General features: G+C 36.7%; 6 protein-coding genes across 6 annotated transcripts; 3 read left to right on the plus strand and 3 right to left on the minus strand.

The window, feature by feature from the left end:
• Window positions 1-5958: 5958 nt before the first annotated feature.
• LOC146169772 (uncharacterized) lies at window positions 5959-10956 on the minus strand. Its single transcript, XM_083389153.1, has 9 exons — window positions 10826-10956; window positions 10386-10478; window positions 10221-10268; window positions 9894-10010; window positions 9686-9763; window positions 8472-8637; window positions 7989-8187; window positions 7722-7863; window positions 5959-7523 (listed from the first exon to the last, which is right to left on the minus strand). Exons 2-9 carry the CDS (start codon window positions 10444-10446, stop codon window positions 5992-5994), a joined length of 2343 nt encoding a protein of 780 aa, XP_083245279.1. The 5' UTR covers window positions 10447-10478; window positions 10826-10956; the 3' UTR covers window positions 5959-5991.
• A 2883-nt stretch (window positions 10957-13839) lies between these two features.
• LOC146169773 (uncharacterized) lies at window positions 13840-26293 on the plus strand. Its single transcript, XM_083387272.1, has 17 exons — window positions 13840-13918; window positions 14244-14336; window positions 14467-14514; window positions 14706-14822; window positions 14952-15029; window positions 15221-15386; window positions 15668-15866; window positions 16036-16177; window positions 16368-17956; window positions 21805-21955; window positions 22566-22613; window positions 22835-22951; window positions 23088-23165; window positions 23402-23567; window positions 23851-24049; window positions 24218-24359; window positions 24550-26293. The coding sequence occupies exons 2-17, from the start codon at window positions 14276-14278 to the stop codon at window positions 26139-26141; spliced, it is 4893 nt and encodes a 1630-aa protein (XP_083243398.1). The 5' UTR covers window positions 13840-13918; window positions 14244-14275; the 3' UTR covers window positions 26142-26293.
• Window positions 26294-30506: 4213 nt separating this feature from the next.
• Window positions 30507-34296, plus strand: LOC146169774 (uncharacterized). Its single transcript, XM_083387282.1, has 8 exons — window positions 30507-30567; window positions 30677-30724; window positions 30946-31062; window positions 31199-31276; window positions 31513-31678; window positions 31959-32157; window positions 32290-32431; window positions 32619-34296. The coding sequence occupies exons 1-8, from the start codon at window positions 30507-30509 to the stop codon at window positions 34208-34210; spliced, it is 2403 nt and encodes an 800-aa protein (XP_083243408.1). The 3' UTR covers window positions 34211-34296.
• Window positions 34297-50786: 16490 nt separating this feature from the next.
• Window positions 50787-55041, plus strand: LOC146169775 (uncharacterized). Its single transcript, XM_083390955.1, is given in 9 exon segments — window positions 50787-50856; window positions 51184-51276; window positions 51405-51452; window positions 51683-51799; window positions 51928-52005; window positions 52229-52394; window positions 52741-52939; window positions 53175-53326; window positions 53489-55041. Coding segments are annotated over 8 exon segments (2352 nt in total). The 5' UTR covers window positions 50787-50856; window positions 51184-51215; the 3' UTR covers window positions 55020-55041.
• A 1353-nt stretch (window positions 55042-56394) lies between these two features.
• On the minus strand, window positions 56395-57942 carry LOC146169776 (glycerol kinase 5-like). The gene has a single exon (XM_083387294.1). It carries the CDS (start codon window positions 57940-57942, stop codon window positions 56395-56397), a length of 1548 nt encoding a protein of 515 aa, XP_083243420.1.
• Window positions 57943-61061: 3119 nt separating this feature from the next.
• Window positions 61062-64644, minus strand: LOC146169777 (large ribosomal subunit protein mL46-like). The gene is made up of 5 exons (XM_083389554.1): window positions 64404-64644; window positions 64176-64322; window positions 63435-63546; window positions 62136-62278; window positions 61062-61433 (listed from the first exon to the last, which is right to left on the minus strand). The coding sequence occupies exons 1-5, from the start codon at window positions 64581-64583 to the stop codon at window positions 61128-61130; spliced, it is 888 nt and encodes a 295-aa protein (XP_083245680.1). The 5' UTR covers window positions 64584-64644; the 3' UTR covers window positions 61062-61127.
• Window positions 64645-72089: the final 7445 nt, after the last annotated feature.

Consider the following 72089-nt stretch of genomic DNA (forward strand, 5'->3'; position numbering starts at 1 on the left):
TAAATGTATTCTTACTTCACTGTAGCTTAAATGGAATTTTTTACACAAAGTTAACATTAATTTCTATTCAAAACATTCTAAAATAGGTTTGTTGTTAAAACATTGCATATTGCAAAAGTTGTGGCAAACGATATTCACCTCTGGCAGTAGGGTACGTCCACTGGTGGAGTGAGTAGATTGAAGATGTTTGGGTCGTTTGCGTTGATTCTGCAATTTGCGGGAAATGTCAAGGGGCAGGGTGAATGAGGTGGGTAAAAGGGGGGATACCGAATTTGTGGGTAACGGTACAGAGAAGAACCGCCTCCTGTAAAACAATAAACAATTTGAAGTTATATTTACAGATGTTTTGCGTTAATACTTAATAATAGCAATGTAAACATCGTTCTGTTCAGAACAATTTAAAATCCCATTGTCGCGATTTAAGCAATAAGAATAAAAAATGTTTCTTCCCAATAAGCTTTAAACCAGTGGTTCTCAACTTTTTTAGCTGGCGGGCCGGTAAAATTCTAAAACAAACTTTGCGGACCGGCGGACCTTCATAAATCAAATCGACCCAAAATTTATTTACGACACACGTATGCAAGTTAAAAGCAAAGAACGGAAACTATAATTTAATGAGCAATTTGCTGTTGTGTTTTTAGATATCATATGTGTTACACCGGTACGTGGTTCTAGTGAAGTTTTTCACATACATCTGGTCCTAAAAGTTTAAGAGACCTAAACTAACCGAGCAGGCAAAGTTCTAAATTTGATCTTCAACATTTTGCATTTTGCAATTGAGATATAAAATTGTAATATATTTGGCGGACCGGCGGTTGAAAACCACTACTTTGAACGATAATTTGTGTTTAAATTAGCCTATTAGTTTACTTTACACTAACTAAACTTATTCCTACCAATTTGGTAGTTTCGTCCTTCGGGGTCGTCGGCTTCAGTACTGTTTCCGTATTTCTCTTCGATGGCAGCGATAGAAACTATAGGCAGAAAGTCATTTAATTAGCATTTTTTAGCATGTTTTGATTAAAAAATATAATATTAGCAAACAGTTTACATTGTACCTAATTATATCACTTCAATAAAGACCGTTATATCTTTAACTTACTTGATTTCAAGAAGCAGTTGTTGTTGTAGAAAGCGCAATGTGATGGACAATCTTCTTGAGAAGTCACGGTTTCGCTGTCGGGATCACAAGGGTTTAAAGTGCATGGAGTGGTTGACGCTAAAAATTATAATCAAACAATTAATTATTTATTAATTGTCAATTTTTTTTATGATTTTTGACCCAAAGTTTATTTTAAATATGTTGTATCAAAATATCATTCAAGGCTTTTCGTTTTCTTTACAGTTACTCATAAATCCACGTATACATTAAGCAAAAACAAACGATTATAAATTGCAAAGCGAGTTTCGAAAAAAAAATGCTTGCGGATATGTTGTACCACAAAATTTTAGTTTTGAACAGTTTTAGTTTTTTTTAAAGGTATATATAAATCCATCGTACACGTTAAGCTGAAACAGCTCCATCAAGCAAATATTAATTTGTATGTCAAACAATATTTCAATACACTTACCCTGGTCAATTTCTCCCGATGTAACCAGATCTGTTATCGTCTCACATTCTGCGAATTTAATATAAAGGGTGAGAATAGCCTATATTTTTAATTTTCAACATCAAAATATATGGTATATAGTTTTATATTTTACTAAAATAAATGTTTTGTTTGGTACAAATTTACTATATAATAAAATCACTTTGTTGTGCTGTCGCAAAAGCCACTAGAAGAGCCAAACTGGAAAAGAAAATCAATCTCATCTTGATCGACTCAGTTCAGATTTGTCGAATTCCTAAAAAATCGAAAGCAAAATAGTTGGTAATTATGTTTCTAAATAGTGATGAAAATTGGCAAAATGATGCTATTGAGTATCTTACTAAAAACTGCCACATATCGTATCGACCTGTTGTACTCAAATTTTAGACCTTCTAAACGCATTTTAATTTGGCGTACGATTCGTTTATTTTTTGAACTTGGAATAATAATTTTATCTTATATACTTAATCGCTATTTTACGCTTTGGTCTCCTATCGTGGTTTGCATCTTGTCAGTTTTTTAATTTAATTTAAACGAAGTTTGATTTAGCTCTTATGTACTTTTAAAGCACTTACCTCGTGTTTCGTCCAACTTTTTTATTTCGAAAGAGTCGCTCCCGTTTTCCTTTGGAACAATTCGCTTTAAACTTGTCGCGAACTTGTGACTTTTGGAGAGAAGCCTCTCGTTTTTATACCTTAACCAGACGTTCACCGGCCAGTACTTGCCCTGGCTGGCCTGGCTTTGTGACGTTGAAGCGATGTGACTTATAATTAGCTTTACCTCCTGGGCGGGTTTTCTGCCATTACGAACTAAAGTGAATCATCAAAAAACATTTCTGGTAAATTGCTCGCTGCAACCATAATTACTCCTTTGAAAAAAACATATTCTATTAGCGTCAAAAAAGCTATAACAATTCGTTTGAGTTTTATAAAAAATGAATTGCATTTCACAATAAATCAATGAGATATGATCAAATACATTATGACACCAGTTATTATGTTAATCTAAAAAAAAATTCATTTAAAAAACACACCTGTTTTTTATGTGAAATTATAACAAATTACTATTAACACAACTATAGAGTTCCTTTAAACCGCCAAAGGTCTTTGCTGGGCGACATTAGTTCAAAAACGCGCTAGTGACGTCATTCAAGATAGTGTATCGCCAGAATAGAGAAACTACAGCGGCTATTCAGCGTATTTATTACAGAATTTTGGCGTATAGTTTTGTTAGAAAAGTTTTGGTTAAGTCGTTTGGCATTCAAAGTATCACGGAATACATACGGAATGTGAAGTATTTTTACAATATGTTTGATTGCATTGCGACTTAAAAGCATTTAATAAATGTTAAGCATTTTCTAAATGAATTTCTTTATAATATGTAATATCTTAAATTTGGAGTATGAAATTTGGAAAATAAGCTTAATTACTCTGTGTACAAATTTCCTGTAAACTGAAGTAAGGATGACTTTTACTTTTCATTTCCGAAATTTTACCCGTAAATAACGTGTATAACGTGTATATAAATATAACACATTTGTGTATTTTTTAATATGTCAGGTTTGTTTCAAATAGAATTAGCTCGTCTAGAATACACACAACATTACTCATAGATCGCGGGCTTCGGCATTAACACTCTAAATTTAATTTAACAGAGGGATATATGTCGTGCGAGGTTAGACACGTGACTATCACCATCAACGGAGCCGACAATTGTGACGTCGCAATATAAAACCCCGTAGCAATCTATGGCTAAATCCCAGCGATCTGACTGGCCGTCGCAAACATGTCTATAGAGCAAGTGTTTTTTTACTATCAAAGTTATTTTTGTTGCAATGAATCATAAAGTTTCATCTTCGGTTCCCGCAACCGCAGCCTAAGATAACAGTGCTTAAAATTCGGCACTTTGTTATTTAATTAAATTTAATTCGTTTTTACGATTCCAAGAAACGTAAAAGTGCAGCAAAATATTTCCAGGGTGAAGGTTCGAAACTGCGCGTTACATTGAAGAATGCAGCAGTGACATCATGTTTGTTTTTTGGTTCGATTTGTCATTAAAATAAGAGCGTTGTTTTGCATAAATTTTCCTGCATAGCGATTTTTTCTTGAAAATTTTAGTACCGCTTTACTACAAAATTTTAAAAACAGTATATCCTTGATCTTGAACAAAATATTTTAACAGAAACGTAACACATGCTAAAACATGCTGCGGTTTGTTTTAAACCTTACTTGGCATGCTTGTGATGCTCTATTTACTAGAATATCGCACTTTTAATTTACAAAGTTATTAAGCCAGGGATTGTCAACGTTTTGTTTGAATGAAAAATTGATTAAATATTGTTTTCAGATATTTCACACAACTTTTCAATTATGAAAAAAAAACAATTTTTCACCAAAGACTAGCCGATTTATAAATATGTTAACGTAGCATTTTTTTCAAAAATTAATTTTATCCCCATGCTAAGACTGATCTATGTTTTTAAAAAAGGATTACAAAAAATCTAAGCAAACTTATTTTGTAGCTATATAATACTTTAAATATCTGTTGTGACACCTAATTTCTAAAATCGGGGCATTAGGCTGATAATGTTTTTCTTGTGTTATCTTGGGCCATTTGTAAGCGTGCAATGCGCCACTGATTTTTAATGTGCTTTAACCTATGTTAAGCGGTCAATTGTTCGTATACCTAGCTATAAAAATAAAGTTGGCAGAAACAGCACGTAGGCCCGCTATTTCTTAAAAAAGCTTATGGTCGCTGAGAACCAGTTTTTTAAAATGCTTTTGCTAAGGTATAGACATAGACCTGCTAAAAGTGACAGGTGGGTTAGTTTTATGCAAGGTTTAGGTTATCACGAAATATTGCCAGTTACCTACAGATCAAAATAAGATCTTTTTTTCAAATATGTGTTACATCGCTAATTTGCATGCGGTAAGAAACTTAAATCAACTATATCATTATTAATCGTTTTGCCATTTAGTAGGATAACAACTATATAAACCACCAAAGTCCGGTCTTCGTTTGCTCAATCGGTTTATTTTTTAAACCATAAATAATATTTTATTACAATTTTTTTGCAACCCGTGCGAATTTTTAGCGTAACTTACAGTAATGCACTTAATTTCCATAAATATATAAATTACTTAATTTTCCAAAAGTTTCACTCTGATGTTAAGTAGCAAATGTTAGCAAGAAAAGTGGCGAACGACAAAAACGATTTTCCTAATGGTATTTACTTTTGTTCCCTTTGCAAAGGAAGAATTTAAAAATTTTCTGCCTCTTTAATAAAAATAATTAAATTTTAGAGATTTCCGACATAAAACTTTCAAATGTGCTGGGATTTTTTTGGCCGATATGTGTTATTTATGTGTCCCCAATGCATTATTTACAGTAACTAACTAATTCATCTCCGTTAGTCTGATTCCATTTGGATTTTTTAGCGATTAGGCGTCCTTCATAGGACGTTGTTTCAAAATCCAATTCGCTTATACGGAAAACTTTTTTGTTCAAGTTTGCCCAAATCGGAGAGTAAATTTTTCCGACCTAAGTTAAATAGGACAACAATAAAATCGTACAAGTTAACGTTCCGAGAGTTAACCTAAATCGGAAAACATTTCGAGTAACGCACTAAATTCTTTAAAAACCCACGCATTTCACGAAATCGTCGCAAAGTGTAAAGTGTTTCAATATTTTAATAACATGAACAAGTTAAAATTATGCAAGCGCATTTTCCAATGAATTTTAATACTTTTGAAATTGAGGTATGTTGTTTTTAAAATGCAAAATTAGAGTTTTTGTTTTATAAGCATAGCTGTTAGTTGTTTTGAGCTCAACAAATATTGCAAAATATCGCAAAGAAACCGCGTGCATTTAAAGACTGCTATGGGACTTTCAAAGCTTTTAAGTTCAATTGGCTTCGAGATCTGGTAGAAATATTTTGTCTATTACTTTCTTGAAAAGTGTTTAAAATGGTTGATCTCTAATATCAAAAAAACTTTTTGAACATCATAATCACGTATAGCCAAGGACTCGTGCGTCATAGCTAAGGAGAGCAGCTCAATTAATATAAAACTTTTTACTTTTGCTCAACGACTGAGCATTCTATATTATTAGTAATTAATTTAAGTTTATGGATTGATAAAGTGGCATTTTTTGGATCGAAATAATACTTATTGATAAAACCAAATATTGTTTTCCTTATGGCTGATGTCAAGCTTTACAAAGTTGTTTAGAGCTAATCAAATGTTGTCCGCCATGCATCTACGTCTATTACCTCTTTTTGGATACAAATAACAAATATCACATACATTTTTTTTGACATTTTTATTGCGCGATAAATATCTATAAATAGATAGAGAAAGTTTCGACATGATCAAATTATTTTATTTTATTTCACAGAACAAAATTATTTTTTTCCAAAGAATCCTCCACAGTAGCCGTCGTAGCATGTTTCGAATACTTTAGGCTTGAAATCGATGCAGTGGCCGTTTCCACCATCAGGGCATTGACATTTGTAATGCTTGGTCACTTTGCAAAGTGGGTATTCGCAAGCGGTAGTGGCGGTGAGAACAACCTTGCCCGAGTAGATCCAGCAATCGGCCGACTCATGCTTGTCTTCTGGGCACTCATAATCACCGGGGTTTGTGCAAGTGCGCGTGCGGTGCTTCTGACCGGTTCCACATGTAGCGCTGCATTTGCTCCAAGCACTCCAGGCGAGTGTTGGACAACTACCAGTTTTACAATCACGAGACTCTTTTGAGCCGCCAGAGCATCCTTTTCCATTGGGGTAGCAAACACGTGACCTTTCCTGACGTCCTCCCCCGCAAGTCTGGCTGCAAGGACTCCAGTTTGTCCAACTCTGGTAGTAAGGACACTCGCCCAAGTTGCAAGTCTCAGTCTGGGTTTCCTGTCCGCCGAAACAGTTATCTCTCTTGTATGAGACGCAGGGACGCTTCCTTGTTCTCTGTCCTCCAGCGCACGACTTGGAGCATGCGGACCACGATTCCCAGTGCGAGTAGTAAGGAGCGATGCCTGAATGCGGGTTATAGAGCTGGGGACGCGGGATGTAGCAAAGATTCTTTTCACAACAACCGGAGAAGCTTCCCTTCAGTTTGAGGTATCCTCTAAGATGGTGGTTGGCGTATGGGCAAGGCTGGGGTCGCGGGTAAGGGAATTGTGGGAAAGGAGGATATTGTGGAAGTGGATAAGTCGGGGGTCGTGGATGAGATGGAGGTTGTTGGTAAGAATATGGCTGTGGGTTAAGAGGACCTTGTGGGTAACCTTGACCCCCAGTTGGGTAACCGTGACCTCCTGTTGGGTAACCTTGACCTCCTGTTGGGTAACCTTGACCTCCAGTTGGGTAACCTTGACCTCCTGTTGGGTAACTTGGCGCGTCACCTGGGCAATAGGGAAGTGGGTTCTTTCCATGTCCGAAAAAGTCTCCTAGACCATAATCTCTCTCTTGGGCGATTGGTTGAGATGAGTTAATTTCGTGCGAAAACGGGAGCGGAATGTAAGGGTTTGGCTGTGGCGTGAATATTGGGAAGCTAATCTGTCGAAGGATCACTCTCCAGTTGTCTGGTCGAACATGGCCGCTGCAAACTTTGTTCCAGAATGCATGACGATACTGTTGGGGCACAACGGTGGTTGTGATGTTATAAAGGACGTCACGAACTTTGCGGTAGCTCAATGACGAATCGAGCACGCAACCAGACTGCAAGCAGTAGTGGTAGTTGCTGAGGAAGTCGACAGGACTTGCGTGTTGGTTGAATGGCAAGCACATCGGTTGACCGTAAATGTCTCTTGGTGATGGGTTCGGCTTGCGATGAGTGTCTTCTCCCGATCGCACTTTGATCTTGTGCAATTCAGCGGGGTAAAAGCAATGGAGGCCAGGTTTGCTGCATCCACCGATCAATGAACAGTCTTTGGGTGACATTCCTGCGTGGAATGAAAGCAGTTTAGAAATGTTATACTATAGCCTATATCTATATGGATTCATTGCTTATTTTAGTGTTTTAAATGACAGCAAAATCAAGTCATTTAACTTCAGTTATTACGACTCTGGATTTTATTGCAATTAAATATATTAGGTCAAGAACTTAAACACATTTTTCTTTTTTGATTATAGTATTGTACCTCGCCATCCGGCTCTCTTAGGTTTAATTCCAATGTACTGAAGCACATCAACCATGTAGCATCCAGCTGGTTGAGCGTAAATTTCCTCTAGGTTTTGATTGATCAAACATTTGGTGTAGAGGCCATTCCATTTCTTATTACTCTGAAAGGACAAATTTAAATGTAACATTGGACGGTTTATATTAGGGTTTACAAGTTTAATGTTGATAAGTCAGCTAATGCTGAAGAATTCATGTTATCCATATTTTTTAATCATTGTCTTCTCACCGTTTTTTCGTATTTGTTTACGAGTCTTTTGAATGCCTTGTTTCTGATGGCGAGGTGGCAGACGGGAACACCTGGAAGGATTGTGTGGCCAGCTGCTCGTCGGATGATCGCAAGTTCAACATCAAAGTAGCAACCAGGTTGGGAATGACAAGCTAATCGGTTTGTCTCCAAACTTGGGTCGTGTGAGTTGCAGGCGATTCTGTAAGCGAAATAATAAGTAATAAAAGTCGTACGTACTCTTATGCACGGGATTTCGTTCATGGTTTATAACAATGAAATCAAATTAATTAGAATAGCTTTAAGTATTGCTCATTAAATAAGTTGTGTAAAAAAATATTAAAAAATAAAAATAAATTCTTACTACACTGTGGGGTAAATGGAATTTTGTACACAAAGTTAACATTGATTTCTATTCAAAACATTCTGAAATACTTCCAGTTTGAAACATTGCTTTTTGCAAAAGTTGTGGCAAACGATATTCACCTCTGGCAGTAGGGTACGTCCACTGGTGGAGCGAGCAGATTAAAGATGTTTGGGTCGTTTGCCTTGATTCTGCAATTTTCGGGGAATTTTAAGGGGCAGGGTGAATGAGGTGGGTAGAAGGGGGGATACCGAATTTGTGGGTAACGGTACAGTGAAGAACCGCCTCCTGTAAAAACAATAAAACAATTTGAAGTTATATTTACAGATAGTTTACGATAATACTTGGTAATAACTAGGGCGAATATTTTTTGACATGTCAAAAAAGTCAAAATTTTGTCAAAATTTACACTTTAGGTCAAAGTTTGTCAAAATTTTTTCAAGTCAAAATCACCTAAAAATAAACATAAATCGTTTACAAAAAAAAAAATGAATTTTCAAAAATGAATAGTCAGCTTTTTGAAATTGTCGTTCACATTTTATCATAACAATTTAGTTTTTAATTACGTCTAACGACATGTTAACCGTATTAAATCTTTATTAGAGCAATATTACGGTGCACGCGAGCCGGCAGAATTAACCACCCAGGTATAGTTTATCGCATTAGGTTATGCTTTATATCGTTGTGTAGTCCTGATTTGTCCAAAGGTTTTGAACAGTATTTCATTTTTTTTTCACTTGTGATTTGCAATTAGCCTATTTCTTATTTGGATAACATATTATGTCATAATTGAAAATTTTCTGCAATTATTTTTACCTTGTATTTCAATTGTTTATACAACATTTTTCTAAATTAACTAGCGTCATGTTTTTCTTTGGCATTTTTATAGATGTTTGTCTTTTTGAAATGACAAAAACATCAATTAAGCATTTTTATGAATTTTGCGTAAACCTGAAAAAATAACTGATTTGTGTTCGACAAACATCAAAATTATGTGGTTGACGACGCCAAGACACTAATGCAATACTTCATACAACAATATAATGTTTAAATCAATGTATTTCTAATAGGTCAAAATTTTGTCAAAAAAATAAATTTCAAGGTCAAAATTTGTCAAAATTTTAATTTTTTAGATCAAAATTTCCAATCTTTTTGGTCAAAAAATATTTGCCCTAGTAATAACAGTTTAAACGTCGTTCTTTTCAGGTCTATTTAAAATCCCATTGTCACGTTTTAGACAATAAAAATGAAATATGTGTACTCGTAATAAGTTTAAAAGCAGAATTATTTTCGTTTTACTTGTTTACTTTAATAATGAGTAAACCTATATTCCTACCAATTTGGTAGTTTCGTTCTTCGAGATCGTCGTCTTCGGTACTGTTTCCGTATTTCGCTTCGATGGCAGCAATAGAAACTATAAGCAGAAAGCATTTAATTAGTTTTTTTTCATTATATCACTTTTCGCATATTTGATATTAATAAACACGGTTCTGCATTCCACAATATTTCACTTCAAAAAATGTATAGATTAGTTATTAACTTACTTGATTTCAAGAAGCATTTATTGTTGTAGAAAGCGCAATGTGTTGGACAATCTTCTTGAGAAGTTACGGTTGCGCTGTCGGGGTCACAAGGGTTCAAAGTGCATGGAGTGGTTGACGCTAAGGAGAACAAACAGACAATTATAAATTGTTAGTTTTTGCAAAACGAGTTTTCAAACAAATCGTTTTTGCATAAGCTAAAAACATTTTTTTTTTAACAGTTTTAGATTTTCTTTAAAGGTTTATATAAATCCAAGTATACGTTGGGCTGATACAGCTCCATCAAGCAAATATAAATTTGCATGTCCAACAATATTTTGATATACTTACTTTGGTCAATCTCTCCCGATGTAACCAGATCTGTTATCGTTTCACATTCTGGAAATTTAAACATAAAGTGTGAAAATATATATTTCCAATATTAAATATAATATTTGGTATAATATTTTTTAGGATAAATGTTTGATTTGTTAATGATTTGCCACCAAAAATTACCTTGTTGCCCGGTTGCAAAAGTCACTAGCAGCACTAGAATGGAAAAGAAAATCAATCTCATCTTGATCGATTCAATTCAAATTGGTCGAATTCCTAAGAGTTAAGATCAAAACAGTTGGAATTCATATATCTAAGGAGTGATGAAAATTGGTAAAACGATGCTATTGAGTATCTTACTAAAAAGTACCACGCATCTTAACGACCTGTTGTACATCAATTTAATGCTAGACCTCCTAAACGCATTTTTATTTTGGCGTACAATTCGTTAAGTTTTTTAACTTGGAATAACAATTTTATCTTATTCACTTAATCGCTATTTTACCCGTTCGTCTTCTATCGTGATATGCATCTTGTCATACAAAGTAACGTCAAACTTTTAGTTTTTCAATTTAATTTCAACGAAGTTTGATTAAGCTCCTATGTACTTTTAAAGCACTTACCTCGTGTTTCGTCCAACTTTTTTATTTCGAAAGAGTCGCTCTCGATTTTCCTTTGGAACAATTCGCTTTAAACTTGTCGCGAACTTGTGACTTTTGGAGAGAAGCCTCTCGCTTTTATACCTTAACCAGACCTTCACCAGTGACGTTGAAGCGATGCGGCTTATAATTAGCTTTACCTCCTGGGCGGGTTTTCTGCCATTACGAACTAAAGTGAATCATCAAAAAACATTTCTGGTAAATCGCTCTCTGCAACTATAATTACTCATATTGTATTAGCGCCAAAAAAGCTATAACAAAACATCGTGACACCAGTTATTATTGTAATCTAAAAAAACTTCATCTAAAAAACACACCTGTTTTTTATGTGAAAATTAACAAATTACTATTAACCAAACTGCGCTATAGAGTTCCTTTAAACCGCCAAAGGTCTTTACTGGGCGACACTAGTTTAAAAACGCGCTAGTGACGTCATTCAAGATAGCGTACCGCCAGAATGGTGATACTACAGCGGCTATTCAGCATATTTATTACAGAATTTTGGCGTATAGTTTTGTTAGAAAAGTTTTGGTAAAGTCGTTTGGCATTCAAAGTATCACGGAATACAGACGGAATGTGAAGTACTTTTACAATATGTTTGATTGTATTGCATCCTGAAGCATATTTTCAACGTTAAGCGTTTTCTAAATGAATTTCTTTATAAAATTAAATAACTTGATCGTAATTTGACACATTTAAACAGAAATTAAATTTAACTTTATTACTTGGTGTACAAAATTCCATGTAAACTATAGTAAGAATGACTTTTACTTTTTCCAAAACCTAACGCGTAAATAACGTGTATAATGTTAAATATAACACTTTTGTCTATTTGTTCGAAAATGCCGTTCGTTTTAAATGGAATTAGCTCGTCTAGCATACACACAACATTACTCATAGATCGCGCCCTACAGAATAAACACTCTGATTTTAATTGCCTATAGGGCTATATGTCAACGACGTCACATCAGTGCGACGTTACGCACGTGACTATCACCATCAGCCGAGCCGACAACTGTGACGTCACAATATAAAACCCCGTAGCAATCTATGGCTAAATCCCAGCGATCTGACTGGCCGTCGCAAACATGTCTATAGAGCAAGTGCTTTTTTCACTATCAAAGTTATTTTTGTTACGATGAATCATAAAGATTCATCTTCGGTTCCCGCAACCGCAGCCTAAGATATAAACTGCTTAAAATTCGTCACTTTTTTATTTAACTAAATTTAATTCGTTTTTGCGACGCAAACAACGTAAAGTGTAGCAAAACATTTCCAGAAAAGCCTAAAGGTTTCAAACTGCAAGAAATGTTGCAGTGACTCATATAATTGTTATGTTCGATTTGCCATTAAAATTAGCGCGTTGTTTTGACAAAACATTTACAGGACAGCTCTTACATTCCTAGGCCTAAATAGTGATTTTTATTTCCATTTCTTAATAAAAAAATTTCAGAATTAATCTCAGGAAAACGTATTGCTACCTATAGGCGATGTATCAGTTGTACCTAATTTCTAAAACTCGACTATTTTTCTTTTACCAAGTAACAGGCTTTTATTATATGTTATCTTGGTATAGTGCGCCACTTGTTAGCGTGCAATGCGTCACTGTTGGCCAATGTGCCTTCAGTTGGCCATAGTGTGTTAATCGGTTAATAGTATAGTATACAAAATACGTATAAAAAGTGGGCATAAACAAGATATAGGCCCGCTATCCCTTAAAGACTATGGTCGCTAATCTAGTTTTTGAAATGCTTTTGCTGAAGATATAGACATAGACCCATTTGTATAGTGTGACTTCTAAACTGTGAGCAGACCCATTTTTAAAGTGTGACTTTAAAATTTTACTGCATTTTAAATAAAACTAAATTTGAGATATGTTCGACATAAATTTAGGCCGATTGTCCGAAATTTGTTTGGCTGGTATGTGTTAGCAGTCTCAAATGCATTATTTACAGTAAAAAACAAATTCACCTCCGTTATTCCTGATTTCACTTTGCGTTTATTGGATCTTAAAATAAAATTAATTAATGGCCAAAAAACACGACAAAAATCCAACGTTGCGGCTTCATAGAACCACAACGTCGAAGGTTGAATCATCGCGATTAGTAGCATTAAAATAAGCCAGATTAAAGATAACACATGTGTTTTGCGGGCATCGCTAACGTCGACCAGTTAGAACGCAGAATGGTGTCTGGGCAAAAAGTGCCTCAGGGGCTTTTGTGACGTCACATTAAGCGTCTTGCGATTGATGCCGCTCGTCAAATATGTGACGTCATAGAGTCGTTTATGTGAAATGTAGAAACCTGGATACTTTTACAAAGGTAAAGGGCCGTAGATTTAACGTTCATTTACTTTGTATTAGTATTGGTTTTAATAAAAATCGTTAAAATTGTGTTTTATGTCTTTTATAATTTACCGCTGTCGTAAGTATCATTAAGAATTTTAATGCAAACATTTTTTATGATAAGTTAACGTTTAAATAGACGAATTTCAGCTCCAATATAAATAGACTATTTTAGTTTTCAACAGAGATTTATAAAATAAATCACTGCAAACCTCGTTTTTGAGGATTTAATAAAAGCCCTCGTTATAATTCGAATATTTTTCGCATATATTGATGAGTATTTGAAACAGTATTTGACTTGTTAACTTTTTAAATCTAAAAAACGCAAATCGAGAAAAAATAATACTTTCAATAAAACATAAAAAGTACGGTATTTCCTTGTTTCAACAAACAGCTAAGAAAATGTTATTTTTGCAAAGGAAAACTAAGTTTGCAGCGAGCGATTTACCAGAAATGTTTTTGATGATTCACTTTAGTTCGAAATGGCAGAAAACCCACCCAGGAGCGAAAGCTAATTATAGGTCGCGCGTCTTCGACGTCACAAAAGCCAGGCCAGCCAGGGGCAAGTACGGGCCGGTGAAGGTCTGGTTAAGGTATAAAAGCGAGAGGCTTCTCTCCAAAAGTCACAAGTTCGCAACAAGTTTAAAGCGAATTGTTCCAAAGGAAAATCGAGAGCGACTTTTTCGAAATAAGAAAGTTGGACGAAACACGAGGTAAGCGATACGAGATAATTGTTGGAGGGGCGAACTTTGGTTTAACTAAAGCGTGAAAATTAAAAATCTAACTTTATCATGTATGACAAAAGATGAAAATAACGAAAAGACACCAAAAACATTAAATGGCGATTAGGAGGTTCAACAAATATAAGTTTAAAAATGAAAGAATTATACACTGCATACAAAATGCAATAAATGATTTTATTATATATTTATGTATAACGTACAATAATCGATATCTTCATTGCAATATATTGTAATATAGAATATAGCATTTCTTTTTGTTAATTTAGAGATATATATATTTTGTTTTCATTTTCAGAAATTCTGCAAACCTAAATTGAATCGCTCAAGATGAGATTGATTTTCTTTTCCAGTCTAGCGCTGCTAGTGGCTGTCGCGACCGGACAACAAGGTAATGCATTTTGATCAACAAATAAATAAACAAATAATACAAAATTATCCGATAATAATTATAAAAACACAAACTTTTTTTTAATGTTGAAAATCGATTTAAATTCTCACTTATTCTTTTCTATTTGCAGAATGTGAAACGATAACAGATTTGGTGGCATCGGGAGAGATTGACCAAGGTAAGTCAATTGGACTGTTGTAAGACATGTGAAATATTTTAGCGGACGAGCTGTTTTGTTCAACGTATTAATGGATTTATGTACACCCGTTAAAAAAAGCCTTGCATAATTTGGGTAAACAAATTATTATCGAACAAACATTTCAACCAAAAGTACTTTTAAGTTAATAATCTTTTGATTTTCAATCTTAGCGTCCACAACTCCATGCACTTTGAACCCTTGTGACCCCGACAGCGCAACCGTAACTTCTCAAGAAGATTGTCCAACACATTGCGCTTTCTACAACAACAACTGCTTCTTAAAATCAAGTAAGTTAATAACTAATCTATGCGTTTTGAAGTGACGTAATTTAAAATGCGGACACGTGTTTATTAATATTAAATATCCGAAAAGTAGTGTAATGAAAAAATCCTAATTAAATGCTTTTCTGCCTATAGTTTCTATTGCTGCCATCGAAGCGAAATACGGAAACAGTACCGAAGACGACGATTTGGAAGAACGAAACTACCAAATTGGTAGGAATATAAGTTTACTCATTAGTGTTCAAAAATTTTTGTACGAAGCTGTAACTTTCATTCTTGTTTCTTAAAACGTGGTAATTTAAACTAAAAATAATTTAAACCAGCAAAGTTCAATTTTAAAATAGTCTACTGGCAAAGGTAACTCAACTAAACTTATAGTTTTAAATTGATTTATTGTTTTACAGGAGGCGGTTCTTCTCTGTACCGTTACCCACCAGCTCAATATCCCCCCTTTTACCCACCTCATTCACCCTGCCCCTTGACATTCCCCGCAAATTGCAGAATCAACGCAAACGACCCAAACATCTTCAATCTGCTCACTCCACCAGTGGACGTACCCTATTGCCAGAGGTGAATATCGTTTGCCACAACTTTTGCATTAAGCAATGTTTTAAACTGGAAGTATTTCAGTATGTTTTGAATAGAAATCAATGTTAACTTTTGCACAAAATTCCATTTAAGCTACAGTGTAGAAAGAATGTATTTTAATTTTTTCAATATTTTTTTACACAACTTCTATAACGAGCAATACTCGAATCTATACTAATTAGTTTAATTTCATTGTTATAATTCCATGTACGAAATCCCGTGAACACCAGTAAGTATTTCATTATTTATTATTTCGCTTACAGAATCGCATGCAACTCACACGACCCAAGTTTGGAGACAAACCGATTAGGTTGTCATTCCCAACCTGGTTGTTACTTTGATGTTGAACTTGCCATCATCCGACGAGCAGCTGGCCACACAATCCTTCCAGGTGTTCCCGTCTGCCACCTCGCCATCAGAAACAAGGCTTTCAAAAGACTCGTAAACAAATACGAAAAAACGGTGAGAAGGCAATGATTAAAAAATATTTTTTACAAGCATTCTTCAGCATTAGCTGACTTATTAACATTAAACTTACACAGGACTTCTTTAGAATTACTGACTTATGAACATTAAACTTGCAATCCCCAATATAAACCGTCAAATGTTACATTTAAATTTATTCTTTCAGAGTAACAAGAAGTGGAATGGCATCTACACCAAATGTTTAATTAATCAAAACCTAGAGGAAATTTACGCTCAACCAGCTGGTTGCTACATGGTTGATGTGCTTCAGTACATTGGAATCAAACCTAAAAGAGCCGGATGGCGAGGTACAACTATATGAAACAATAGAAAAAAATATGTTAAGTCCTTGACCTAAAATATTTAGCTACAATAAAATCCAGAGTCGTAACGACTAAAGTCAAACTACCTAACTTAGCATTCATTTACAACATAAAATAAGCAATGAATCTAGAGATATAAAGTATAACATTTCTAAAATGCTTTAATTTCACGCAGGAATGTCACCCAAAGATTGTTCATTGATCGGTGGATGCAGCAAACCTGGCCTTCACTGCTATTACCCCGCTGAATTGCACAAGATCAAAGTACGATCGGGAGAGGACACTCATCGCAAGCCGAACCCATCACCAAGAGACATTTACGGTCAACCAATGTGCTTGCCATTCAACCAACACGCAAGTCCTGTCGACTTCCTCAGCAACTACCACTACTGCTTGCAGTCTGGTTGCGTGCTCGATTCGTCATTGAGCTACCGCAAAGTTCGCGACGTCCTTTATAACATCACAACCACCGTTGTACCCCAACAGTATCGTCATGCATTCTGGAACAAAGTTTGCAGCGGCCATGTTCGACCAGACAACTGGAGAGTGATCCTTCGACAGATCAGCTTCCCAATATTCACGCCACAGCCAAACCCTTACGTTCCACTCCCGTTTTCGCATGAAATTAACTCATCTGAACCCATCGCTCAAGGAAGAGATTATGGTCTTGGAGACTTTTTCGGACATGGAAAGAACCCACTTCCCTATTGCCCAGGTGACGCACCAAGTTACCCAACAGGTGGTCAGGGTTACCCAACAGGAGGTCACGGTTACCCAACCGGAGGTCACGGTTACCCAACAGGAGGTCAAGGTTACCCAACCGGAGGTCACGGTTACCCAACTGGTGGTCAAGGTTACCCAACTGGTGGTCAAGGTTACCCAACCGGAGGTCAAGGTTACCCACAAGGTCCTATTAACCCACAGCCATATTCTTACCAACAACCTCCATCTCATCCACGACCCCCGACATATCCACTTCCACAATATCCTTCTTTCCCACAATTCCCGTACCCGCGACCCCAGCCTTGCCCATACGCCAACCACCATCTTAGAGGTTACCTCAAACTAAAGGGAAGCTTCTCCGGTTGTTGTGAAAAGAATCTTTGCTACATCCCGCGTCCCCAACTCTATAACCAGCATTCAGGCATCGCTCCTTACTACTCGCACTGGGAATCGTGGTCCACATGCTCTAAGTCGTGCGCTGGAGGACAGAGGACAAGGAAGCGTCCCTGCATCTCATACAAGAAAGAAAACTGTTACGGCGGCGAGGAAACTCAGACTGAGACTTGCAACTTGGGTGAGTGTCCTTACTACCAGAGTTGGACAAACTGGAGTCCTTGCAGCAAGACTTGTGGGGGAGGACGTCAGGAAAGGTCACGTGTTTGCTACCCAAATGGAAAGGGGTGCTCTGGGGGCTCAAAAGAGTCTCGTAATTGTCAAACCGGCAGTTGTCCAACACTCGCCTGGAGTGCTTGGAGCAAATGCAGCTCTTCATGTGGATCCGGTCAAAAGCACCGCACGCGCACTTGCACACACCCCGGCGCTTATGAGTGCCCAGAAGACAAGCATGAGTCGGCCGATTGCTGGATCTACTCAGGCAAGCCTGTTCTAACCACCACTACCGCTTGCGAATACCCGATTTGCCAAGTGACCAAGCATTACAAATGTCAATGCCCAGACGGCGGAAATGGCCACTGCATCGATTTCAAGCCTAAAGTATCTGAAAGATGCTATGAAGGCTACTGTGGAGGATTTTTTGGAAAATAATGTTCTTTTTCTAATATAATTCCATCTGATCTTAGCAACACTACTTTGATCTATTTATAGCTATTTATCTTGCAATAAAAACATCATGATAAATTTTCCGTGAGTTTAAGTTACGTGTAGCAAAAAATATTGGGACAAAATTAACGCAAAAACAATACAGCTATGAAGAGTTTTATGAAGGTTAATATAGCAACCAAAATTGCATCAATTTAAGCATACCTGGTCATCCTTAACCCTATATAAACAAAATTAACCAGGGGTTGGAAAGTTTTTTAGCAACCCTATAGCCGCGGATTACAAATTATGACCTGCAAGATCAGCACATACTACAATATAGTTTATAGTTGTACCATCACATAACAGTGGTCTCTGTAAGCAAATTTTTTTGAAAATACGGTCAAAATTATATTTTTGTAAATAAAACGTCGTAAACACAATGTTTAACCTGTGATGAAGCTAATTCTGCACTCTGGCTAACGATGCTATCTGAAAGGCTTAACGAAATCAGTCAGGTCAATTAGGATAATACTGCAAAAGCTGAAAAAAACAACACGCCTGCGGTGAGGTTCGAACTCACGACCTCCGGCCCTTAGCCGCGGCTTTAATATAAAAATTACGCAGGCTCAGTGGGAGATCATCGTGCATGGACAATAGCACAGTTGCCTGTATAAATCTTACGTCACAGGGTAAACTAGTAAAGTGCCGATGTTCAATAAAACACGTTTTATCACAATAAAGTTATTATAAATAAACAAAACATAGATAAAGAAATCGATAATTTAAATATGTGGTACACATCCTGTAAAGTGTAAAGGTTTGGACATTAGTTTTCAAATAGATGAGCCACAAACACATACAGTATATCATGGAGCCGCATGCAGCTCGCGGTACAGTTTGCCCACCTCTGGAATAATCTAAATAAAACTAATTGGATTTTAAGGTAGAGTGCTCCACTATATGTTTTTGTCTTACATGGTAGAATAGTAAAAATTTCAATTTTAATTTAAATTATTGTAAATTAAACTAGTTTTTATATCAATAAGGCAAATATAAGACAGACCATTTTTACGTCGCTTATAATTACACTGGTGACAAAACTATTCTGATGTTAATTAACAGGGATGTGGAAGATAGATCTTACTAACTTTTTAATAATTGGAATGTTTTTTTACCAAGAGAATTGTGTGCGATCCTAACAATTTCCTGGCCCAATACGTCGCAATATTATTGCGTTTATATAGTTGGCGAATATTAACATGTCGTGCTTGGTCTGATTAGGAAACAAGTTGAAATTAGTGTGGTGTTTCTGGTGTCTATATGGTTGCGTGTGACATAAAACTTGTCACGTCACTGAATTTGTCAATTGCTTCAGCAGTGAAATGGTTGTTGACCAGTTCTTACCAAAACTTATTTAGCCCACGTTAAATTGAAAAAAGTTTGCCAATATGAGGAGGTGTTCTATTTACAGTCAAGATAATCTAGATTAATATCAAGATTTCTTAACTGTGGCCTTTGGTCAACGATGGGTCACATAGTAGTCTTTTGGTTCAACGAGCGTAAAAACTGTTTTGTTTTTGTTTTTTTGTTTTTGTTACACATTTATGTTTTTTAATATAACACCGAAGATCTCCCTTGTGATGTTGTATTTGTTATTTTTTTCTGAAACGTGTGGCACAAGTTGTTCGGAGTCCATGAAAGGAAGCCACGACTCAAAAAAAATTTGAGAACCACTGATCTAGATGAAAGACATTTCTAGCTGTTTTTGATGTTTTACTTCTACTAAAAGTGCGTGGATAGTAAATAGAAAATTTTCCAAAAAACAACAAATCTTGGTGCGACAAAATTTCCTAATTAAGAAACTGAATTATTAGGTGCAAACAAGCTTAATGTGCTTCGCAATTATTTTAAATGCACACTTCCATGCCAGTTTGCCTATAGCAACAACATATTTCTTTCAGTTACTTGTTTGGTGTTACGCTATAACCTATACGAGTTATTTTTTTGACCTGAAACTGTTTGAAGCGGTCGGGATTAAACTTACAAAAATATACTAAAATTAATCGAAATCACTAGGTACGTTATGCACGTATCTGTAATGTACCTTGAAACTTAACTGACGATGATTCAAATGCTTTTTAAACGTCTTTTTTAAGATGATGTCGATTTACGCGACATATTTGTCTTTGACAATCATTTTTAAGTTGAACGAAACAGTCTCGTAATTTAGCATACTTCAAACGGAGCGGTTACTAACTAACCTATATGATATTTTGGGTCATTTTGTTCAAAAAAGATAAAACGCTCCCTAAGTTGCGTGTGTGTAAGTGATATAAGTACGTCCAAAATCGTTATTAGGTTGTGTTTTAATAACATCAATTTGCCTGACCAAGCATAAACACTGCGTTAAAACAATACTGAAGAAAACTTGGTTGCCTATAGTGGAACCGCACTCTGCCTTAACTGTCCAAAATACTACATTATTTTAAACTTCATGTCTCACGTTAAACACGTGACCATCAACCGAGCCTATATTGGTGACGCAACCCAATATTTCCCTGTAGCATGTTTTGTCTGAACCCTGTAGTTTACGGCGAAAGCAAGTGTCGTTGATGTTCAGTTAGTTGCAATTATTCATGATGATTTGACGTTCTTGTCGCTTCAAAAAAACCAGAGCCTCACTTAAATAACACTTTCAAAAGTATATTATCTTTTTTAATATGCACTAAATGCACCATGCTGCAAAACGATTCCAAAGTATTGGTTCAAAAATTCGTGTCAGACAACGATTAATTATTATTTAATCGATTTAATGTTACGCAATGAAAAGATTAAATTTGGGAGACTTCCTACAAAAAAATTGTCAAATGTCTTAAACCTTGTTTTACAGATAGCTGAAAAAATGCATTATTTACAAAGACAAACAAATCCATTTTCGCTATTCTGATTTCATTATCAGCACCTTGCGTTTATTGGATCTTAAAATAAAATTAAATTATGGCAAAAACACGAAAATTTTCTAAACTTGTGGCTTCATGGAACCACCACGACTAAGGTTGAATCATCGCGATTAGTAGCATTAAAGATAGGCCAAATTGAAGATACCACATGTGCTTTGTGGCTTCACGTCGACCAGCCAGAACTCAGAATACTGTGGTTTCTGGGCAAAAAGCGCCTGAGGGCTTTTGTGACGTCACATTAAGCGTCTTGCGATTGATGCCGCTCGTCAAATATGTGACGTCACAGAGGCGTTTATGTGAAATGTAGCCACCTGGATAATTTAACAAAGTAAAGGGGCGTATATTTAATGTTTATTTACTATGTATTTATTGGTTTTATTTTGAATTGTTTAAACTCAATTTGATAACTTTTATAATTTACCGCTGTCTTATTTCTTCTCGCGTAATATCTTTTTATGCATTATTGGGAAATTTTATGCAAGCATGTTTTATGATAGGTTAACGTTTAAATTCATGAATTTCAGACTCCAATACGAACAAACCATTTTAATTTTCAAAGGAGTCTCATAAAATGATTCACTGCAAAATTTACTTTGAGTATTTCATAAAAGCCATCCTTATGATGAGAATAATCTTTGCATATATTTATGAGAGTGTGTAAGGTTAACGTTGTATATTTAGCACTATTTCACTTGTTAATCTTAAAAACGCTTTTTAAATCTTAAAAACGACAATTAAAAAAAAAATAATAATTTTAATAAAAACATAAAAAGTATTTTCACATTTCAGCGAACAGCTAAGACATTTACGTTTTGCAAAGGAGTAAATTTAGCAGCGAGCGATTTACCAGAAATGATTTTGATGATTCACTTTAGTTCGTAATTGTAGAAAACCCGCCCAGAAGGTAAAGCTAATTATAAGTCGCGCTTCTTCAACGTCACAAAAGCCAGGCCAGCCAGGGGCAAGTACTGGCCGGTGAAGGTCTGGTTAAGGTATAAAAGCGAGAGGCTTCTCTCCAAAAGTCACAAGTTCGCGACAAGTTTGAAGCGAGTTGTTCCAAAGGAAAATCGAGAGCGACTTTTTCGAAATAAGAAAGTTGGGCGAAACACGAGGTAAGTGCTTCAAAATAAATACTAGAGAAAGCGAACTTCGGTTTAATTAAAACTAAAAGTTAAACCTTATAATGTATGCACAAAGATGCAAATAACGAAAAGAGACGGGAAAGTTTAATAGGGATTGAGAGTGTTAACATATATAAGCATAAAAATAAACGAATTATACACTGAAAACAAAATGCAATTAAGGACTTCATCTTAATTTTATGTATATTGTACAATAATCGATATCTTTATTGTCATATGTGTTATATAGAATATAACATAATTTTGTCGATTTTCATTACATTTTAAGAGATATATGTATACCAAGTATATTGTTTTACTTTCAGAATTTCTACAAACCTAAACTGAATCGATCAAGATGAGATTGATTTTATTTTCCTGTCTAGCGCTGCTAGTGACTTTTACGCTTGGACAACAAGGTAATGTTTTTTGATGAATAAATAAGTAACTAAGAATTTATCAGATAAAAATTATAAAAACCAATCCTTTAATTATTTTAATTATTAACTAATCTTTTTCCATTTGCAGAATGCGAAACAATAACGGATTTGGTGACATCGGGAGAGATTGACCAAGGTAAGTCCGTTGGATTGTTGTTCACATGTAAAAATACATGTAAAATATTTCTGCGATGAAGATGTTTTTGTTCAACCTACGTGGACTTAGCCTATGTTTAACTGTAAAGAAAAACGAAAAGCCTTGATTCATTTTGTGATATAACTTAATTAAAATAAACATTTGGCCAAAGTCATATGACCAGCATTGACAATTAATTATATTTTTATTTTCATTCTCAGCGTCCACAACTCCATGCACTTTAAACCCTTGTGACCCCGACAGCGCAACCGTAACTTCTCAAGAAGATTGTCCAACACATTGCGCTTTCTACAACAACAAATGCTTCTTGAAATCAAGTAAGTTAATAACTATAATCTATACATTTTTTGAAGTGAAATATTGTTGAATGCAGAACCGTGTTTATTAATATCAAATATGCGAAAAGTAGTGTAATGAAAAAAAAAAACTAATTAAATGCTTTTCTGCTTATAGTTCCTATTGCTGCCGTCGAAGCGAAATACGGAAACAGTACTGAAGACGACGATTTGGAAGAACGAAACTACCAAATTGGTAGGAATATAAGTTTAGGTTACTCATTGATAAAGTGAACAACTAATAAAAACACAAATTCTTAGTTAAAACTGTCTGTATAAAAAAGCTATTTTCATTCGTATTGCTAAAACGCAGTAAAAACCTAGTAAGATAATCTCAAACTAATTTAAACGAGAAGTTAATTATGAAAATACTTTACTAACATAGGTAACTCAACCAATCTTAAAATTTCCAATTGTTTTATTGTTTTACAGGAGGTGGTTCTTCACTGTACCGTTACCCACCAGCTCAATATCCCCCCTTCTACCCACCTCATTCACCCTGCCCCTTAACATTCCCCGAAAATTGCAGAATCAACCCAAACGACCCAAACATCTTCAATCTGCTCGCTCCACCAGTGGACGTACCCTACTGCCAGAGGTGAATATCGTTTGCAACAACTTTTGCAAAAAGCAATGTTTTAAACTGGAAAGTATTTCAGTATGTTTTGAATAGAAATCAATGTTAACTTTGTGTAAAAAATTCCATTTAAGCTACAGTGAAGTAAGAATGTATTTTTATTTTTTCAAAATTTTTTTACGCAACTTATTTAATGAGCAATACTTAAAGGTATACTAGTTAATTTAATTTCATTGTTATAAATTCATGTACGAAATCTCGTGCACACGAGTAAGTATTTCATTATTTATTATTTCGCTTACAGAATCGCATGCAACTCACACGACCCAAGTTTGGAAACAAACCGATTGGGTTGTCATTCCCAACCTGGTTGTTACTTTGATGTTGAACTTGCGATCATCCGACGAGCAGCTGGCCACACAATCCTTCCAGGTGTTCCCGTCTGCCACCTCGCCATCAGAAACAAGGCTTTCAAAAGACTCGTAAACAAATACGAAAAAACGGTAAGAAGGCAATTATTGAAAAATATTTTAACAGGCATTCTTCAGCATTAGCTGACTTATTAACATTAAACTTACACAGGACTTCTTTAGAATTACTGACTTATGAACATTAAACTTGCAATCCCCAATATAAACCGTCAAATGTTACATTTAAATTTATTCTTTCAGAGTAACAAGAAGTGGAATGGCATCTACACCAAATGTTTAATTAATCAAAACCTAGAGGAAATTTACGCTCAACCAGCTGGTTGCTACATGGTTGATGTGCTTCAGTACATTGGAATCAAACCTAAAAGAGCCGGATGGCGAGGTACAACTATATGAAACAATAGAAAAAAATATGTTAAGTCCTTGACCTAAAATATTTAGCTACAATAAAATCCAGAGTCGTAACGACTAAAGTCAAACTACCTAACTTAGCATTCATTTACAACATAAAATAAGCAATGAATCTAGAGATATAAAGTATAACATTTCTAAAATGCTTTAATTTCACGCAGGAATGTCACCCAAAGATTGTTCATTGATCGGTGGATGCAGCAAACCTGGCCTTCACTGCTATTACCCCGCTGAATTGCACAAGATCAAAGTACGATCGGGAGAGGACACTCATCGCAAGCCGAACCCATCACCAAGAGACATTTACGGTCAACCAATGTGCTTGCCATTCAACCAACACGCAAGTCCTGTCGACTTCCTCAGCAACTACCACTACTGCTTGCAGTCTGGTTGCGTGCTCGATTCGTCATTGAGCTACCGCAAAGTTCGCGACGTCCTTTATAACATCACAACCACCGTTGTACCCCAACAGTATCGTCATGCATTCTGGAACAAAGTTTGCAGCGGCCATGTTCGACCAGACAACTGGAGAGTGATCCTTCGACAGATCAGCTTCCCAATATTCACGCCACAGCCAAACCCTTACGTTCCACTCCCGTTTTCGCATGAAATTAACTCATCTGAACCCATCGCTCAAGGAAGAGATTATGGTCTTGGAGACTTTTTCGGACATGGAAAGAACCCACTTCCCTATTGCCCAGGTGACGCACCAAGTTACCCAACAGGTGGTCAGGGTTACCCAACAGGAGGTCACGGTTACCCAACCGGAGGTCACGGTTACCCAACAGGAGGTCAAGGTTACCCAACCGGAGGTCACGGTTACCCAACTGGTGGTCAAGGTTACCCAACTGGTGGTCAAGGTTACCCAACCGGAGGTCAAGGTTACCCACAAGGTCCTATTAACCCACAGCCATATTCTTACCAACAACCTCCATCTCATCCACGACCCTCGACATATCCACTTCCACAATATCCTTCTTTCCCACAATTCCCGTACCCGCGACCCCAGCCTTGCCCATACGCCAACCACCATCTTAGAGGTTACCTCAAACTAAAGGGAAGCTTCTCCGGTTGTTGTGAAAAGAATCTTTGCTACATCCCGCGTCCCCAACTCTATAACCAGCATTCAGGCATCGCTCCTTACTACTCGCACTGGGAATCGTGGTCCACATGCTCTAAGTCGTGCGCTGGAGGACAGAGGACAAGGAAGCGTCCCTGCATCTCATACAAGAAAGAAAACTGTTACGGCGGCGAGGAAACTCAGACTGAGACTTGCAACTTGGGTGAGTGTCCTTACTACCAGAGTTGGACAAACTGGAGTCCTTGCAGCAAGACTTGTGGGGGAGGACGTCAGGAAAGGTCACGTGTTTGCTACCCAAATGGAAAGGGGTGCTCTGGGGGCTCAAAAGAGTCTCGTAATTGTCAAACCGGCAGTTGTCCAACACTCGCCTGGAGTGCTTGGAGCAAATGCAGCTCTTCATGTGGAACCGGTCAAAAGCACCGCACGCGCACTTGCACACACCCCGGCGCTTATGAGTGCCCAGAAGACAAGCATGAGTCGGCCGATTGCTGGATCTACTCAGGCAAGCCTGTTCTAACCACCACTACCGCTTGCGAATACCCGATTTGCCAAGTGACCAAGCATTACAAATGTCAATGCCCAGACGGCGGAAATGGCCACTGCATCGATTTCAAGCCTAAAGTATCTGAAAGATGCTATGAAGGCTACTGTGGAGGATTTTTTGGAAAATAATGTTCTTTTTCTAATATAATTCCATCTGATCTTAGCAACACTACTTTGATCTATTTATAGCTATTTATCTTGCAATAAAAACATCATGATAAATTTTCCGTGAGTTTAAGTTACGTGTAGCAAAAAATATTGGGACAAAATTAACGCAAAAACAATACAGCTATGAAGAGTTTTATGAAGGTTAATATAGCAACCAAAATTGCATCAATTTAAGCATTCCTGGTCATCCTTAACCCTATATAAACAAAATTAACCAGGGGTTGGAAAGTTTTTTAGCAACCCTATAGCCGCGGATTACAAATTATGACCTGCAAGATCAGCACATACTACAATATAGTTTATAGTTGTACCATCACATAACAGTGGTCTCTGTAAGCAAATTTTTTTGAAAATACGGTCAAAATTATATTTTTGTAAATAAAACGTCGTAAACACAATGTTTAACCTGTGATGAAGCTAATTCTGCACTCTGGCTAACGATGCTATCTGAAAGGCTTAACGAAATCAGTCAGGTCAATTAGGATAATACTGCAAAAGCTGAAAAAAACAACACGCCTGCGGTGAGGTTCGAACTCACGACCTCCGGCCCTTAGCCGCGGCTTTAATATAAAAATTACGCAGGCTCAGTGGGAGATCATCGTGCATGGACAATAGCACAGTTGCCTGTATAAATCTTACGTCACAGGGTAAACTAGTAAAGTGCCGATGTTCAATAAAACACGTTTTATCACAATAAAGTTATTATAAATAAACAAAACATAGATAAAGAAATCGATAATTTAAATATGTGGTACACATCCTGTAAAGTGTAAAGGTTTGGACATTAGTTTTCAAATAGATGAGCCACAAACACATACAGTATATCATGGAGCCGCATGCAGCTCGCGGTACAGTTTGCCCACCTCTGGAATAATCTAAATAAAACTAATTGGATTTTAAGGTAGAGTGCTCCACTATATGTTTTTGTCTTACATGGTAGAATAGTAAAAATTTCAATTTTAATTTAAATTATTGTAAATTAAACTCGTTTTTATATCAATAAGGCAAATATAAGACAGACCATTTTTACGTCGCTTATAATTACACTGGTGACAAAACTATTCTGATGTTAATTAACAGGGATGTGGAAGATAGATCTTACTAACTTTTTAATAATTGGAATGTTTTTTTACCAAGAGAATTGTGTGCGATCCTAACAATTTCCTGGCCCAATACGTCGCAATATTATTGCGTTTATATAGTTGGCGAATATTAACATGTCGTGCTTGGTCTGATTAGGAAACAAGTTGAAATTAGTGTGGTGTTTCTGGTGTCTATATGGTTGCGTGTGACATAAAACTTGTCACGTCACTGAATTTGTCAATTGCTTCAGCAGTGAAATGGTTGTTGACCAGTTCTTACCATAACTTATTTAGCCCACGTTAAATTGAAAAAAGTTTGCCAATATGAGGAGGTGTTCTATTTACAGTCAAGATAATCTAGATTAATATCAAGATTTCTTAACTGTGGCCTTTGGTCTTTGTTTTTTTGTTTTTGTTACACATTTATGTTTTTTAATATAACACCGAAGATCTCCCTTGTGACGTTGTATTTGTTATTTTTTTCTGAAACGTGTGGCGCAAGTTGTTCGGAGTCCATGAAAGGAAGCCACGACTCAAAAAAAATTTGAGCACCACTGATCTAGATGAAAGACATTTCTAGCTGTTTTTGATGTTTTACTTCTACTAAAAGTGCGTGGATAGTAAATAGAAAATTTTCCAAAAAACAACAAATCTTGGTGCGACAAAATTTCCTAATTAAGAAACTGAATTATTAGGTGCAAACAAGCTTAATGTGCTTCGCAATTATTTTAAATGCACACTTCCATGCCAGTTTGCCTATAGCAACAACATATTTCTTTCCGTTACTTGTTTGGTGTTACGCTATAACCTATACGAGTTATTTTTTTGACCTGAAACTGTTTGAAGCGGTCGGGATTAAACTTACAAAAATATACTAAAATTAATCGAAATCACTAGGTACGTTATGCACGTATCTGTAATGTAGCTTGCAACTTAACTGACGATGATTCAAATGCTTTTTAAACGTCTTTTTTAAGAAGATGTCGATTTACCGACATATTTGTCTTTGGCAATCATTTTTAAGTTAAACCAAACAGTCTCGTAATTTGGCATACTAACAACGGAGCGGTTACTAACTAATCTATATGATATTTTGGGTCATTTTGTTCAAAAAAGATAAAACGCTCCCTAAGTTGCGTGTGTGTAAGTGATATAAGTACGTCCAAAATCGTTATTAGGTTGTGTTTTAATAACATCAATTTGCCTGACCAAGCATAAACACTGCGTTAAAACAATACTGAAGAAAACTTGGTTGCCTATAGTGGAACCGCACTCTGCCTTAACTGTCCAAAATACTACATTATTTTAAACTTCATGTCTCACGTCAAACACGTGACTCCGGCATCAACCGAGCCTATATTTGTGACGCAACCCAATATTTCCCTGTAGCATGTTTTGTCTGAACCCTGTAGTTTACGGCGAAAGCAAGTGTCGTTGATGTTCAGTTAGTTGCAATTAATCATGATGATTTGACCTTCTTGTCGCTTCAAAAAAACCAGAGCCTCACTTAAATAACACTTTCAAAAGTATATTATCTTTTTTAATATGCACTAAATGCACCACGCTGCGAAACGATTCCAAAGTATTGGTTCGAAAATTCGTGTCAGACAACGCTTAATTATTATTAAATCGATTTAATGTTACGCAATGAAAAGATTAAATTTGGGAGACTTCCAACAAAAAAATTGTCAAATGTCTTGAGCTTTGTTTTACAGATAGGTGAAACAATGCATTATTTACAAAAATAAACAGATCCATTTTCGTTATTCTGATTTCATTATCAGCACCTTGCGTTTATTGGATCTTAAAATAAAATTAAATTATGGCAAAAACACGACAATTTTCTAAAATTGTGGCTTCATAGAACCACCACGCCGAACTTTGAATCATCGCGATTAGTAGCATTAAAGATAGGCCAAATTAAAGATACCACATGTGCTTTGTGGCTTCACGTCGACCAGCCAGAACTCAGAATACTATGGTTTCTGGGCAAAAAGCGCCTGAGGGACTTTTGTGACGTCACATTAAGCGTCTTGCGATTGATGCCGCTCGTCAAATATGTAACGTCACAGAGGCGTATATGTGAAATGTAGCCACCTGGATAATTTAACAAAGTAAAGGAGCGTATATTTAATGTTCATTTACTATGTATTTATTGGTTTTATTTTGAAATGTTTAAACTCAATTTGATAACTTTTATAATTTACCGCTGTCTTATTTCTTCTCGCGTTATATCTTTTTATGCATTATTGGGAAATTTTATGCAAGCATGTTTTATGATAGGTTTACGTTTAAATTCATGAATTTCAGACTCCAATACAAACAAACCGGAGTCTCATAAAATGATTCACTGCAAAATTTACTTTGAGTATTTTATAAAAGCCATCCTTATGATGAGAATAATCTTTGCATATATTTATGAGAGTGTGTAAGGTTAACGTTGTATATTTAGCACTATTTCACTTGTTAATCTTAAAAACGCTTTTTAAATCTTAAAAACGACAATTAAAAAAATAATAATAATTTTAATAAAAACATAAAAAGTATTTTCACATTTCAGCGAACAGCTAAGACATTTACGTTTTGCAAAGGAGTAAATTTAGCAGCGAGCGATTTACCAGAAATGATTTTGATGATTCACTTTAGTTCGTAATTGTAAAAAACCCGCCCAGAAGGTAAAGCTAATTATAAGTCGCGCGTCTTCAACGTCACAAAAGCCAGGCCAGCCAGGGGCAAGGCGGCGACGGTCTGGTTAAAGTATAAAAGCGAGAGGCTTCTCTCCAAAAGTCACAAGTTCGCGACAAGTTTGAAGCGAGTTGTTCCAAAGGAAAATCGAGCGCGACTTTTTCGAAATAAGAAAGTTGGGCGAAACACGAGGTAAGTGCTTCAAAATAAATACTAGAGAAAGCGAACTTCGGTTTAATTAAAACTAAAAGTTAAACCTTATAATGTATGCACAAAGATGCAAATAACGAAAAGAGACGGGAAAGTTTAATAGCGATTGAGAGTGTTAACATATATAAGCATAAAAATAAACGAATTATACACTGAAAACAAAATGCAATTAGAGACTTCATCTTAATTTTATGTATATTGTACAATAATCGATATCTTTATTGTCATATGTGTTATATAGAATATAACATAATTTTGTCGATTTTCATTACATTTTAAGAGATATATGTATACCAAGTATATTGTTTTACTTTCAGAATTTCTGCAAACCTAAACTGAATCGATCAAAATGAGATTGATTTTTGTTTCCTGTCTAGCGCTGCTAGTGACTTTTACGCTTGGACAACAAGGTAATGTTTTTTGATGAATAAATAAGTAACTAAGAATTTATCAGATAAAAATTATAAAAACCAATCCTTTAATTATTTTAATTTTTAACTAATCTTTTTCCATTTGCAGAATGCGAAACAATAACGGATTTGGTGACATCGGGAGAGATTGACCAAAGTAAGTCCATTGGATTGTTGTTCACATGTAAAAATACATGTAAAATATTTCTGCGATGAAGATGTTTTTGTTCCACCTACGTGGACTTAGCCTATGTTTAACTGTAAAGAAAAACGAAAAGCCTTGATTAATTTTGTGATATAACTTAATTAAAATAAACGTTTGGCCAAACTCATATGGCCAGCATTGACAATTAATTATATTTTTATTTGTAATCTTAGCGTCCACAACTCCATGCACTTTGAACCCTTGTGACCCTGACAGCGCAACCGTAACTTCTCAAGAAGATTGTCCAACACATTGCGCTTTCTACAACAACAAATGCTTCTTGAAATCAAGTAAGTTAATAACTATAATCTATACATTTTTTGAAGTGAAATATTGTTGAATGCAGAACCGTGTTTATTAATATCAAATATGCGAAAAGTAGTGTAATGAAAAAAAAAAACTAATTAAATGCTTTTCTGCTTATAGTTCCTATTGCTGCCGTCGAAGCGAAATACGGAAACAGTACTGAAGACGACGATTTGGAAGAACGAAACTACCAAATTGGTAGGAATATAAGTTTAGGTTACTCATTGATAAAGTGAACAACTAATAAAAACACAAATTCTTAGTTAAAACTGTCTGTATAAAAAAGCTATTTTCATTCGTATTGCTAAAACGCAGTAAAAACCTAATAAGATAATCTCAAACTAATTTAAACGAGAAGTTAATTATGAAAATACTTTACTAACATAGGTAACTCAACCAATCTTAAAATTTCCAATTGTTTTATTGTTTTACAGGAGGTGGTTCTTCACTGTACCGTTACCCACCAGCTCAATATCCCCCCTTCTACCCACCTCATTCACCCTGCCCCTTGACATTCCCCGAAAATTGCAGAATCAACCCAAACGACCCAAACATCTTTAATCTGCTCGCTCCACCAGTGGACGTACCCTACTGCCAGAGGTGAATATCGTTTGCAACAACTTTTGCATTAAGCAATGTTTTAAACTGGAAGTATTTCAGTATGTTTTGAATAGAAATCAATGTTAACTTTTGCACAAAATTCCATTTAAGCTACAGTGTAGAAAGAATGTATTTTTATTTTTTCAATATTTTTTACACAACTTCTATAACGAGCAATACTCGAACCTATACCAATTAGTTTAATTTCATTGTTATAATTCCATGTACGAAATCCCGTGAACACCAGTAAGTATTTCATTATTTATTATTTCGCTTACAGAATCGCATGCAACTCACACGACCCAAGTTTGGAGACAAACCGATTAGGTTGTCATTCCCAACCTGGTTGTTACTTTGATGTTGAACTTGCCATCATCCGACGAGCAGCTGGCCACACAATCCTTCCAGGTGTTCCCGTCTGCCACCTCGCCATCAGAAACAAGGCTTTCAAAAGACTCGTAAACAAATACGAAAAAACGGTGAGAAGGCAATGATTAAAAAATATTTTTTACAAGCATTCTTCAGCGTTAGCTGACTTATTAAGTTTAAACTTGCAAACCCCAGTATAAATGTTATATCGAATTTTTGTTACATCGAATTTTATCTTGCAGAGTAACAAGAAATGGAATGGCCTCTACACCAAATGTTTGATCAATCAAAACCTAGAGGAAATTTACGCTCAACCAGCTGGTTGCTACATGGTTGATGTGCTTCAGTACATTGGAATTAAACCTAAGAGAGCCGGATGGAGAGGTACAAATATATGAAACAAAAGAGAAAAATATGTTAAGTTAGACCTACAATATTTAACTACAATAAATCAAGAGTGGTAATGGATGAAGTTAAACGACCTAACTTAACATTAATTTACAACATAAAATAAGCAGTGAATCCATACATACATAGTATAACAATTCTAAAATGCTTTAATTTCACGCAGGAATGTCACCCAAAGACTGTTCATTGATCGGTGGATGCAGCAAACCTGGCCTCCATTGCTTTTACCCCGCTGAATTGCACAAGATCAAAGTACGATCGGGAGAGGATACTCATCGCAAGCCGAACCCATCACCAAGAGACATTTACGGTCAACCAATGTGCTTGCCATTCAACCAACACGCAAGTCCTGTCGATTTCCTCAGCAACTACCACTACTGCTTGCAGTCTGGTTGCGTGCTCGATTCGTCATTGAGCTACCGTAAAGTTCGCGACGTCCTTTATAACATCACAACCACCGTTGTGCCCCAACAGTATCGTCATGCATTCTGGAACAAAGTTTGCAGCGGCCATGTTCGACCAGACAACTGGAGAGTGATCCTTAGACAGATCAGCTTCCCGATATTCACGCCACAGCCAAACCCTTACATTCCGCTCCCGTTTTCGCATGAAATTAACTCATCTGAACCAATCGCCCAGGAAAGAGATTATGGTCTTGGAGACTTTTTCGGACATGGAAAGAACCCACTTCCCTATTGCCCAGGTGACGCACCAAGTTACCCAACAGGAGGTCACGGTTACCCAACAGGAGGTCACGGTTACCCAACCGGAGGTCAGGGTTACCCAACAGGAGGTCAAGGTTACCCAACCGGAGGTCACGGTTACCCAACTGGTGGTCAAGGTTACCCAACTGGTGGTCAAGGTTACCCAACCGGAGGTCAAGGTTACCCACAAGGTCCTCTTAACCCACAGCCATATTCTTACCAACAACCTCCATCTCATCCACGACCCCCGACTTATCCACTTCCACAATATCCTCCTTTCCCACAATTCCCGTACCCGCGACCCCAGCCTTGCCCATACGCCAACCACCATCTTAGAGGTTACCTCAAACTAAAGGGAAGCTTCTCCGGTTGTTGTGAAAAGAATCTCTGCTACATCCCGCGTCCCCAGCTCTATAACCCGCATTCAGGCATCGCTCCTTACTACTCGCACTGGGAATCGTGGTCCGCATGCTCTAAGACGTGCGCTGGAGGACAGAGGACAAGGAAGCGTCCCTGCGTCTCATACAAGAAAGAAAACTGTTACGGCGGCGAGGAAACTCAGACTGAGACTTGCAACTTGGGCGAGTGTCCTTACTACCAGAGTTGGACAAACTGGAGTCCTTGCAGCAAGACTTGTGGGGGAGGACGTCAGGAAAGGTCACGTGTTTGCTACCCAAATGGAAAGGGGTGCTCTGGGGGCTCAAAAGAGTCTCGTAATTGTCAAACCGGCAGTTGTCCAACACTCGCCTGGAGTGCTTGGAGCAAATGCAGCTCTTCATGTGGAACCGGTCAAAAGCACCGCACGCGCACTTGCACACACCCCGGCGCTTATGAGTGCCCAGAAGACAAGCATGAGTCGGCCGATTGCTGGATCTACTCAGGCAAGCCTGTTCTAACCACCACTACCGCTTGCGAATACCCGATTTGCCAAGTGACCAAGCATTACAAATGTCAATGCCCAGACGGCGGAAATGGCCACTGCATCGATTTCAAGCCTAAAGTATCTGAGAGATGCTATGAAGGTTACTGTGGAGGATTTTTTGGAAAATAATGTTCTTTTTCTATTATAATTCCATCTGATCTTAGCAAAACTACCTTGATCTATTTATAGCTATTTATCTTGCAATAAAAACATCATGATAAATTTCCGTGAGTTTTTTTAAGTTACGTGTAGCAAAAAAATATTAGGACAAAATTAACGCAAAAACAATACAGTTATGAAGAGTTTTATAAAGGTTAATATAACGTAAACCAAAATTGAATCAATTTAAGCATACCTGGTCATTCATGACCAATGACAAAATGTATACAATTTCCTTAACCCTAAATAAACAAAATTAACCTGGGGTGGGAAAGTTTTTTAGCAACTCTAGCCGCGGATTACAATTTATGACCTTCAAGATCAGCACATATTACAATTTAGTTTATAGTTGTACCATCATATAACAGGGTCGCTGTAAACAAAAATTTTTGAAAACACGGTAACAAATTATTGTTTGTAACTAAAACGTCGTAAACACAATGTTTACCCTGTGATGAAGCTAATTTTGCACTGTTGCTAACGATGCTATCTGAAAGGCTTAACGAAATCAGTCAGCTCAATTAGGATAATACTGCAAAATCTGGAAAAAACAACATGCCTGCGGTGAGGTTCGAACTCACGACCTCAGGCCCTTATCCGTGGTTTTAATATAAAAGTTACGCAGGCTCAGTGGGAGATCATCGAGTATGGACAATACCACAGTTACCTGTTTAAATCTTACATCACAGGTAGACTAGTAAAGTGCCGATGTTCAATAAAAATAACTTTTAATCACAATAAGGTTATAATTAATAAACGAAACATAGATAAAGAAATCGATATTTTAAATATTTGGTAGACATCCTGTAAAGTGTAAAGGTTTGGACATTAGTTTTCAAATAGAAGAGCCACAAACACATACAGTATATCATGGAGCCGCATCGAGCTCGCGGGCGCAGTTTGCCCACCTCTGGAATAAACTAAATAAAATTAATTGAATTTTAAGGAAAAGTGCTCCACTATGTTTTTGTCTTAAATGGTAGCATAGTAAAAATTTCCATTTTAATTATTGTGCATTAAACTAGTTTTTATATCAATAAGGCAAATATACGACAGACCATTTTTACGTCGCTTATAATTACACTGGTAACAAAACTATTCTGATTTTAATTAACTGGGATGTGGAAGATAGATCTTACTCACTTTTTATAATTAGAATGTTTTTTACCAAGAGAATTGTGTACGATCCTAATAAATTCCTGGCAGTATTTGTCGCATTTTTTTTAAAATAAGGAACGCTTCACTATTTGCGTTTATATAGTTGATTATTTGTCCCAGCGAATATCAACATGCCGTGCTTGGTCTAATAAGCAAACTTGTTGAAGTTAGCCTGGAGTTCGTGCTGTCTATATCGTAGCGTGTGATTTGGAACTTGTCACGTCACTGAATTTGTCAATTGCTTCAGCAGTGAAATGATTGTTGGCCAGTTCTTACCATAACTTATTTGGCCCACGCAAAAATGATAAAGTTTGTCAACGTGAGGAGGTGTTTTATTTACTGCAAGATAATCTGTATTGAGATTAAGATTTCTTGTGGCCTTCGGTCAACTGTGGCCTTCGGTCAACGAGGGGTCACATAGTAATCTATTGATACAACGAGCGTAAAAACTGTAATGTTTTTCTGTTTTTTATGACATGGAAGATCTCCCTTGATGTTGTATTCGTTATTTTTTTCTAAAACGTGCGGCGCAAGTTCACGAGAGTCCATGAAAGGGAGCCATTACTCATGGAATTTTGAGAACCACTGATCTAGATGAAAGACATTTCTAGCTGTTTTTTATGTTTTACTTCTATGAAAAGTGCGTCGTGGATCGTAAATAGAAAATTACAACAAATCTTGGTGAGCCAAAATTTTTCCACTAAGAAAACTAACTCCGGTATTATAGGTGCAAACAACCTCAATGTAATTCGCAATTATTTTAAATGCACACTTCCATGCCGGTTTGCCTATAGCAACAACATATTTCTTTCAGTTACTTGTTTGGTGTTACGCTATATTTTTGTGACCTGAAACTGTTTAAAGCGGCCGGGTTTAAACTTACAAAAATATAGGAAAATTAATCGAAATCACTAGGTACGTTATGCACGTATCTGTAATGTAGTTTGAAACTTAACTGACGAGGATTCAAATGCTATAGAAACGTCTTTTTTAAGAAGATGTCGATTTACGCGACATATTTGTCTTTGGCAATCATTTTTTAAGTTAAACGAAACAGTCTCGTAATTCAAAACTAGACGGGGGTGCGGTTGTTGTATATTTTGTCAGGGGGTATATTTTCAGGGTGTTTATTTTCAATTTTTACTTTATTTTAATTTTTTTTTTTTAATTTTTTTTTTAATATTTTGTATCGTGTACTTTATATTATATATTTTGTTTTTCATTTTCCTTAACTTGTTTCTGCAAGCAAAAACAGATATGGGCCGAAAACTTCCCCACTTAACTTATGCCTTTGATGCGATAGGGGTTCAAATATGGCGTAGATTTTGGGGAATGTTCGAAACATATATTTGATAAATAGAATTTACGTAGATAATGCGTATGGCCATTTTATTACATTTTGACCAGCTTACTTGTTTGAAAATCAAACATTATCATTCTCTTAAAGCAGTGGTTCTCAACCTGTGGTACGCGTACTACTAGTGGTACGCGAAGTCATTTTGGGTGGTATGCAGTATGTTTTTAAATAAAATTACAGTTTACGAAAAAGTTTAGATTTTTTTTCGATTGTAATAAACTATACATTCATCGTTTTAATTGTATAGTTAAATCTTTTATGCTTCATATCAATTATTATCTTTCTGGAACATCTATGCAAATTTATTTGATGACATAGACCAACAACAAAGAATCACAAAACTTGACTACCGGTATCTAGCAAAGTTAAAAAAGGGAAACTTTTTCAAGATAAGTGGGCCGAATTTGTTTCGAAATTTCCGGGCTAACTAATTAGCTAATCCGCCCCTGTTAATAATCGTTTTACTCGGTAAATGTTTACCATGGCTTGGTCCGAGCAATCACTGTTAAAACAGGCTTTAAATCTGTTGTTTCAAACAATATGAAAAACACTATTATGAGCTCAATACTCAAACTATTAAATCGAAAGTTTTGCTAGATGTTTAGGCCTGATGTTGGAATGCAGGTTGGAGCAAGATGCACAACAGGTGCTAACAGAGAGGCGTAGACTGCCTCAAGATTTCTCATTTAAATTTGCGGCGGTAAATACACCCTATTGACACTTGATTATTAGGCGAAGCTTATCGCAAAGTAATTGGTCGCCCCAAAAAATGCTGACGCCGCATTGAAAGCAAGCATTGTAAATGTGTCGCCGATATTCTGCTTTGAACATCTCTACTCGCAATGCTTCCCTCCGTTAATTGTACGGTGGGTGAAACTTTATTCACGGCCTTACCTCTTTGTGTATTACCGCGACAATACGATGAAATACGATTTGGAGAATATTTGAAACATCGTATTTGGAGAATATTTGCTATTTGCATCTGTATAGTATGTTACTCCAATCCAACATATCAACACACAATTTTAAGTTGTGTAGGCCTGGTGTTGATATGTTGGATTAGAGTTGCCACCAGATTTCGCATTTAAATTTGCGGCGGTAAAATAAGTTGTTTCTTAACAGCATTAAATAATTTTACTAAAGAGAAGCCTCGTTTTAAAATGCAAGTCGCACGAGCCCAGTTTAGGACGTGCCACTTTGCACAATTAAAGTCTCACGCGCGGGACAATAAAGCGCAGCAGGCGGTGAGTCGCTTCGTCACTTCACAAGCTGGACAAAGCAAGCGAATATGAACGAATTCTGTATGAAAGTTTATCTGCTGCTAGATGGCAGTCGTTAGCTAGAAAGAGCTAAAACGCAATATATCAGGTTTTTGCCCCCCAAGCAAAGGCCCCTGGGGGTGCAGCCTCATAAACTTCTACAGAGCACCTACATACCACTGTACGCCATGTCTGAAAATTTGAAGGTTCTACGATGTATACTTTTTCAATAAAGCTTCGGACAAAAATTGGTCTGAAACGTACCATAGGAAACCATAGGAAACCAAAAAAGACTAGACGGGGGTGCGGTTGTTGTATATTTTGTCAGGGGGTATATTTTCAGGGCTTAGTGTTTATTTTCAATTTTTACTTTATTTTATTTTTTTCATTTATTTTTTTTTTTTTTTATATTTGTATTGTGTACTTTATATTATATATTTTGTTTTCATTTTCCTTAACTTGTTTCTGCAAGCAAAAACAGATATGGGCCGAAAACTTCCCCACTTAACTTATGCCTTTGATGCGAAAGGGGTTCAAATATGGCGTAGAATTTGGAGAAGGATCGAAACATATATTTGATAAATAGAATTTACATAGATAATGCGTATAGTCATTTTATTAAATTTTGACCAGCTTACGTGTTTGAAAAGCAAATATTATTATTCTCTTAAAGACTAAAAATGGTTTAACGCCCATGGTTTGCTATACTTTTGCAAACTTTTACTCGGTAATTTTTTACCATGGCTTGGGCCGAGCAATCACTGTTAAAACAGGCTTTAAATCTGTAGTTTTAAACAACATGAAAAACACTATTATGTTCTCAATACGCAAACTATTAAATCGAAAGTTTTGCTAGATGTTTAGGCTTGATGTTGGTAGTATGCTGATTGAAGCAAGATGCACGACAGGTGCTAACAGAGAGGCGTAGCCTGCCTTAAGATTTCGCATTTAAACTTGCGGCGGTAAATACACCTTATTGACACTTAACTATTAGGCGAAGATTATCGCGAAGTAATTGGTCGCCCCAAAAAATGCTGACGCCGCATTTAAAGCAAGCCCACTTAACTTATGCCTTTGATGCGAAAGGGGTTCAAATTAGGGTTCCTCTTTTTCCCGGATTTTTTTACTCCCGGGAAACGGGATTGAAAAATGAAACTTCCCGGGAATCCCGGGATCCCGACGAAAAAATTATACATAAAATTACGTCGTTTTGAGGTTTGTATTTTTTTTTTTTTTTTTAGCTCCAAACCTTTAATTAAGCTCATTTATGTGCGTTCTTTCACTTATGTACGTGGAAAGTTATCCAAAAAAATAAAAAAAAAAGAACTACCGCATACCACAACGCATATTATTTGGGTTAAGGTGCGGGTTAGCGTTTGGGCGAGGGTTGGTCAAGTATTATTATGTTTATTATTAATAATAACGCTTGACCAACCCTCACCCAAACGCTAACCCGAACCCTAACCTAAATAATTTGCGTTGTGGTATGCGGTATTTAAAGACCGTTTTTTTTATTAATTTACACGTTCATAACTGAAGGAGCGCCAGACCTTTTCTAATACGAGTCAGGACCCTTATTTGTGCATGCATGCGCATGCATGACGCATTTTTTTTGTTAGAATAAATTTAATTAGGTTTTTCCGCTGGTAAGCGCAAATAAAACAAATCAGGCAACGACGTTAACATGCTTGGTACTATTTTTTTCTTTATATGAGTCAAAAACGGCAATATTTTTAAAGTTTTGCTAGGTTGCCGAATACCCGGGATTATAAAAAAAAAATCCCGGGATTCGGGATTGTTAATTCGCGGGAAATCCCGGGAATTTCCCGTCGAAACATTCCCGGATAGGAACCTTAGTTCAAATATGGCGTAGAATTTGGGGAATGATCGAAACATATATTTGATAAATAGAATTTACTTAGATAATGCATATGGCTATTTTATTAAATTTTGACCAGCTTACGTGTTTGAAAATCAAATATTATCATTCTCTTAAAGACTAAAAATGGTTTAACGCCTATGGTTTGCTATACTTTTGCAAACTTTCACTAGGTAATTTTTTACCATAGCTTGGTCCGAGCAGTCACTGTTAAAACAGGCTTTAAATCTGTCGTTTCAACACTATTATGTGCCTAATACGCAAACTATTAAATCGAAAGTTTTGCTAGATATGTTTAGGCCTGATGTTGGTATGCTGGTTGGAGCAAGATGCACAACAGGTGCTAACAGAGGGGCGTACACTGCCTTCAGATTTCGCATTTAAATTTGCGGCGGTAAATACACCCTATTTGACACTTAGGCGAAGCTTATCGCGAAGTAATTGGTCGCCCGAAAAAATGCTGACGCCGCATTTAAAGCAAGCATTATAAATGTGTCGCCGATATTCTGCCTTGAACATCCCTACTCGAAATGCTTCCCTCCGTTACCTCTTTGTGTATTACCGCGACAATACGATGAAATACGATTTGGAGAATATTGGAAACATCGTATTTGGAGAATATTTGCTATTTGCACCTGTTCTGTATGTTACTCCAATCCAACATATCTACACACAATTATAAGTTGTGTATAATAATATAATAACTTATGGCTTTGAAGCGAAGGGGGTTCAAATATGGCGTAGATTTTGGCAAATGATCGAAACATACATTTGATCAATAAAAATTTACGTAGATAATGCTTACGGCCATGTTATTACATTTTGGTCAGCTAGCATGTTTAAAAAGTCAATATTTTCATTCTCTCTAAATGATTTAACGTCTATGGTTTGCTATATTTTTTCCAACTTTTACTGTGTAAATTTTTAGCATGCCTTGGTCTGAGCAATCACTGTTGAAACAGAGTTTAAATCTGTAGTTTTGAGCAATATGCAAACACGTTTATGTGCCTAATAAGCCACGTTTTATATTGAAAGTTTTGCCAATTTAAATCCAATAAACGCAAGATTTATTTATTTATTTATGACGCCATGTTATGACATAGCTTTGTAACGTCGTCGGTAAGAATGCGTTAAACTTAAGCTTTTTGTTGTTGCGGCCCTTGTATAATTATATTTGTTTAGACCTGGTGTTGACATGTTTGAATGGTGCAACAATTACAACGGGTCCTAACAGAGATGTGTACACTGCCTGTAGGATTCGCATTTAAATTTGCGGTGGTAAAATATTTTGTGTTGTAAGAGCAATAGGTTTTTTTACTTAGAGAGGCCTCTTTATGAAAGGCAAGTCGCATGTGCATAGTTTTACTAGGCAAGCCACTTCCAACACAAATGTTGCACGCGCGGGACAATAGGGCGCAGCAAGGATGCCCGCAGCCGCCTCGTCGCGACGCAAGCTGTATAAAGCAAGTGATATGAAAGCATTCTGTATTGAAGTTTTTCTGCCGCTAGATAGTAGTAGATAGCTGTTATGAACTAAAACGATGACATAACACTTTTGTTTTTTGTCCCCCAATTGGAGGTGCCTAGGGGTGCAGCTTCATAAACCTCTACACAGCACCTTCATACCACTCTACGCCATGTCTGAAAATTTGAAAGTTCTACGATGTTCACTTTTTCTATAATGCTCTGGACAAAAATCGGTCTGAAACATGCCATAGCGGGGGTGCGGTTGTTGTATATTTTGTCAGGGGGTATATTTTCAGGGCTTAGTGTTTATTTTCAATTTTTACTTTATTTTATTTTTTTTATTTTATTTTATTTATTATTTTTTTTTAATATTTTGTATTGTGTACTTTATATTATATATTTTGTTTTTTATTTTCCTTAACTTGTTTCTGCAAGCAAAAACAGATATGGGCCGAAAACTTCCCCACTTAACTTATGCCTTTGATGCGAAAGGGGTTCAAATATGGCGTAGAAATTGGGGAATGATCGAAACATATATTTGATAAATAGAATTTACGTAGATAATGCGTATGGTCATTTTATTAAATTTTGACCAGCTTACGTGTTTGAAAAGCAAATATTATTATTCTCTTAAAGACTAAAAATGGTTTAACGCCTATGGTTTGCTATACTTTTGCAAACTTTTACTCGGTAATTTTTTACCATGGCTTGGGCCGAGCAATCACTGTTAAAACAGGCTTTAAATCTGTAGTTTAAAACAATATGAAAAACACTATTATGTTCTCAATACGCAAACTATTGAATCGAAAGTTTTGCTAGATGTTTAGGCCTGATGTTGGTAGTATGCTGGTTGGAGCAAGATGCACGACAGGTGCTAACAGAGAGGCGTAGACTGCCTTAAGATTTCGCATTTAAACTTGCGGCGGTAAAATAAGATGTTTCTTAACAGCATTAAGTAATTTTACTAAAGAGAAGCCTCGTTTTAAAATGCAAGTCGCACGAGCCCAGTTTAGGACGTGCCACTTCGCACAATGAAAGTCTCACGCGCGGGACAATAAAGCCCAGCAGGCGGTAAGTCGCTTCGTCACTTCACAAGCTGGACAAAGCAAGCGAATATGAACGAATTCTGTATGAAAGTTTTTCTGCTGCTAGATGGCTGTCGTTAGCTACAAAGTGCTAAAACGCAATATTTCAGGTTTTTACCCCCCAAGCAAAGGCCCCTGGGAGTGCAGCCTCATAAACTTTTACAAAGCACCTACATACCACTCTACGCCATGTCTGAAAATTTGAAGGTTCTACGATGTCTACTTTTTCAATAAAGCTTCGGACAAAACTCGGTCTGAAACATACCATAGGAAACCATAGGAAACCATAGGAAACCATAGGAAACCATAGGAAACCATAGGAAACCATAGGAAACCATAGGAAACCATAAGAAACCATAGGAAACCATAGGAAACCAAAAAAGAATTAAAACAGACTTTAAATCTGTAGTTTTAAACAATATGGAAAACACTATTATGTTCTCAATACGCAAACTATTAAATTGAAAGTTTTGCTAGATGTTTATGCCTGATGTTGGTAGTATGCTGGTTGCAGTAAGATGCACGACAGGTGCTAACAGAGAGGCGTAGACTGCCTCAAGATTTCTCATTTAAACTTGCAGCGGTAAATACACCCTATTGACACTTAATTATTAGGCGAAGATTATCGCGAAGTAATTGGTCGCCCGAAAAAAAACTAACGGCCGCATTGAAAGCAAGCATTATAAATGAGTCGCCGATATTCTGCTTTGAACATCTCTACTCGCAATGCTTCCCTCCGTTAATTGTACGGTGGGTGAAACTTTATTCACGGCCTTACCTCTTTGTGTATTACCGCGACAATACGATGAAATACGATTTGGAGAATATTGGAAAAATCGTATTTGGAGAATATTTGCTATTTGCACCTGTATAGTATGTTACTCCAATCCAACATATCAACACACAATTATAAGTTGTGTAGGCCTGGTGTTGATATGTTGGATTAGAGTTGCCACCAGATTTCGCATTTAAACTTGCGGCGGTAAAATGAGTTGTTTCTTAACAGCATTAAGTAATTTTACTAAAGAGAAGCCTCGTTTTAAAATGCAAGTCGCACGAGCCCAGTTTAGGACGTGCCACTTCGCACAATGAAAGTCTCACGCGCGGGACAATAAAGCGCAGCAGGCGGTGAGTCGCTTCGTCACTTCACAAGCTGAACAAAGCAAGCGAATATGAACGAATTCTGTATGAAAGTTTTTCTGCTGCTAGATGGCAGTCGTTAGCTACAAAGTGCTAAAACGCAATATTTCAGGTTTTTACCCGCCAAGCAAAGGCCCCTGGGGGTGCAGCCTCATAAACTTTTACAAAGCACCTACATACCACTCTACGCCATGTCTGAAAATTTGAAGGTTCTACGATGTCTACTTTTTCTATAAAGCTTCGGACAAAAATCGGTCTGAAACATACCATAGGAAACCATAGGAAACCATAGGAAACCATAGGAAACCATAGGAAACCATAGGAAACCATAGGAAACCATAGGAAACCATAGGAAACCATAGAAAACCATAGGAAACCATAGGAAACCATAGGAAACCATAGGAAACCAAAAAAGAATTAAAATGCAAGTCGCACGAGCCCAGTTTAGGACGTGCCACTTCGCACAATAAAAGTCTCACGCGCGGGACAATAAAGCCCATCAGGCGGTAAGTCGCTTCGTCACTTCACAAGCTGGACAAAGCAAGCGAATATGAACGAATTCTGTATGAAAGTTTTTCTGCTGCTAGATGGCAGTTGTTAGCTACAAAGAGCTAAAACGCAATATTTCAGGTTTTTACCCCCCAAGCAAAGGCCCCTGGGGGTGCAGCCTCATAAACTTTTACAAAGCACCTACATACCACTCTACGCCATGTCTGAAAATTTGAAGGTTCTACGATGTCTACTTTTTCTATAAAGCTTCGGACAAAAATCGGTCTGAAACATACCATAGGAAACCATAGAAAACCAAAAAAGAACTAGACGGGGGTGCGGTTGTTGCATATTTTGTCAGGGGGTATGCTTTCAAGGTTTAGTGTTATTTTTTTTTAATTTTTAATTTTTTTTTTTTTCAATTTTTTTTTTTTTATATTTTTGATTGACTTAATTATTTATTTTTATTTTTCAATATTTTTATTTTTTAATGTTTTTATTTTTATTATTTAGTTTTTTTATTTAGTTTTTTTTTGATTTTGTTTTGATTTTTAATTTTTTGATTTTTCATTTTTCATTTTTTATGTTTTATTTTTATTTTTATTTTCATTTTTTTTTATTTAATACTTTTTATTTTTTAGTATTTTGTATTGTGTATTTCATATTATATATTTTGTTTTTCATTTTCCTTAACTTGTTTCTGCAAGCAAAAACAGATATGGGCCGAAAAATTCCCCACTTAACTTATGCCTTTGATGCGAAAGGGATTCAAATATGGCGTAGATTTTGGAAAATGATCGAAACATATATTTGATAAATAGAATTTACGTAGATAATGCGTATGGCCATTTTAATACATTTTGGCCAGCTTACCTGTTTGAAAAGCAAATATTATCATTCTCCTAAAGACTTAAAATAGTTTAACGCCTATGGTTTGCAATACTTTTGCAAACTTTTACTCGGTAAATTTTTACCTTGGTCCGAGCAATCACTGTTAAAACAGACTTTAAATCTGTAGTTTCAAACAATATTAAACACACTATTATGTGCCTAATACGCAAACTATTAAATCGAAAGTTTTGCTAGTTGTTTAGGCCTGATATTAGTATGTTGGTTGGAGCAACATGCACAACAGGTGCTAACAGAGAGGCGTACACTGCCTTAAGATTTCGCATTTAAATTTGCGGAGGTAAATACACCCTATTGACACTTCATTATTAGGCGAAGCTTATCGCAAATTAATTGGTCGCCCCAAAAAATGCTGACGCCGCATTTAAAGCAAGCATTATAAATGTGTCGCCGATATTCTGCCTTGAACATCCCTACTCGAAATGCTTCCCTGCGTTAATTGTACGGTGGGTGAAACTTTATTCACGGCCTTACCTCTTTTTGTATTACCGCGACAATACGATGAAATACGATTTGAAGAATATTTGAAAAAATCATATTTGGAGAATATTTGCTATTTGCACCTGTATAGTATTTTACTCCAATCCAACATATCAACACACAATTTTAAGTTGTGTAGGCCTGGTGTTGATATGTTGGATTAGAGTTGCCACCAGATTTCGCATTTAAATTTGCGGCGGTAAAATAAGTTGTTTCTTAACAGCATTAAGTAATTTTACTAAAGAGAAGCCTCGTTTTAAAATGCAAGTCGCACGAGCCCAGTTTAGGACGTGCCACTTCGCACAATGAAAGTCTCACGCGCGGGACAATAAAGCGCAGCAGGCGGTGAATCGTTTCGTCACTTCACAAGCTGGACAAAGCAAGCGAATATGAACGAATTCTGTATGAAAGTTTTTCTGCTGCTAGATGGCAGTCGTTAGCTACAAAGTGCTAAAACGCAATATTTCAGGTTTTTACCCCCCAAGCAAAGCCCCCTGGGGGTGCAGCCTCATAAACTTTTACAAAGCACCTACATACCACTCTACGCCATGTCTGAAAATGTGAAGGTTCTATGATGTCTACTTTTTCTATAAAGCTTCGGACAAAAATCGGTCTGAAACATACCATAGGAAACCATAGGAAACCATAGGAAACCAAAAAAGAACTAGACGGCGGTGCGGTTGTTGTATATTTTGTCAGGGGGTATATTTTCAGGGCTTAGTGTTTATTTTCAATTTTTACTTTATTTTATTTTTTTTATTTTATTTTATTTTATTTTTTTAATATTTTGTATTGTGTACTTTATATTATATATTTTGTTTTTTATTTTCCTTAACTTGTTTCTGCAAGCAAAAACAGATATGGGCCAAAAACTTCCCCACTTAACTTATGCCTTTGTTGCGAAAGGGGTTCAAATATGGCGTAGAATTTGGGGAATGATCGAAACATCCATTTGATATATAGAATTTACGTAGATAATGCGTATGGTCATTTTATTAAATTTTGACCAGCTTACCTGTTTGAAAAGGAAATATTATTATTCTCTTAAAGACTAAAAATGGTTTAACGCCTATGGTTTGCTATACTTTTGCAAACTTTTACTCGGTATTTTTTTACCATGGCTTGGGCCGAGCAATCACTGTTAAAACAGGCTTTAAATCTGTAGTTTTAAACAATATGAAAAACACTATTATGTTCTCAATACGCAAACTATTAAATCGAAAGTTTTGCTAGTTGTTTAGGCCTGATGTTGGTATGTTGGTTGGAGCAAGATGCACAACAGGTGCTAACAGAGAGGCGTACACTGCCTTAGGATTTCGCATTTAAACTCGCGGCGGTAAATACACCCTATTGACACTTAATTATTAGGCGAAGCTTATCGCGAAGTAATTGGTCGCCCCAAAAAATGCTGACGCCGCATTTAAAGCAAGCATTATAAATGTGTCGCCGATATTCTGCCTTGAACATCCCTACTCGAAATGCTTCCCTCCGTTAATTGTACGGTGGATGAAACTTTATTCACGGCCTGACCTCTTTGTATGTTACCGCGACAATACGATGAAATACGGTTTGGAGAATATTTGAAAAAATCGTATTTGGAGAATATTTGCTATTTGCACCTGTATGGTATTTTACTCCAATCCAACGTATCAACACACAATTTTAAGTTGTGTAGGCCTGGTGTTGATATGTTGGATTAGAGTTGCCACCAGATTTCGCATTTAAATTTGCGGCGGTAAAATAAGTTGTTTCTTAACAGCATTAAGTAATTTTACTAAAGAGAAGCATCTTTTTAAAATGCAAGTCGCACGATCCCAGTTTCGGACGTGCCACTTCGCACAATGAAAGTCTCACGCGCGGGACAATAAAGCGCATCAGGCGGTGAGTCGCTTCGTCACTTCACAAGCTGGACAAAGCAAGCTAATATGAACGAATTCTGTATGAAAGTTTTTCTGCTGCTAGATGGCAGTCGTTAGCTAGAAAGAGCTAAAACGCAATATTTCAGGTTTTTGCCCCCCAAGCAAAGGCCCCTGGGGGTGCAGCCTCATAAAATTCTACAAAGCACCTACATACCACTCTACGCCATGTCTGAAAATTTGAAGGTTCTACGATGTATACTTTTTCTATAAAGCTTCGGACAAAAATCGGTCTGAAACATACCATAGGAAACCATAGGAAACTATAGGAAACCATAGGAAACCATAGGAAACCATAGGAAACCATAGGAAACCATAGGAAACCATAGGAAACCATAGGAAACCATAGGAAACCATAGGAAACCATAGGAAACCATAGGAAACCATAGGAAACCATAGGAAACCATAGGAAACCATAGGAAACCAAAAAAGAATAACGGCAAAAACAAGATATGTCCCGAAAATAAATTTTCGGCCCATATAATAACGGCAAAAACAAGATATGTCCCGAAAATAAATTTTCGGCCCATATAATAACGGCAAAAACAAGATATGTCCCGAAAATAAATTTTCGGCCCATATAATTAATCGAAATCACTAGGTACGTTATGCACGTATCTGTAATGTAGCTTGAAACTTAACTGACGATGATTCAAATGCTATAGAAACGTCTTTTTTAAGAAGATGTCGATTTACGCGACATACTTAGCAATCATTTTTAAGTTAAACGAAACAGTCTCGTAATTCACCATACCAATCTTTTGAACACACTTTCGGTGAAAATTGGTCCTCACTTTTTGACCCATACGAGCTATTTTGAACAACGGAGCGGTTACCAACAAATCTATATGATATTTTGGGTCATTTTGTTTAAAAAAGATAAAACGCCCCCTAAGTTGCGTGTGTGTAAGTGATATAAGTACGTCCAACATCGTTATTAGGTTGTGTTTTAATAACATCAAATTGCCTGACCAAGCATAAACACTGCGTTAAAACAATACTGAAGAAAACTTGGTTGCCTATAGTGGAACCGCACTCTGCTTTGACTGTCCAAAACACTACATTATTTTGAACTTCATGTCTCATGTTAAACACGTGACCATCAACCGAGCCTATATTTGTGACGCAACCCAATATTTCCCTGTAGCATTTTTTGTCCAAACCCTGTAGTTTACGGCGAGAGCAAGTGTCGTTGATGTTCAGTTAGTTGCAGTTAATCATGATGATTTGACCTTCTTTTCGCTCCAAAGAAACCAGAGCCTCACTTAAATAACACTTTCGAAAGTATATTATCTTTTTTAATATGCATTAAATGCACCACGCTGCAAAACGATTCCAAAGTGTTGGTTCAAAAATTCGTGTCAGACAACGCTTAATTATTATTAAATCGATTTAATGTTACGCAATGAAAAGATTAAAGTTGGGAGACTTCCTACAAAAAAATTGTCAAATGTCTTAAACTTTGTTTTGCAGATAGCTGAAAAAATGCATTATTTACAAAGACAAACAAATCCATTTTCGTTATTCTGATTTCATTATCAGCACCTTGCGTTACTTGGATCTTAAAATTAAATTAAATTATGGCAAAAACACGACAATTTTCTAAAATTGTGGCTTCATAGAACCACAACGCCGAAGGTTGAATCATCGCGATTAGTAGCATTAAAGATAAGCCAAATTAAAGATACCACATGTGCTTTGTGGGTTCACGTCGACCAGCCAGAACTCAAAATACTATGGTTTCTGGGCAAAAAGTGCCTGAGGGGCTTTTGTGACGTCACATTAAGCGTCTTGCGATTGATGCCGCTCGTCAAATATGTGACGCAACAGAGGCGTTTATGTGAAATGTAGCCACCTGGATAACACTGGTTTACAGCAAATTTGCTCCAGCCAAGGTGGCAACCTTTTTTGACTAATTTTAGGGTGCTGAGTTCAAATCGGGCATTGATATTTGTGCATCACGTCAGGATTTTGAGTTAAGATTTTTTTCAATTAGGGGTAAAAAGTAATATTTCGTTAAATATGTAAAAAAGGGACTTAAATCATACCATATAAAAATTTGAATACAGCCTTATCAGAGATTGAACTTTTGCAGTAAGATGAACTTTCTACAGTAAGTCGCCAAATCATGCACACTATGCATTTTTTATATAAAAGAAGGATAGAGTACCGGGGGAATTGTGACATTGGTAAGGGACTGACAATGATCTAATGATACGAGGAAAAGCGGTCCATAATATAAAAGATATGTGGTCAAAAATTAGTTTGGAGATAACAGTGTGAAACAGTTCAATATATCAAAGCACTAAATTTAAAGCGGAGGATTATAACGAAATGACAAACTGGAAATATCCAACAGAACCAGTTTAATAACAGAGGACAACATCAGTTGGAAAAAATCAGAAAGGTTATATAATACTTGTTGCAATACATGTTTAAACTGAATAACGAGTTATTCGAAACGTTCAAAATGCAACCTACTTCTGTATGGGCTTTGATATTTTTTATTACGTCTCGCTACAACCTCCAATCATTATGCTCAAAGTTAGTAAAATTGCGAATCATACCCAGTCAATTGAAAGAGCTATTAGAATCGTTACAGAAGCAAGAAATCCTGTTTGGAAATTTAAGAAGAAAGGGAGTTATTCTTTCCAAGTTGAACTCCCGAAAACTCGAGTTTTTAACTGTCTAAAAAAACAAGTATTAAGTCACAGCAGATAAATTTCACTTGAAAAACATAGATTAAACATAACCTAAAATTTCGCGTTTTTACCAGATTTTGCAATTTTCGGCAAAAATTGGACTCAATTTCCTTAACCAATACATGTTCAAATGAGCTTAAATTTTGTATATAACGGTTTAAGGTGTCTATCTATCAAAATCCATATAAGGCAGGTGGGTTTGAAAAAAAAAAGATTTCACGACCCGCCCTACTATATATGCTTCCAACTATTCCGGAAGACAGACTGTATTAACGCATTGCAAAAATATATTGATTCTAAACAAGCCATTTTTTAAAGAAATTCAATAAAATGATTCACTGCAAAATTTACTTTGAGTATTTTATAAAAGCCATCTTTATGATGAGAATATTTTTTAAACGAAAATTAAAAAAAATAATAATAATTTTAATAAAAACATAAAAAGTATTTTCAAATTTCAACGAACAGCTAAGAAATTTACGTTTTGCAAAGGAGTAAATTTGGCAGCGAGCGATTTACCAGAAATGATTTTGATGATTCACTTTAGTTCGTAATTGTAGAAAACCCTCCCAGAAGGTAAAGCTAATTATAAGTCGCGCGTCTTCAACGTCACAAAAGCCAGGCCAGCCAGGGGCAAGTACTGGCCGGTGAACGTCTGGTTAAAGTATAAAAGGGACAAGCTTCTCTCCAAAAGTCACAAGTTCGCGACAAGTTTGAAGCGAATTGTTCCAGGGAGAGCGACTCTTTCGAAATAAAAAGTTGGACGAAACACAAGGTAAGTGCTAGAAAATAATTCTTTGAAGGGGCAAACTTCGGTTTAATTAAAGCAAATAAAACTAAAAATGTAACTTATAATGTATGCACAAAGATGCAAATAATGAAAAGAGACGGGAAAGTTTAATAGCGATTGATAGTATAAAAACAAACGAATTATACACTGAAAACAAAATGCAATTAGGGACTTCATCTTAATTTTATGTATGTTGTACATAATCGATATCTTTATTGTCATATGCGTTGTATAAAATATAGCATAATTTTGTTGATTTTCTTTACATTTCTCGATATATATGTATACCAAGTATATTGTTTTCATTTTCAGAAATTCTGCAAACCTAAACTGAATCGCTCAAGATGAGATTGATTTTTGTTTTCAGTCTAGCGCTCCTAGTGACTTTTGCGCTTGGACAACAAGGTAATGTATTTTGATGAATAAATAAGTAACTAAGAATGCATTTATAGGATAAAAATTATAAAAACAAAACCTTTATGTTGATGTTGGTAAATTATTTTAATTATTAACAATTCTTTTTCTATTTGCAGAATGCAAAATATTAACAGATTTGGTGACATCGGGAGAGATTGACCAAGGTAAGTTTAATGAAATATTGTTTAACATGGAAAATATTTTTGCAATGACCATGGAAAATATTTTTGCAGTGACGTTTTTGTTCAACGTACGTGGACTTTGCCTATGTATACCTATAAAGAAAAACAAAAAGTTTTGAATAATTTGGTGACATAATTTAATTAAAATAAACGTTTGGCCAAAGACATTTATCAAACATTGACAAGTAATAATCGTTTACTTTTCATTATAGCATCAACCACTCCGTGCACTTTGAACCCTTGTGACCCCGACAGCGCAACCGTAACTTCTCAAGAAGATTGTCCAACACATTGCGCTTTCTACAACAATAACTGCTTCTTGAAATTTAGTAAGTCAAAAACTCAGCTATACGTAAAATAAAGTGACATAATTTAGAAAGCTGGCACGCGTTTAACAATATCCAATGTCCGAAAAGTGATCTAATAAAAAACTAATTGAATGCTTTTCTGTTTGTAGTTTCTATTGGTGCCATCGAAGAGATATACGGAAACACTACTGAAGCCAACGACCCCGAAGGGCGAAACTACCAAATTGGTAGGAATATAGGTTTATTTATTGGTAAAGTAAACAAGTAAGACGTAAACAAACTCTGGTTTAAAACTTTTGGTACGAAGATGCAATGTTCATTCTTGTTGCTTAAAACGTGGTAATATAAATTGAAAAAAATTTAAGCCAGCAAAGTTAAATTGTAAAATAGCCTACTGACATAGTTAAGTCGACTAAACTTATAACTTCAAATGGTTTTATTGTTTTACAGGAGGCGGTTCTTCTCTTTACCGTTACCCACCAGCTCAATATCCCCCCTTTTACCCACCTCATTCACCCTGCCCCTTGACATTCCCCGCAAATTGCAGAATCAACGCAAACGACCCAAACATCTTCAATCTACTTACTCCACCAGTGGACGTACCCTACTGCCAGAGGTGAATATTGTTTGCCACAACTTTTGCATTATGCAATGTTTTAAACTGAAAAGTAATATGGAATGTTTTGAACAGAAATCAATTTTAACTTTATTGTTATGTGAACAAATTCCATGTAAACTACAATATAGTTAAGGAGAAATCTGTCGGTCAATGATGCAATTGCACGATCGAAATGATGCAATTGATTGGCAGATTCGGTGAGTCTGTGATGGCTTTCGGTGTACTAATAATACGAAAGCCGTAATGGTTGGCCAAAAAGCAGATTCAGAAGGGCTAAATCACTAACACGAATATGCGTGGGCATCTTTCATAGTAAGGATGTGTTTGTTTGTTTTTCTTTCAGAATCGCATGCAACTCACACGACCCAAGTTTGGAAACAAACCGATTAGCTTGTCATTCTCAACCTGGTTGTTACTTTGATGTTGAACTTGCGATCATCCGACGAGCAGCTGGCCACACAATCCTTCCAGGTGTTCCCGTCTGCCACCTCGCCATCAGAAACAAAGCTTTCAAAAGACTCGTACGCAAATACGAAAAAACGGTGAGGAATGATGTAAAAAAATTGATGCCAAATAATTATCTTGCGTTCTCATTCGAAAAATGTAAGTTGATAATCTTTGGAACCTCACCGAGTTCAATTAGAGACTCGCATTTTTTTCCTTGGAAAAGCTGGGTTTCGACAATCAAATAGACAAAAAAAACTTTGATTATTATTTATAACAAAGAAACAAAAAATATTACTCAAGAAAAAAAAACATAAATATCTTTTCTTACAGAGTAACAAGAAGTGGAATGGCATCTACACCAAATGTTTGATCAATCAAAACCTAGAGGAAATTTACGCTCAACCAGCTGGTTGCTACATGGTTGATGTGCTTCAGTACATTGGAATTAAACCTAAGAGAGCCGGATGGCGAGGTACAGTATAGTAAAGATAAAAGGCCATAAAATATTCTAACTTTAACCGACCACGTTGGACTGCCATAAAATCCAGACTTGAATTAATCTAGGACTAATTTTCAAAACTAGAATAAGCAGTAAACCCATATATACCGTAAAACATTTCTAAAATGCTTTAATTTAACGCAAGAATGTCACCCCAAGACTGCTCATTGATCGGTGGATGCAGCAAACCTGGCCTCCATTGCTTTTACCCCGCTGAGTTACACAAGATCAAAGTGCGATCGGGAGAAGACAATCATCGCAAGCCGAACCCATCACCAAGAGACATTTACGGTCAACCGATGTGCTTGCCATTCAACCAACACGCAAGTCCTGTCGACTTCCTTAGCAACTACCACTACTGCTTGCAGTCTGGTTGCGTGCTCGATTCGTCATTGAGCTACCGTAAAGTTCGCGACGTCCTTTATAACATCACAATCACCGTTGTGCCCCAACAGTATCGTCATGCATTCTGGAACAAAGTTTGCAGCGGCCATGTTCGACCAGACAACTGGAGAGTGATCCTTAGACAGATCAGCTTCCCGATATTCACACCACAGCCAAACCCTTACATTCCGCTCCCGTTTTCGCATGAAATTAACTCATCTCAACCAATCGCCCAAGAAAGAGATTATGGCCTTGGAGACTTTTTCGGACATGGAAAGAACCCACTTCCTTATTGCCCAGGTGATGCACCAAGTTACCCAACCGGAGGTCAAGGTTACCCGACAGGAGGTCACGGTTACCCAACCGGAGGTCAAGGTTACCCAACTGGAGGTCAAGGTTACCCAAACGGAGGTCAAGGTTACCCACAAGGTCCTCTTAACCCACAGCCATATTCTTACCAACAACCTCCATCACATCCACGACCCCCGACTTATCCACTTCCACAATATCCTCCTTTCCCACAATTCCCGTACCCGCGACCCCAGCCTTGCCCATACGCCAACCACCATCTTAGAGGTTACCTCAAACTGAAGGGAAGCTTCTCCGGTTGTTGTGAAAAGAATCTTTGCTACATCCCGCGTCCCCAGCTCTATAACCCGCATTCAGGCATCGCTCCTTACTACTCGCACTGGGAATCGTGGTCCACATGCTCTAAGTCGTGCGCTGGAGGACAGAGGACAAGGAAGCGTCCCTGCGTCTCATACAAGAGAGATAACTGTTACGGCGGCAAGGAAACTCAGACTGAGACCTGCAACTTGGGCGAGTGTCCTTTCTACCAGAATTGGACAAACTGGAGTCCTTGCAGCCAGACTTGCGGAGGAGGACGTCAGAGCAGGTCACGTGTTTGCTACCCAAATGGAAAGGGTTGCTCTGGGGGCTCAAAAGAGTCTCGTAATTGTCAAACCGGCAGTTGTCCAACACTCGCCTGGAGTGCTTGGAGCAAATGCAGCTCTTCATGTGGAACCGGTCAGAAGCACCGCACGCGCACTTGCACACAACCCGGCGCTTATGAGTGCCCAGAAGACAAGCATGAGTCAGCCGATTGTTGGATCTACTCGGGGAAGGTTGTTCTTACTGCCACTTCCGCTTGCGAATACCCACTTTGCAAAGTAACCAAGCATTACAAATGTCAATGCCCCGATGGTGGAAACGGCCACTGCGTCGATTTCAAGCCTAAAGTATTTGAAACATGCTACGACGGTTACTGTGGAGGATTCTTTGGAAAAAAATAAATGTGTTCTGTAATAAAATTATCTGATTATATCGAAACTTTCTCGATCTATTGATAGATATTTATCCCGCAATAAAAATGTTACTGAAAAATGTATGTGATTTTTGTTATTTAAATCCAAAAAAAGATAATAGACGTAGATGCATGGTGGACAACAGTTGACTAGCTCTAAACAATTTTATAAAGCTTGACATCAGCCATAAGGAAAACAATATTTGGTATTGTCAAGAAGTATTTTCGCAATCCAAAAAAATGCCACTAATCCATAAAACTGAATTAAAGCTTAAATTTATACAATGCTCAGTCACCCGGAGCAGAAGTTTTATTATAATAATTGAGCTGCTTCTCCAAGTATTCGAGAGATGCTACAAAAGCTATACTGTGAAGAAGGATTTTCGGAAAATCATTATTTATTAATCATTTTAAATGTTTATCATTTATAATTTGAAAAATATACATTCGTTAATCTTATTAATACATCGTTTTCTCAATTGCTGTTTTCGCCCAATTATAAAACAAGTTTGAAGTTTAACGATATGTGAGTATGGTAGTTTGTGTAAACATTTTCTTTAAAAAATAGTACCACGATTGACTACTATAGTCACTTGTATTCTGCAAATGGGCTAAATCAATATATAGTCTTTCACACCACGTTTTGTACCTGCGCTGGTTGAACATTATTTATTGTCGAAGCTTCACTGTTTCAAAAATTAATCAATTTGAAAATTTTTTGTGTTCACTGGCAAATATATCCAACCTTATAGTCAATTCAGATTAAACAAATCAAGCACGCTGCGTGAAGAAATATTTTTCGGTGCATACCAAACACGATATTTGAGAGGATTCATTGCCTTTATTAATTTTGAACAGCGGTCAATTCTTCTTACTCGTTTGACATTTATTCACAAGGGGTAATCCCATGATGGGTATTTAATGAGTACGACCGTTGTTATGATCTCCATTCTACGACGATCACTGTTTTTTTTTAATTATTTGCCTTAAAAGTCGTCACAGCCCCTTGGTAGCTCGTTTTTCTGTATTTTAAATAGTGGCATATATTGTAAAATAGTACATCAACACATTTTATGTAGTTAATCAACAGTGTCGATTTCGACATGAACGACAAATTTCTAAAATTAACATTGTGCAGGAAAAGTTAGTAAACAAATGTAACACTGAGGCTTGCATAACTTTCAAAATTGTAAACCAAACCATGTATACCCTCGCATTAAAAAATACTGTAACGTTTTTTACGATTCGTAAACTTACCAAATCGTTACGGTGGCATAATTTAAAAAATACCCTGAATTTAAATGTAAAATATTTAAACGACAAAACACCCTGAATTTGAATGTAAAACATTTTAAGGGCGGTCGTCACTTATACCAACCAAGAGACTTCTTCACCGCCTTCGACCAATTAGACATTTCGCGTGTAAATTTTTGAAGATTAGCTGGTGTCGGTTCAATGACATTTTTTACTTGCACCAATGACTGCAGTTGCTCTTCTTTCCAAAACCCTACCGCAATTCCTGCAAAGAAGGCCGCACCAAGGGCCGACATTTCACTGTGAGAAGGCCTATAAATTTTCCGGCTTATAAGGTCGCTAGTCGTCTGCATAAGAAACGAATTAACCGATACACCGCCATCACACACCACCTTCTGAATCCTTAACTTCGTTTCGGCCGCCATGGTGGCGAAAAGCTGCTGATTTCGGTAGGCCAGCGACTCCACTACGGCCCTCACAATGTGGCAGGGCCGCGTTTCTTCTTTCAAGCCCATAAGGGATGCGCAGGCCAGGTAATCATTTACAGGAGCGTGGATGCCGTTAAAGCCAGGTACAAAGTAAACCCCGCCCGATGTATCGCATTCAGCAAGGTGCTGGTCAATTTCTTCCGGTGATTTAATGATTCCCATTGACACGAGCCAATCTATCGCGGTCCCGGCAGTGTTGGAGTTTCCCTCTGCAATGTGCGCTATTTTATCGCCGATCTTCCACCCGATCAGCGGGTAGAAGCCGGCGACCGACGTGTGCGGGTTGGCGCCGACGTTTACGTCGAGAAACGCTCCGGTTCCCATCGTGAGCTTGACGTCGCCCGCGTTTACGCAGCGCTGCCCGAACATGGCCGACTGCTGGTCGCCGACAACACAGCGGATCGGGATTTTTGCGCCGAACAGCTCTGGGTCGCATTCACCGTAGTCGTCACTGGTGTCCAGTATGGGTGGGAACATGCTGCGAGGAATGCGCAGCAGGTTGAGAAAGAAGTCGCTCCAGTCTAGCGTGTAAGGATCGTAAAGTCCGGTCGAGCTTGCGCACGAATACTCTGAAACGAACACCTTTTCGTTGGTCAGCTTCCACACAAGCCACGTATCCAAGGTGGCAAAGCAGACTTTGCCGCCCTGCGCCAGCTCCTTGATTTTCGGGTATTGCTTGAGCAGCCAGAGAAGTCGGATCGAAACGTGCTGCGTTCTAAACCTCAGCACGGAAGCGGCGAGATAGCGCTTTTGCTGTGTGACTGTGTGAAGGCTTTTTGAACCGACGCGCACCGCCTTCATAAGGTACGAGTCGTTCCACTCGTTCGAGATCGAATCTCCGCGCGTGTCCTGCCACACTAGGAAATTGTGAAAGTACGCTCCGGTCTCAGAGTTCCAGACGATGAAGGTGGCGCGTTGGGTGGATATGCCCATGGAAACTACACTGCTTGCGGCTATCTTGGCATCTGCAATCGAATCGCTTATGACCTCCTGTACGGTGGCCCACAGTTCGACCGGGTCCATTTCGGACGCCTGCGGTTCTGGTCTGAGTATGTTCAGCGGCCGAGACGACCTTCCCACAATCGTAGCTGTCTTGTCGTAGATAAAACACCTGACGTTGGTTGTGCCCACGTCCAACGACAGGACGTATTCCTTGCTAGTTGACTCCATTGCTGGTCACTGCTGTCTATCCCTATTGCTGCTGCTGGCTTTGCTTCAAAGTCCGTGGCTGCGCGTTTCTTCGCCAAACTACGGAAGTAAATCATTAACTTCTTACCCAGCTTGTTTGCTTAAAGCTCCTGGTCGCATATATAGCTGTCAACCGCGCGATGCATGCTCGCTCAGGAAAAGCACATTGTTTCCGAATTAGCCAGTACCACGAAAAACAATAAATTCACTAAATCCTTTGTAAAAATGAATATCGTAATACTTATTTTACCTTGTTTGGCAAATTTCTGTGCATATTTCGTCCAGTAACTCAACAACCAGTTACGAAAATATTACACGTATATCCACATGCGTGTGTTGAAGTCTCATAACACGGCCCTTTCGCACAGTTTTCGGTTGCCAGTCAGTTGTACCGGTAGTCATAACACGCACACTATACTGTGTGAATGGGCCCAAACCAACGTATGTATTGTATGGAATTCCGGATAACGTGTGATTCATAATGTTGTTGCGTTGTACGGCCAACATGCCATTTTACAATGGTGATGCATAAGATTTAAACACATTCTGAAACCTCTTCAAGATAGGCTAATTACAGATTAAGGTTGGCCTTCCGATCTACGTGTTGTTTATGGTTTGGAATTAAAGTCGTTAAATGTCACAATTTAAGTAGACACATTAGGACTTGCAAAGTCAACCGATTCATAATTGCGCAACTATAGAACGATTGGATTTGAGGCAAGATAAATATAATAGAAGGTTCATATGCCTTTTGACGAGGAAATTTCTAATCTGGGTAAAACGTTAAGTAGCGAAACTTATGAAATTTACCAAGTAAAGCTGTTGGTTTCCAGGTAATTAACCTAAAATGCTTCAGGTACAGTCAACAAAAATGCAAACTTTGATTTCGTGTTTAGTATTTAACTTACGAAACGCAGCAACCAAGCTACAGCGTTTTCAACCTCGTCCAAATAACGAAGACGAAATACAACAATTAATGTTTTGCAAAGGCGCTATAACTTAGGCGAAGCATGAAAACATTACATAATTTAGTTTGAGAAAATGTAAATCTTGTGCGGACGAAGTTGTTCGTTCTTTATTTTTATGATTTGACATTTGCAGTTTTAACTTTATAAGAATTTTCATTTCAAAGTGAAAAGCTTTGCGTTAAATCGACGACCATGCGACTAAAATGCCTATTGCTGTCGGTTGTCTAAAAGGCGGTTAACAACCCTAGTAACGAGCGACTATCGATACTATAGCCTACTACGATGTGACATCGGATATCAGCTCCGAACACATACTTTCGGTATTAACTTCCTTTTGAACAGGATATGTGTTCTTCTGTCTTACAGGCCTGTCTAGCCAAAATAGGACGGTTACGGAATTAGCACTGGCAAGACAAACACACCCGTGACCATAACACTGGTCGTACTACATCTGGACAGAGATATCTAATAAAAGCGTAATGACAATTAAAAAAGTAGTTAGCCATAGCTAAAAATATGATCCCACACATATTGTGCGAAATTCCGTGAAATCCACAAACAAGTCGCCGTCGTGAAGATCATAAGCCAGTCAATCCATGTTTCCATATTTTCGAAAATAATACATTTTTGAATTGCAAAGCTAAAAAGGTAAAAAAAAAAAGAAAAAAAAAAGGTCGAGTAGATCGACATCATCTAGATTAGGACGTTTTGATGCGAGCTTAAAGATGATAGACAAGCTCGTACCGAATTTTTAATCATGTACTCAATTTTTTTTGCTTTGCAACTCATTATCAAGCTACATTACATTCCGTGAATAGTGTACCCAAATACATTTTCTATTTTACTATTGTTTTTTTAATAGACACAAAGATTTAATATATGTAACAAAATTGGAGAACCCAGCAACTCTTTAAAACTGCCATTATTTTGTTAAAATAATCGACTTGTTTGCTAATATTTCGTTTACTGTACTAAATAGTTATACGCCTGCAATTGCCTTCGTCTTTATCGCTTTGAAAGGGGATCTTTAACGACAAGACATAGATGCAAATTTACTTCCAACCTACTTTACTTTTGCATATTGGTCTAGCCCAGCGGTTCTCAGCTAGTGGGCCATGAAAACTTTTTAGGTGGGTCACACAACAATTTGAAAAAGTTAGATTTATTAAAGAATTTAGTTCCATTTGTATAGTACCTAGATAGTTTCATTTGTGTCATATCTAAATAATTTAGTTTCATTTGTGTCTATACCTAATTTTACAGGAATATAATTGCTTGGGAAGGGATTCAATAGGAATGAAATGAAATGGAAACTTATTGTTTAGCAGCAAGTATCTCACTAATGCACGGTTGAATAAATAATCTGTTTTAACATCTGCTTCGCTATTTTTTGTTCTAAACCTTTTTTTACAGTTTGTTCTTTCATAAAAGTTTATTGGGCCACAAAATTTTTGTGCAACAAAAATGGGCCACGAAAGAAAACAAGGTTGAGAACCACTGGTCTAGCCCTTCTGAAGCTGCATTTTGATCAACGATTACGGCTTACATATTATTAGTACACCGAAATCTATCGCAGACTCGCCGAATCTGTCGAGCAATGCTGCAAGCAGGGCAGGCTAGAAAAACAATTGAACTAGAAATTTTTCAATTTAGTCAGCGAGCACACCAAATCAAAGTGATACTCAATTTTGGGTCGCGGCCTAAAGAGGGGGTTAGGAAACATCGACTAAAGAGGTTTGGCGATCAAACAATCATTGCAAAATGATATCATTTTTAATTGAAACTTGTACGCACTCAACAGCTACCAAAAGGATTGTTGTGAAGAGTAAACAAAGGAAAGAAGGAAAATTGTGACGGGGCATGAAATTCAGGTATGTAAGCTAAATGTAACAGGTTTATGTATTTTTTAACTGATAAAATAAGGTGTTTTCTTTTGCGGATGGTTAACGAACAAAGGCGGTCCAAAATAAATATAAAAGATAGCTCTAAATATTGTTATTTTAGGTGCCTACTGATGTCTTACTTATGCTAAGCCGAGAAACACCTAGTATGCAGCTAGGTTTGGTTCGGCTGTCCAATTTTTTTTAAGTAGGTTTACCAGGAGCTACATGGCAAGCCTATCAGAACATAACAGCACCTATGGTCGAGTGCAATACACCGACTTCGCTATCAGCACGTCCATAAAAAGCTGCAGATTCGTCAAAGCACAATGTCGCGGACCGCTTTGGCTTCCACTCGATCCAGGTACTGCTTTATCTCGTCTCGCGCCAGCCAAGCGTATTCGACAACCCTCTTCGGGTCGGGCTGTAGCTTAAGCGTGGGCATACAAGTTGTGTTCGAGTTGCGCGGAACAAAGGCGCTGAAAACGAAGTTCTTAAGGCCAAGGGCACCCGCGATTGGACGTATTCGCTCGGGCAACTTTTGCTTGAAGAAGTTTGCCGGAGAGTTGGACAGAAACTGGGCGCCGCAGTCTCCCACGTAACGCTTCAGTGCGTCTTTGGCGACCTGTACATATAAGCGCCTGGTGGTTATTAGACGCATGTATGTGGTGGCATCTGTACTAACAGGCTGAAACACGGAAGGAATTTTCCGCAAACAATAAAATGTTAAATCAAGATTCTTGCTTTCGTATCAGATTATCTTAAGACTGGTAAAAATCATAAAATCATTATTTAAATTTGATAGAAATATATAAACGAAAATCGATTTCTATTTGAAAAAAAATGATGGATGCCTATTCATCAGGCGAAATATATTTCTGTAAAATTTTAAGAAACGATAAAAAACAATTAGGTAGGACGAAAATTCACAGACGGCGATTAAAGCGAGTGCTGATTGAAAGGCAACTGCCTGATTGGCGAATGCAAATTATTATAGTGCAATACCAATCCTGACTAGGAAAATCTACTTGGCATCCCGTGTTTTTAGGACAGCTGTACTTTTTTTACGAGAAATAATAGGATTGTGAGTCACATAAAAATAAAACAAATATATAGTACCAAAAAAACAAGCGGTATAGCTTGATTCTCATATACTTGGTACTTGTAATTCGTTTTCCATTGTAGACTTAAATCAGCACTGTTTTTTTTCAGAAGTTCAAATGGGGTGCTTAGGTTTGGGATTACATTTTGCACACTTTAGATTCGTACATTATATATATAAATTTAGTTCACCAGAGGTAAGACAGATATTTTCAAATATTCTCACCTGTTTTAATGGCGCCTCCTTTAATAGGTAAGCACTGACAGGTAGCGACCATATTTGGTCTTTACCCAAATTTCGCTTCACAATAAGAACAAGTGAGTCTCGAGGTCGACGTTGTATGTTGGTGAGGTCATTGTCATCAATTTCTTGAAAAAATATAACATTATTTATACAGAAGTACTTTAGGTATCATTACAGAAGTAGGTATCATTTTCAACAGTTCGAAAAACTATTTATTCATTTTCAACATCAGATTTATTTATTTTTCAACATCTCATCTGGTGTTGAAAATTCAAAATGATTGGACTTCGATATTTTTACTACATCTTACTACAGCCTCCAACTATTGTGCTCCCGAAGTAGTCACTACATTTCTGTTTTTATCAAAACTACCAATTAACTGAGATCACTTGTTGAAACTAGTAGGGAGTTGAACCGAAATCAAACCAGAAATTTATAAACTGGTTTAGGCGATTTCTTCCCAATAATGAGCTGCTCGCTTATTAATACCTAACGAAACTTAGACACTCATGACAATTCAAATAATTATTCTCCACATAAACATTTTTAGATTTAACATAACTATTGCATCCGAACTTGAACTTTATAAATCAGTTTACAAATAACAATGGTCGAACCAGAGCTGAACCGGAACTTTTTATTTGCTCTGAACCGAAACCACAACTGAACCGTATTCCGAAAAAATCCTAGAAACCAAAGAGTCAAACTACTCCCTGGTTAAAACAAACCAATATTGATACCCGTTTTTTTACAATTCTGCCAAATGATGCCCTACACTGATTTTTAAAATACCTGGAATATAGTCAAAATTTGAATTAAATGAAAAGTAAATCAAAATAGCATTTCTGTTTATCTTCCTACATATATTTATTAAACTCTTATTTTGTATAGTAACTTGGTATGATACAAAACAAAAGTTTTTGCAAAAAAATAGGAAATTTGTATAAATTTTACAAAAACTATATCATAATTTGGTAGTAAAATATCGGCTGATTTATCTGTATCAGTTTATCTCTGATCACATCTCCTAACGTGGGTATTTGGTTGGTTATAAATATTAGGAAATTAATTACACAATAAATTGTTGCTCGCTACTTGGTTAACTATTATGTGATACAGTCACCTTTCATTTTAATGTGCTTTGCATTTGAAAGCGCACTTTTTTAACAGTGCTACAGTCATTTACAGGAATAGAATTTATCCATTTGTATATGGAGCATTTATTTTCTTCTGGGCATTTAGTTTTCCCGGAAAAAACCTGGTAACTTAAACAACCCGTACCTATTTCTTTATATGTGCTTTCGACTTCAGACAATTCCAAATCGTTGATATCTTCTATGTCGCGAAGTGTTTCTTGAAAATCAATCAGATCTTTGCCACCTTCCACACCTTTCTATAAAAAATTGAATAAATACCTCTATTTGACCAAAAAATTATTATTAACCTAAACTTATTGTACAAACTAAATGTCAAAAAAATAAACCTAATCTATTTGCAAATCTGTGTAAATAATTACCAAGGGGCTAAATTCCTTATGGAGGGCTAAGTCTGTAGATTTGTGCAATTTTGTTAATTAGTTATTGACTTGCATGTCTAGGTTGTAGGCAACAACTTTTGATTGAGCACAAAGTGTCATTACATAGCAATACCTTTTAAATTATATATTATTAAATGAAACAAATATTGCCCAAATGTTGAAGCATAAATTTATTTACACTTTTTTGATGTTTTAAACATATTTTTGGCAGATGTAGACAAACTAACAAGTGTTTTTGGAAAACGAACAAATACATTTTAATATACAAACAGTTGATACCAGTCATAATAAATAATGTTTAAAAACTGCTTTTCTGGTAAAATTTGTTATTGTAAACAATCACATTTTAGTTTAACTAATTAACGAATATAAGCACAACTTGCCACACAAATCAAAGATTATCAGGAACTTCTGGCATTACAATACTTTGCACACTAAAACTATGCATTACTTAGGAAATTATTCACCTGTATAATTTATTTTACCTCGACTTCCTTTATTATGTAATTTTGTCGGTTGCTTTCTGCTTCCCAATCACTCAGGCAGCTTTTTTCCAGTTCTTTTTGGGCCGCTAATTTGGCATATTCCTCCTCAATTGGCAATTTTTTTGCCTCAAGCAATGGGAGCCGTGTCTGTCATTTTGCATGAATACAAACAATTTTTCTTTTTTATAATTATGTTAGGGAAACTCTCATAATGCAATATACACTTACCAGACAAACAGCAACCTGAATTTTCCATTCTGTTGATGGTAGCGCTTTGAATTTAATTTCTCCTTTTGTGTGTACTTTACATTTTGAAGTATAATACAAAAAGTGACTAGATGAGATTTGGTGTTTTGCCTGTAATATTGACCTTCCTCTGAGAATTAGTCCAACAGGAAATCTTTCCATTCCAAATTATTATTTTTTTATTATTTGCTGTTTGATTTAAAAGAAAAACAGAATGATCACACATAAGCTAAACAGAAAAACAAAATTAAAAGAAGGTATGGAAAAAAACATTGATGTAAGAAGCTATGTGACAGTTTTTATGTCTATCGTAATTGGGGCTCAAGGTTTAACTTTAGAATAATGATTGTGGTAAGGAAACTCAAATGGCAGCTGGTGTACCATTTCAACAATGCAAGATGTTAAGCATTTATAACTTCAAAAACAGATGTATGCATTCACCATTCTGAAGGGGGTGAAGGTTTGTCTGTGAAATAAACCTTTAGGGTACACTTGTCATACTATGCCACATACTGCAGACTGGGTTTAGTAGTCTAATGTTTAAGGATCTTAACAGGTTTTATTATACCAACCTGAGAGTTGGGACCAAAGTCTGAAGCTCGAAAACTAAGCATTTTCTCTGGAGCCAAAACCTGAGGCAGGCATGTAGCCATTTTTATAATTATTGTGAAGTACAAGTCATTTTATAAATTTGTCGAGCTTGGGTCTAAGCAAAAGGTATGAAACTTTTATTTGCTTCAGTTGCAGGCTCTAGTTGTTGGTAGTCTTTAGCAAACTTTAAAATTTCTTGCCTTGGAAACATTCTGTACAACATTGTTTTTATAGAAAAGATTGTTATCAATGAACATTTTTACAGCGAAGACAAAATAAAGCCTATAAAATAATTTCTAATTTGGCCATTACATTTCAAAAAATTAAATTTTTGTTGGTTTTGAAGCAAGTAAGCAAACTATTATTATTGTTTGGTATAATGGTAATTTTTTGCATTGCTTATTCAAACTGATTTTAGCTGACTGGACGACTGGCAACAGGATGCATATGTCTGCCTGGCCTATAGCATAAAATTTAGACCAGTTTCAGAAGTCTATTTTCTGTAGCGCACGAGATTGGAAACTTTGAATTAGCTGCGGGGGGAGACGATTTTGCAGCTTGAAATTGCGTGGCTGCAATAGTGTTATTTGTAAATTTCCACGTCTGAAAATGGAGTACTCTACTTAAAACCTGGGCCTTACTTTTCCACTAGCGCCCAGGTTAAGAACCATTTGTGTAGACTGATCAGTGTTGTAATGACTTAAGTCATTGACTTGACTTAAGTGCACTTAAGTCACTGTTTTTAAATGACTTGACTTGACTTAAGTCTTTTGAGCAAATGACTTGACTTGGACTTAAGTCATTTTATCAAATAACTTTGGATTAAATTAAGTGTTTTTTTTATTACATTTTTTCTCAAGTTTTGTACATTAAATACTTTTATTGCTGTATACTGTGTTTGTGTTAATTTTTTAATTAAATTGTGGCTTATAATCGAAAGAGTTTACTAATTTTAATAATTTAACGTTCTATTTTTACGTCAATGACATGACTTGCAATTGACTTGCTCTCATAACGACTTGACTGGGACTTGACTTGGGCAACCGATGACTTGGACTGGGACTTGACTTGTTATTTTTGCAAAATACTTGGACTTAAGTTATTTTTCAAGTGACTTGACTGGGACTTAAGTCATTTCAAAATGATTTGTTTACAACACTGAGACTGATATTTGAAAGATGTTAATAAAAAACAACCCAGTATGTTTTGCGTTACTTTCTACGCACTAAATCAATAGAGCGCCGAATAAATATAATAATAACACTTGACCCACCTAGACGCCAGACCTAAACGCTAACTCGACTCGCGCCCTAAACCAAATAATGTTAAAAAATATATAACCCCCGGACGAAAATGTGTGGGATTCGAGACCAGCGTCCTTTCCTGTGACCTACCGCAATTTGTTTTGCGGTATTCATAAACGCTGAATAAAACCATTTTAAATAGCCACTTCTATATATATACGTATTTACTAAAAAGCTTCTGTGCTACGTTACGCATGATTTCTCATAATCATACCAGTGCAGATTTGGTTGAACAGGCACATAGAAAAAAATGAAAACGAATACGGCTGAGATTTACTTGTAGACTGATTCTTAAATGAAGTATGTATTATAAATGATGAGTTATTCTTTTACGAATTAGGGGTTATCGCCAATGTATGTTTAGTAATAGTTCATTTAATCGCGCAAAGACATAATTATATAGGCAAGGTTATTTGCACGACTAATTTTGAAACGTTAAAATCAAAAGCAGATTGACTATCGAATGTTAGGTATTGAAAGATAGGCAGGTTAATCAAAAACGTGCCCGTTTTATGGTGACGTCGCTTAAAAGCCACCATTCAATACGTGATAAAAACGCGCATAACCTAAAGAAATACCATGATGAAGGACTCCAGTTCAATTACCAAATCCATCGCTAGTGTCAGTGCGCAAACACAGCCTGTCAACGCAACAATGTCACATATTTAGCTTCAGCGATTTGATTAAATTAACATCGACTACTTTAGAAACTAGAATTTTGCGTCCAGTGTTTAAATTAGCAATTCATAGAGCCTGCCAATAACTATATAGTAATTGGCATGCTCTATGGATTTACATTATACAGGCTGTTGGTAAGCTGTTAGAAAACAGAAATCGTTTGTGGTAAAATAGAAGCATTACAATTGTCAATTAGTCAGTTGGTTTCCCCGTTAGGTAGTGCAGCGGTTCAGGTTATTTGAAACTGTAGCATCTTAAGCCATAATTAATGTATGGAGTATTTGTAGCATCTTAAGCCATAATTAATGTATAATTACATATCATGGAATTTATCGTATTGCGTATTTTCAAATGTGTTGCTGTTGCACGCTTTTTGGCGCTGATAGAAATTGCAAAAACGTCGCTGAGCAAAACTTCCGACTTGAGCCGTGAGACCGCTTACCAAAAAACTTCCAGCCGTGATGTATTAATCACATCCGCAAACCGCAACCCCACCCATTTTACTCTCCTACTGTAAACATTCTATTCAGTTGGTCGCCAGTGAATAAGGGGAGCGATTGTTGCTATAGCTGGCTTTCATGCTGGCTTGCTTAACACCAGCCAACAAAAACTGTGTGAACTTGTAATTAGACTCAGACATTCCCATTGTTAGAAGAGAGGTTAATTGATAGAGGCAAAATACATTAATGATTCTCATAATTAACCACTTCTACAAAACAACCAAACGTTTTTTGGCAAACATTGTGCTGAAGCAGTGATGCACAACCTTAGTTCACTCGCTGCACACCAACAAAAAAATTCTAAATCTGCAATGGAAACATGCGAAAATACTCGAGCCAGCCAAAAGCGAAAGAACGTTGCATAATTAAATGAGCTGAAGGCAAGAAAAGTTTTGTTATATATGTTACTTCTGTCCAGGGCTGCGGAGTCGGAGTCGGACTCGGGTCTCGACGGAGTCGGTTTGTTTTGCCGGAGTCGGACTCGGGACTCGGGACTCGAGTAAGACCGCGTAAAACTACCCGAGTCCGACGTGCGCATGCGCAGTATCAAATTTTAAAACTGTTAAGGCGGCAAAATGTAAGTAGTAAATGTGTAATAGCAAATGGTGAAATATTTTAAACCATGTAATGCGGAAAATCCACCTTAATTTAGGTGCGTAAATGGGTAAAATACAGGCTGTAGAGTCACAGCTGGAATCGGGACTTGAGAAAATCTTACATTTGGCCGGAGTCGGACTCGGGTTGTTTTTAACCGACTCCGCAGCCCTGCTTCGGTCTTAACTAAAATTGTAGAAGGATAGTAAACGACTACTGAAAGACACCTGATTGGTATCAGCCTTTTTATTAGCGACGTTTGTGCGCCTTAATTTGAGCGTCAAGCGTTAGCGTTTAGCTGGCTCTGTGGAGAGCGTATAAATTACTGTATTTTATCATGTGGTACTGACTAATTAACTGTTAGTATAAGTGTAAGTAAAACGAACAAGAAATAAATTGTTTTTGACACTATAACAGTAGAATTTAAAATTCAAAACCGACCTAATTATATGGGCACACTTGCAATGTCATTTTAGCTTTAAATGCAACAATACATTCTTGATATATAATTTAGCAACAATTTCGTTTTTCCTGCATACAGCCATTCAATTCCAATTCATATGGATGAAAAAGACAATGTAGAAAATTACAAAACATATTTTAGTTAATTAATTTGTTGGATCGCGTAAGCAGAATGCAATAAATCCTGCGTAAATCGTAGACACGGGTTCGTTTTTCAATATTCGACATTAAATCAACTTGTTAAATATTTTAACATACGGTAGCTAATTTATTGTAACTTTGTCAAACTCTTCAAACTATAACTGACTGAAAAATCGTCCTATTCTCACGAAATCATATAACGTACTAGTCCAAACTCAAAGGCGCATTATTACCCAAAATTTGGTAACGTGAAAAACAGAGCAAATCAAAATATTGGAATCGAGTTTAGTAGGCTACCAATGTGACATGTAAAAGTGCACCAATGGTCCTAACAATCAGCTATGTGCATCACCTATACTTTGATCATACATTAATTGAACATAAAAAAAAACTATCAATTAAAATATCTTATTGAAAAACGTGCACGCAGGCTCCGCGGACTCGTTGTTGTAAAACACTGCACTAGACTTACGGTTCAGGTCATTATTTAAAATTTCAAAACCTTCTATGCCACACAGTGTGCCAGCGTATAGCAACAACTGCTGACAGTAATTTTTTAAAAGTTACACTACACCGTTGTTGTGCACGAAATCAAGTTGCAGGCCTTCAAGGATTGACACATATTTTCTTTTTAATTAAATAAAGTAGGACACACGGTCTCGGGCAAAGATACTTAACTACCCTGGCCGATTTGCAATGACGTCATAAATGTTTGAATTTTTCAGTAGGTTATCTAATGTTATTTGAAATGTATTGTGGTGCACCACATGTTACGTCAAGAGGTTATGTGCCGTAATACCTCTTTGTGACTTGAATCGCAACGAATCTTATCCGCTTTAATTTATATTACCCTCAACCAATGTCAACGTTAACACCTCAAATGCTTTAGTTGGTGTTTCTGTCAGGCACATGCGGTAGTATGGATGGGCAAATTTATATTCTAACACCTTGCACAATAATTGCAATTTATTTGTTAGACCACGTTTTCACTATAGTGTACAAAGATAACATGGGTAAAATTACTGACAGCGCTACATTCCTGTCTACGTTGGACGTTCGAGTCCTATGTGAGACGGACTTGCATCGCGTTCAGTCGTTTATAGCCAAGAATTACAGCTGTCAGCATCCTTTGAGGCAAACATTCAGAGCAGAAACCGGGCGAGCAATCATAGAAGATAGGTTACGGATAGCGACAAAAATTGGAGACTGCGTTTCGCTTGGTATATTTGTCAAGGAAACAGACGAGCTGGTTTACGTTGAAATGAATTCGATTTTGAGTAAATCAAAGTCCGATTTTCCTGAAAGCAGTCCTACTGATGCGACGAAGGAAGAAGAAGCAATGTGTACTTTCATGGCTTCCCTGGCAGGTTTGCCTTTGTAACGCACGCTGCTGCTGCTTTTTATTATTTATTGGTCGTTAATGTTTTATTGTTTGTATTTTAAATCATTTGTTAACAAGTGTAAGTTACATCCGCCATTGAGCATGAAAATGTATAGTAAACACAATAATTTTTATATTTTTTGTTTATCAAAATGGTTTTGTACATTTCATTGAACGAAATGCAAACATTTTCATGTACAACCTGTATACATGGTTGTAAAACCGTTAAAAGTCGGTTAAGTGTTTCCTTGTATTGTCTGTAGGTAATATCTTCGAAGATCTGAAGGCGAACACAATCTTTTTGACAAGCATGATAACAGTGGCTGAAAAGTACCGCGGCCTTGGTTTGACCAATGTGTCGTTTGCAAGGCGCGAAGCCTTGGCGGCGTCAAAAAATTGCGATTTCGTGGTAGCATTACCGGTGTCAGCGTTTTCTCATCGCAGCCTGGTAAAGCAAGGCTACAGCACTTTGAGAAGGGTGAACTACTGTGATTACGTCGATCCAAGGACTGGGTTAAACCCAGATTTAAATATTTTACCCATACATAAATTTGCGACGTGCGTGTATAAACGTGTCAAAGCACAAGCGGAGATTTCCATTATAGAGTGATTCGTATATATTATAGAGTGATTCGTATATTGTAAAATACACGTCAATTACGAAATCAGCAGCTAGTGAAACTACATGAGTAAAGCCTAAGGATACCAAAATGTCAGTAATATAATTGCAGTGAATTTGTTTTCCTAATTTATCACCAGGTAGCGCGTGTAAATCACTATTTAGACAGCGGGCCGATGCTAAATTTTGGCGGGGTCTAAATGGTAGATGTGTCCGGCGAAATCAAAACTAAAAAAGTTGAATATTTGTTGGTATTCCTATTTGTCTAAATTTAAATCTGGGACCAGGTGGTAGCATTCAACGACAAATTGCATTAATGTTTTGAAAAGTTTTCGCAAATCTTGCTTCAACAGTTCAAAAAAATATATGTTAAAAGAAAAAGTTGCTATTTTTTCAGAAAAGTTACCATCTTTGTTGGACACGACTTGAAAAACCATATAAATCTCACTGTACCTACAGTTCAGGTTATATGTCCAATAATATCGGGGCCGATGGGTCATACTGGTACTTCGGGCATCCGCGATACACTGGAGCGACATTTCTAATGCTATACAGCACCAAAATATATTTTAAATTGTTGGTCTTTGTTAACCTTGTTAAATCATTTTTGTTTACGATTGGAATGCAAAAAATACAGATGATGTGTGTTATTTTACTGGGCTTAATTTAATATTATAGGAAACAACTTGGCAAAAATGATACGAAGAGAGCTTTGAACTATTTATCTCTTATAATAAATGGCACAGTTTGTCCGCCGGTCGCCATGTGTTCGCCGCTCGGTCGCTGACATGTGATCTTAAAGAATTGCTGTCGGCCTACAATACATGATTCACCCATAGTTAATTTTAATCTAGTTTGTAAACTGCATTTTAATTTTAGTTCTAATCTTATCGTTTTTCTCGAATATAGACTTTGCCCAACAGAATTTTTCAGTTATCCATTTGTACCAAGTTTCATCCATGTGGTTAATATGATATGTTTCACCTAATATTTTAAAATGTGATCCAACGTTATGCCATTAAAAATCCTAATAAATGTGTTTTCATTAAAATCCACAAAGTACTATCTTTGCGGAATTGGATTCCATGTTTTGTTTGAAAACTACTGACAAAGGCGATTGTTACAAAATAAGAGCTGAAATGACGCTAAACAAGAAACAACCAATAGAATTTCATCTTCTTGGTGAAACGAAAAAACGTGGTTTTGAAGAGGAAACTAGTATTTGTAATTTTAATCGAAAATTATGGGATTTAGACAGACAGTGATTTTGCTGTTGATGACAAGTGCTTGCAAATCAAATGCGGACAAAGGTAATCTAGCTTATTGACTAATTTAATATGGACTACTATTTCAAAGCAGAATTTCAAATTGATGTTATTCTAGTTGTTTAGTTCAACG

Source organism: Ascidiella aspersa, chromosome 1 (genome assembly GCF_963924565.1).
Source record: "Ascidiella aspersa chromosome 1, kaAscAspe10.2, whole genome shotgun sequence".
Taxonomy (NCBI): Eukaryota; Metazoa; Chordata; class Ascidiacea; order Phlebobranchia; family Ascidiidae; genus Ascidiella; species Ascidiella aspersa.

Bases quoted from the DNA above. Each gene is read 5' to 3' on its own strand.
- LOC146169772 (XM_083389153.1), bottom strand. From the start codon at position 10,446: ATGAGATTGATTTTCTTTTCCATTCTAGTGCTGCTAGTGACTTTTGCA. The intron at 10,269-10,385 runs GTAATTTTTGGT...TTAAATTTCCAG, and splicing joins TTTTGCAACCGGGCAACAAG to AATGTGAAACGATAACAGAT. The intron at 7,864-7,988 runs GTGAGAAGACAA...TTGTCCTTTCAG, and splicing joins TAAACAAATACGAAAAAACG to AGTAATAAGAAATGGAATGG.
- LOC146169773 (XM_083387272.1), top strand. From the start codon at position 14,276: ATGAGATTGATTTTCTTTTCCAGTCTAGCGCTGCTAGTGGCTGTCGCG. The intron at 21,956-22,565 runs GTTTGAAGCGAG...TTCCATTTGCAG, and splicing joins AAGTCACAAGTTCGCGACAA to AATGCGAAACAATAACGGAT. The intron at 24,050-24,217 runs GTAAGAAGGCAA...TTATTCTTTCAG, and splicing joins TAAACAAATACGAAAAAACG to AGTAACAAGAAGTGGAATGG.
- LOC146169774 (XM_083387282.1), top strand. From the start codon at position 30,507: ATGAGATTGATTTTTGTTTCCTGTCTAGCGCTGCTAGTGACTTTTACG. The intron at 30,568-30,676 runs GTAATGTTTTTT...TTCCATTTGCAG, and splicing joins TTTTACGCTTGGACAACAAG to AATGCGAAACAATAACGGAT. The intron at 31,277-31,512 runs GTAGGAATATAA...ATTGTTTTACAG, and splicing joins AGAACGAAACTACCAAATTG to GAGGTGGTTCTTCACTGTAC.
- LOC146169776 (XM_083387294.1), bottom strand. From the start codon at position 57,942: ATGGAGTCAACTAGCAAGGAATACGTCCTGTCGTTGGACGTGGGCACA.
- LOC146169777 (XM_083389554.1), bottom strand. From the start codon at position 64,583: ATGGAAAGATTTCCTGTTGGACTAATTCTCAGAGGAAGGTCAATATTA. The intron at 64,323-64,403 runs GTAAGTGTATAT...GCAAAATGACAG, and splicing joins TTCAGGTTGCTGTTTGTCTG to ACACGGCTCCCATTGCTTGA. The intron at 61,434-62,135 runs GTGAGAATATTT...TTATATGTACAG, and splicing joins AGGAGGCGCCATTAAAACAG to GTCGCCAAAGACGCACTGAA.